Genomic DNA, 65,257 nt, shown 5'->3' on the forward strand with positions numbered 1-65,257 from the left:
ATTTTTGTCTATCGATGCAAACTAATAAAAGCTATTAGGATAGAAATTTACTGGTGTATTTAATTTTGAAATGAGAAGTGGTTTGCCAAGACCCAAAGTATCTAACCTCAGTCTCCTAAATATTACCTAAATTATTCCTATAATTACCTAATAGAAAATTAACCCTTAATTAGTTTATTTCTTAGCAAAAATAAAGAAAGTACACATTACAATCATAAGTCCATATAAAACTTTCACCCATCTCTCCTGACACTTAAAATATTTACATTAATTAAAATTATATCTTATGGGTTTTTTAAAAAAAATATATTAATTAAAATAAAATGATATCATGATAAATATACTATAACCAAGAATAAGGAACAATTACCTTCACAACAATATTTTCTAAAAATATTTGCCACTTGGTAAGATTTTGGGAAAAATCTTAAATATATTTTACAGTACCCCAGCAAAAGATTTGTCTAATAGAACATTAAATTAGCTAGAATATACAGCAAGCGAAATTAATACCAGCTTCACCAATGCAACCATTTTATACATGGTTAGAATATTAATGTTACAATTTATATACATTTAATTAAAGTTAAACTAGTTTTTGGTTGATTTATATAAATCTATTTCGATTTAATTTTTTATTCTATACTATTCTAAATATTAATACAAAAATTTTGTAAAAATATATTATAATTTAAATATAATATAATTAAATATATATATTTATAAACAATTCGTGCAAAGAGGTTTAAATAATAATTTCTTTTATAATAAATATCACATTTTAAAGATTTTTTTTTTGCATTAAATTCTGGATAATATCTTTTCTGTAATTTTTTAAATTATGACTGGTGGTCGATCATCTATAATTCATATAAAATACAACTATATTTAATTATATTTAAAAATATTTTTTTTACTATAATTATTTATCATACAACTATTACCAATATGTTTTTCTATGGTAGGCAGGTTAAAATAATTCGAATGTGAAGATTGTAAATGAAGATTATTGCTAATTTTGTCTATGTCTCTACAAAAGGTGAATTTAACAACGATAATAAAAATATTTTTATAACTTTTCTACTTCTTGAAATTTTATACATTGGCGAAATCCTTTGGCGAAAGGGTTACTGTCAATTTTTAATTTTTTTATCTGAATAATTAAACAATTGGAAAATATTAGTATATAATATAAATTGTCTGCTAAAATATTAGCTTGGCAGATAAGTTTTATTTATATTGGTCAAAATTTGTCAGTATATAGGTCAAAATTTGTCGGTATAAAAAGATATATTTAAAATCAGAAAAAGTTTGATTAAAATAACTGATAATTTTTTAAATAAATAAAAAACTCAACCTTTTTATTTTTCATAAACCTTATTGAACTTTTTCTATTGCCAGAGATCTTTGTTTATCTGTTAATGAAAATTTTTTCCAGGAAAACTTGCTCATGGAAGCAGAAAACCCTATTATACACTTATTTCACATTTCCCCTTTGATTCAAAGTGTCCATAATCTTGATTCTTGACATACAAACATGGAGGAATGCCGACACTTTCAAAGCTATTCAGAGAGAAAATTTTATGGGGTTCTACTACTATTTACACAAGTTGTATATATAGATCTTGTAGCCTTCCAGTCATGCAGAATAATGGGAGTGGGGTGGGGAATTTAAATTGTACCAAAGTTGGCAGTTCCCATATATATATTGCAATTCGATAGTTTATTTTTGTCAAAGATTTACAACAGCATCATCATTTTTCATTCTTTTTAATAGAAAAGAGTGGAGTTAGGTGTTTGGATTTTAACGATCAAATTTTATTTTTATTATATAAAAGTAAATTAATTGTATCACTGGATAACCTCGTCATTAAACTACAAAATAAATAAAATCGAGCATTATATACTGTGAGGGCTATTTCGGATTAAGCAAAAGTCGTGCTAGTGCTTATTACTATTTGCCAACGGCCCTGGGTAATGGCAAGTCTTTCGGGATAGGATAATATCAAATTTAACCCATAAAACACAAAAAAATCATAATTATAAATATTTTAAAAAAATTAATCAGAATAGATTATTTACGGTACAAATAAAATACACCCATTCAGAGCAATTAGTGCGTTATATTAAATCTTCGTGCTTTTTACTGAGACACTACCTCCCTACCAAAAAAGCCCAACCTCCACCTCTCCTTCAGGTTTCAAATAAATTCTATATTAACAATAAAAGGAGATCTAAACTATCAAAATTAGCTTTAAAAAAACCATCTCGTTAAGAACGGCTCAGTGTCTATATACAAATATGTTTTGGCATAAAATGTAAAGAAAATCAATAATATAAATGCCAATTCAAAAAAGAAATTCAAAATTTGAAAATTTCTTATTCCTTTTTTAAATAGTTTTTAAAAGAATATTCATCAGAAAAAAAAATATTATATTTAACTAACCATCTGGTTTTGATATGCCGTGACCGCCATAAATTGAGTTTCTTTAAAAATATAGGATTTACTATTACATCTGGAAGGGGAATTATCCTCTTGACACAACATCAAATGTATAATGGGCTGATATTTATGCATCGAATTCAATATAAACTAAAATTAAAAAATATAAATCCCCTTATTTATCTATTTTATGGAGAAATTTTTAAAACCTGTCCTTCCGAAGCGATTTCGTTGTTAGTCAGTTTAACTTTTTCGAATGAGAATCGTTGTTTGACTAATTGTTTACCGGTTAGAGGTGGACCAGAGTAAATAAGTACAACCTCCTTATTTGCCGGAGTAGGTTTGTTGATCCTTTTGCCAGATATTAACCAACCAGCTATATTGTAAGAATATCTGTATCTTATGTTATCAACTCGTTTCATCTCCAAGCCAACGATAAATTTTGCATTAGGATCTATATTAGAAGCGCTAAATCTGACTTTTATAGTCGGAAACATTCTTCTTTATATATTATTAGTATTTTTTTTATTGTTATAACTATATAAATATTAAAAGAAAATTTGAAGGGAAGTGGGGGGGGGGGGGTTATATCAGGGGAGACCGGGGTTATATTATCCATCAAAAATTGATGAAGCAAATTCAAAATATTTAAACGTAGTTTTATTCTTTACATCTATTTGCAGAAATTAATATTTTAATGAAAAACACCCGGGGTAACTGTTAATCTTTCACGGTGCGTGTTATTGTGCCTCTTATTTTGTAGATTTTTAAAAAAATCTTAAGTAAATAAATAAAAATACCTTGTCAAATATGTTAAATGTACCAGATTCTTCCATATTATCTATTTCAACCGGAAGAACTTGTTGTCACTTAAAACTGTCATAATTTACGAAAATTAAGTCAAGGGTCTTTATATTGCCTTTCGTGACCTTAGAAAAATTTGAGGCTGATGTTCATATAAATCTAGTTGAATTTTTTCAATAAAGATTAATCCCTGCTTAGAAATGGCTAATATGCAACCCACCAAAACCTCTCCCAGGTCTTTACATTTAGTAAAATTTAGTTTTAAATATTAAATTACCATTGTCAATATTTATATGTGTGATAAAATTGAGATTATTTTGTCATTATGCATTGATATTTGGTCTGAGCAACTTTAATAAAAAATTTATTTGTAAAAATGTAAAAATTAAATTGAAATTTCATTTAAAACTTTTCATGAGCATATTTCTTCGGTGAAAAATTTTTAGAACCATTGAAGCGTCTTATTAAAATATATTTATGTTTAAATTTCAAATATCAAAATTTATTAATTTTAAAATTATTTGAGAAAAAATTATCTGCTTCAGGGATATAACTATTCCCAGTCTCCCCTACTTTTATACCCCATTTTTGGTTTTTTAAGATTTCATGTTAATGTTGGCAGTTCACAAAAAAAACAGGAAAATTAATAAATTATTGAGAGGTTTATTAAGCATTTTTAAAGTATAAAGATTTAGAATAATAATTTAGAGCACACTAATTTCTCAACATGAAACACGATAAGAAATATTTATGCCTATATATAATTTTCTTTATGTGATTGCAAAAAATTTTTGCTAATAACTATTGTTTTAAATTTTGGACCTTATTAAAATTAAAATTCTAAACAGTAACATAGCCAGGTTAAATTAAACTTTAAAAAAATAATTATTCTTGCCATTTCTGATGTTTGGGGGAAAAGAAAAATGATAATGCGGTTTATTTGGATTTAAATATATTTATAAAACCTCCCAGTTTTCATAATTATCATTTCTGTGCCGATTTGATGGAATTTTCTCCAGAGGCTAGCTGATTCTAAACTACATTTCATTCCTTCTAACTTTTTATCATGGATATTTGATTTTCGCCATAAATTTGATTTTTTTTTAAAGGTTTGGAAATAAACTTCATTTTTTTTCGGTGTAAGTAAGGATGTCATAAAATTTTCTTTCAGTATTTTTTTATTATCTGGAAATAAATATTATATAAAACAATTTTTCTTTAATTTTAATTTGTTGATATAGCAAAATAATAAAAATGCCGCTGATGGCTAATGCCCTGTTTTATCTAATCTGATATCTGGGATTGGATGAAAACTATTATGCCTCCTTCTTTTTTTTCAATCTTCAACGTAGGTCTCTTCTTTTCCATCATTTTCCTTTTTAACCATCATCAATCCTTTAGCTATCTGATCTTTAAATATTAAAAGGGATACATGTTTACTATTTTTCTGTTTCATGTGGCGTCTATAGAGCAACCATGAATTCACTACACAGGAATCTAATAAATGAAAGAATACTCGCATGTAAAAACGCTTCCATTTTATGTCAGTTCTGTAGAGTTTAATTAACATATCATGGAGATCCACCCCGCCCATACCACGGTTATAGTCTTGAATTATGGCCGGAATTTTGACATTGATAAAAGATTTATCAGACACTGACCATCTTCTCATTCGTGATATGGGATGTATACCCATAAATGATGATATGGTGATTATAGATCTGCAAAGTTAGGCCCAGCCCGTACCCGGGCCTAATTCTATTTAAAATAATTGGGTTCGGGTCGGGCCGGGCCTACTATTTTTAAAAAAAATTTGGGCCGGGTCGGGCCGGACCTTAGAATTTTTTTTAAATATATCTAAATTTATCAATTTTGTATTGAATTTTTTATGTAAAATAAAAATATTTGATTTTATTTATAGAAATTAAACGACATATAACATATGTTTTTTATTTTGAGTAAATAAAAAAATTAATTTATATATTTAAATAAATTCGGGCCGGACCGGCAAAACTTTTTTAAAAAAAATTTCGGGCCGGGCTTGATAAATTAGGCCCGATGGAGATCACTAATGGTGATAACTGATTTGTTATCAAACCATTTGCAAATTATAATGTTATTAGAATCCACTTTATAATCATGGGACCCTCTTCCTTTTTCCTTTAAGATTTTATCATCAACCAGATGGCATTTCGATAATCGATTAGATCTAAGGGTCCCCGACATGATAAACCCATTATCTTTGAGCGCAGCTGCTAAATTATATAAAGAAAAAAAGTTATCCATGTAAATTTTATAATTTTTATGTGGGGGAACAGTTTCTAATAGTCGTATAACAATATCTCCGCTAATTTCCATCAAAGTTTTTTTTATATTTGTGGATTTTCCTAAATATATTTCGAAATCCTATAGCATTCCAGATGATCCACATAAAGCGAAAATTTTAATTCCCCATTTATGCGGTTTTGAGCTAATATATTGTTTAAATTTATCTCCCTCTGGTATAATATATATTTAGGTCATCTAAAAATTATTTATAAAAATTTAAAAAAAAAGTGTTATAAAAACAATTCCCATTTTCTTAACTTTTTGAAAATATTATAGTAGCTTTATAAATGGAAAATAATCTATATTCAATTCTTACTATATCATATTTTCAATATCTAATTTTAAAAAATTTATGAAAAAAATTACATTATAAAATCCTAATGTTACCAATTTGGATTTCCTCCAAAAAATCATATAAACAATAGTCATTGTTAAATTTTTTTTACTAAATATGAAATACTAGTAATAATTTTTTATAAATTCATTATATACCTTTGATTTATATATATTTATATAGAATGGTTATCGATGTAAAAGTGTAAAAATTTAGGCGCGTAAAATACCTAACTTTGAACTTGTATTTTGATATAATAAACTAATGATTTTGACAGGTTAATGATAAAATACGAAATAATAAATATTGTTTTGTAAATTCATGTGTCTAAGTAGCAACCATTAGTTTTTTAAATATAAATATTAATTGATTAAAAAATTTGATGACAAATGACCTCGCTGGGCGCGAAAGGGTGACAAAAAAGTTTAAACCCAAAAAAATTTAAAATGCAAACCGGCCAACGGTCTGCAATAAGTAGATCTAAAACCCTTCAGCAAATTTATTCGGATAAAACCCACTTAATGGTACCCCAATAGCAAAAATCTTGGCTACTTATTTGTATTTTAGCATAGGCACCTTCCTTCATAATAATTAATGAAAGAAGATTAAAACACCCATTGAATATATTTGAATATAAAAAAATTTTTTTAATATAAAATTAGATTTAATTTTATGAAAAAAAAAGAATACAATTTATTAGTTATCTTAATCTAATATAATTAAAGAGAAATTGTATTCATTTAATTTACGGAATTCATTCTAAAATTAAATTAATTTTAATTAATAAAATAAAATAAAATAAAATTTAGATATATGTTAGCAGCAATGTACTATTTTCTCAACTTTCAATCATTTTTTGAGCGTGTTTTTTAAAAGAATCTGATTTTACAGGAATTGCATTCTATTATGTTTGCAATATACCTACCCTATGAATTTCAAACAATTCTGCCATCTCAATATAATTTATATTAGTTTTTCCATAGATTATTCACATTAAATGACTCGAAGATTAACGGTAAGATTATCTACAATCCTAATTTAGGTATTCTAAATATGCTGGAATACATCTTCGTTAAATTTAAAAAAACGCGCAAATGATATAAAGTTTAAAAAAATAACACAATGCCGGAAAAATGTTTAGAATTGTGAGCCATCATTAGTTAAAAAATTTGTAGTTAAAAATTTTATTAATTGATGATATAAGGATTTCCTTATGGGAGGGGGGGGGGAACGCTATTAGACGGGGTTTTCCGCTATAAATTTTATTGGAGGTCTTTAGGTCCACTAATTGTAGGCCTTTAGCTATATTATATATTTTATAAAAATAATTTTGGGTTTTCACTTATTTTCTTATAAATAGATTTTTTTTTAAAAAAATTTGAATTATATAGTCGTTATTTAAAAAAATTATTATCATTTTCACTAATTTTTCTTTCAAATTTTTATAATGATATCTTGTATACATTTTTGGAGAAAATGGGGGTGTAGGGGGGGGGGGGGTAATGTTTATTAGCTTAAAATGATATTTACGAGAAGAGACAAATTTGAGGTGCCCGGATGGATCACGATTCTAAGTATATCTACAATATATAAATTTTATATTATTAATTAAAATAAACTAATTTAATCTTACAATCAATTCCGTAAAACATATGAATATCTTATCTCTGTCTAGAACTTCATCATTATATAAAATTTTTACAAGAATTTTGTTGAGTGTCTTTCATAAAACAATCATAAATCTTATTTATCGCATCCAAATTATCTGATAGTTTCCAACTACACACATTTTGTTTTGAGTCATTTGCCTTAGAACTTATGTTGAAGAACGGGTAATAAAAAATTTCATGATTCATTGAATCATTTTCGATAGACCTTGTGTTACGGAAAGGGCAATACAATATATTGGAGTTAATATTATTTGACAAAATAGGTTGCAAATTTTCTTCTCTGCAATTATTTCTAGGTGTCGCACTAATCGTACTTTTTGTAACTGATGATGGATGATTATAAAATTGTGATGTCGTTAGTTCATTATGTTCAACAGATTTAATTTTATCATCTTCGGAGTAAACGTTCCCAAATATTAAAGATTCTATAAGGAAGGAACTAGATTTAGTGGTCATTTCTTTTTTTGGATATAAAATAATTACATTATTTAAAATTGATACTAATATAATAATAATTTTTAAAATTATATATATATATATAAATGTATGTTAGAACTCAACTTACAAAGGAAAATTATTTATTTTTTTTAAAAAAAAATTATTCTTTAAATTATGTTTGATAAAAAATGTCAATCAATTTGTCAACATTCAATAATTTAAAATATAGCAAAATGTAGAAATTAAGAAGGGAAAAGAAAAGAAAAGAAAAGAAAAGTAAAAGAAAAGAAAAGAAAAGAAAAGAAAAGAAAAGAAAAGAAAAGAAAAGAAAAGAAAAGAAAAGAAAAGAAAAGAAAAGAAAAGAAAAGAAAAGAAAAGAAAAGAAAAGAAAAGAAAAGAAAAGAAAAGAAAAGAAAAGAAAAGAAAAGAAAAGAAAAGAAAAGAAAAGAAAAGAAAAGAAAAGAAAAGAAAAGAAAAGAAAAAGAAAAGAAAAAAGAAAATAGAAAGAAAAGAAAAGAATAGAATAGAATAGAATAGAATAAGAATAAAATAGAAATAAAATAGAATAGAATAGAATAGAATAGAATAGAATAGAATAGAATAGAATAGAATAGAATAGAATAGAATAGAATAGAATAGAATAGAATAGAATAGAATAGAATAGAATAGAATAGAATAGAATAGAATAGAATAGAATAGAATAGAATAGAATAGAATAGAATAGAATAGAATAGAATAGAATAGAATAGAATAGAATAGAATAGAATAGAATAGAATAGAATAGAATAGAATAGAATAGAATAGAATAGAATAGAATAGAATAGAATAGAATAGAATAGAATAGAATAGAATAGAATAGAATAGAATAGAATAGAATAGAATAGAATAGAATAGAATAGAATAGAATAGAATAGAATAGAATAGAATAGAATAGAATAGAATAGAATAGAATAGAATAGAATAGAATAGAATAGAATAGAATAGAATAGAATAGAATAGAATAGAATAGAATAGAATAGAATAGAATAGAATAGAAGATAGAATAGAGAGAATAGAGAATGAGAATGAGAAGAGAAGATAGAAGAGATAGAATAGAATAGAATAGAATAGAAGAGAAGAGAAGAGAAGAGAAAGAAAGAAGAGAAGAGAAGAAGAAGAGAAAGAAAGAAGAGAAGAGAAGAGAAGAGAAGAGAAGAAGAAGAGAAGAGAAGAAGAAGAGAAGAGAAGAGAAGAGAAGAGAAGAGAAGAAGAAGAGAAGAAGAAGAAGAAGAGAAGAGAAGAAGAAGAAGAAGAGAAGAGAAGAGAAGAGAAGAGAAGAGAAGAGAAGAGAAGAGAAGAGAAGAGAAAAAATGAAATGAAATGAAGCCTACATATATTGAAAACATGCCTTATTTTATCAGCAAAAAAAATTCCAGCAAGCGAGAATAAAATTTTTTTTATCAGGTCTAATAAAGGTTAAAGAAATCCCCCAATCAAAAGGTAAAAAATAATTTTCGTTATAAAATTCGTCAAAATTTATATTCGAATTATATTTTACCTACATTTTTGTATAATGAATAGAAAATATGTTAAATTATCGGGCAGTATCATATAATGTTCCACGGCATCATACCAGCGTTATACTAGACTCTATGCCTTTTCAATCATAAAATGCTAAAGTCGCCTAAAATTAGTTTTTTGCAAAAGGAAGTATGGCTTCGTTGTTATTATTACATTTCAATTTTTTTTTAAAATGAGTTTCAGAAATAGAAAGACCAAATTTATTTAATTAATATTATGCGTTTATAACAAAGCAGTTATAATATAAAGTTTGAAATATATCTGACAATTATTCAAAATAACTATTCAAAATGGAAAAATAATAATCCCTGGGTTATAAGTCGGTGATGCTAAGCCCGAAACTCGAAATATAATTTGGGGTGCGTCGGGTATGGCAACTTGTGAAAAATATTTTTACGGGTAGCCTCAGTTCTTTAATTTCGCTAAAAGTTATTTAGCTAAAATTATATTATTTTCCTTCACAACAAATTATTACGGGCCGGATTGGGCTGCTTGTACAAAATTATTTTACGGGCAGACCTTTTAAAAATTTACAAGGACAGGTTCGGACAGGGCCAAACTGTAATCTGGATACAACATCCATCAACCTCCATATATTAATATATTGATAAAGTTGTTATATATATATATTAATGGTCACTAGGGAGAAAAATTTGGGAGCCAGCCCCCCCCCCTTCTCTCCACAAACACTTTTCCGAACCACCCTCCTAGTTCATGGGGGGGGGGGTACTTCCCTTTTAATTTATATATTCTTATTCATTATAATTTTATACAGGCCCTTGGTCCAAAACAAGATATAATGGTTTAAAATATTTAAAATTTAGGAGCTGGAATGAATACGGTTTCTGAACTGAAATGAAAAATAGGCACATATTTATATTTATATTAATTTACTTAAATTTAAGTTATTTATTATTATTTTTAGCGATTTACTAATTTAAAGTTTTATTATCTCTAATTAATTTAAAATCCCGCGTATAATTGAATAAAAGCTAAAAATCGGCTAATTCGATACAATCTTTAGGTACCGAAAAAAACCGCTATGCATTAAGAATCACATTAGATATTAATATTTCTTGATTTCATCCTTGCAAAATTTTCCAATGTCTTAGTAAAATGCAAATATGTTTAAATTCTTTACAACCTCGAGAAGCTTTCGGAACTCCCAACGTGAGATGCATAGTCATTAAAATTCTTAGGGTAGTAAATATATTAGGAGATATCAATTATAGTTTATAATAGCACGGCATCGCGTCTCTTATACGTTATACGTGATGTTAAATTATACACCTATGCTATCGTTTAGCCATATGTTACGCAGCTCAACCATCGTCGCGGATAACTTTCCAGAAGAATATTTTCTGGAATGTTTTTTATAAATATATAAGATAAAAATTATAAGTTATGATAAAAAAAATCAAAAGCAGCATATTCTCCTTTTTCGTTCCCCTTTAGCCGACTCTGTTTATTACATTGTATATATTTCATATTTTATTATAATACCTAATTTATATTCTAAGATGCTTATTCATGGTATCGTGAAAAAAGGATAAGAGAAAGAATATATTTCAATTCATAAATGCAATTCTTTTTAAATGAACAGCTTCCAGTTCCTAGGTAAAATGCATAGGTTCTTGACTAGAGCCATGCATCGGATCTATTTTTTTCGGTTCTGTCAGATTTTTATAAACTGCCCGCTTCTTTGATCCCGGGAACTTCTACTCAAGGGAAGGGGGGAGGGGGTGTAACACAAGATGGTCAATAAAATTGGATATATTTGAATGGGCGGGAAGGGGTAGTTAATTTGGATCTCGTCTTTTTGGTAATTTTGATTTTGCAGGAGAGTGATAGGGGATAAATCCGATCTCCCGATTTTTTAAGAGATTCGAGTCTAATCTAAGCATTTATATTTTAAATAGGCTGGAGTCTGGTCTGATCATAAAAAATATCAAAGAAAGTTATTAGACTGAGGAATATATATTAAATTTAAAGAAGAAAAAATTATAATAAGAGCGAGAGGATAGTAAAAATAAATTGTTGTTTTTCTTGCAAAAAAACATTTCATTAAGAAAAAAATTGTTTGAAATTTTAAAGGGACAGGTACGGCTCGACCAAGAAATATCTGTCTAACCGAGAAATGTGATTTAGGTCAGATAGGACGAGTGCGTGCAGGGCTGTTATATTATACCTTGACTCAAATAAAATATTATTATAACTAAAGCGTTAATTCTTAGAAAAAATTAGCAATAGGTCAAATTTAGCTTCCTTTCCTCTTACCCTCTCTTATCTGGAGGCTAAAATTTTTTTAGTTTGCAACTCGACCGATGCGCCGTGGTTTGGCCACTATTATGTGAAGTAATAAAAATATATTACATTTAATTTTAATGGCTAGCAATCGATATTACCAAATGTTATATAATTAGGCATATATTCTTATATCATATTTTTACGCTTAGTAAATGCGAAGATTTACAAAATTCATAATATTTTCTCTCAATATATATTTTTAATCTTATTATCAAATATAATATTTCATCTGTTGATAAAATATTGAATTTCTCTTTTTATAAAACAAATTCACTTTGTTCTTTTTTTTAGCACTTGTTAAATTATTTTTACAAATTATTTTATGCTAGTATTTTTCAAAAAAGTTTTTCTTTAATTAACAAATTAGTTTTAGTATTAAATTACTTTTATTAAGAGTTTCAAAGAAAGAGAGAAGGAAAAATCGGAAATGGTTATTCAATAAATAAATGCAATTTTTGCAGCAAATGCATTAATTATGCAATTTTTATTATTATATATCAGATTAAAATTAGCATAATGATATATTATAATACGATCTCTACGATTCGATCTATACGATTCAATCTATGTTTCTTCAATTATAACACGTTCAGTAATTGATCAAATCTTTCAAATCAAAAATAATTCTCTAACTATTTGATTTTATAGTTAAATATTGATAATACTTTAATATAATCTTGTTTAAATATTTTTATTTTATGAAAGCCTTGTGGGGAAATTACAAAATAATCTTTGAATTCAAAAAATTGGATATTTTATTCTACTTTATAATTAAAATTTCATAGTATGTGATAAGTTTTAATGGAATAGCGATTTATAGAAATCATCATAACAATGATGTGGTGAAGAAGAAGGTGAAGAAGGGAGGGGGGGGGGTGGTGAAGAAGGAGGGAGGGGGGAGCATGAGTCCCTCCCCCATTTGAGATTTTGCTTATTTACGTAATATTATTTTAAGCTAATAAAAAATTACCACACAATTCCCCACCATCTCTTTTCAAAAAATATATACAATTTATGTCATTTATAAACAATAATTTTTTTTTTAAAAACTGATGATTACTAATTCTTTAAAATAATAACTATAATTCAAAAATTTAAGAAAAAAAGCATTTTAATAAAAAGAGGTAAAAACCCAAAATTATTTTTTAAAATGTAAACCCAACAAAGGTCTGCAACAAGTGGCCTAAAGCCTTCTGATAAAATAAAAAATCTCACTTTAGCAAAATCAGGCTATACCTATATCTATCGATTTTAAATTGAGGAATATAACATCACCCAGTATTCCGTTCCAATAATCATAGGCTATTTTATAGTTAATATATATTTTATTAAAACTACACCCTTTTAAAATGGGAAATTCTGATTTTCTCCTAAAAATCGAACTTGATTTGAAAAAAATATTTTGTTCCAACCTTGCCGTACTGTTGGTACGTTGGTTCAACAATAGTTGATAGTTGGTTCACCAAAGAAATGAGGGACTAAATAAAAGATCATATTTTTCATATTGTTATAATACTAGAGGCTTTAAAGCAGGGTTGTGCATTTGACCGGTCAAATAGAATTCGGTCAATTGACGACAGGTCAAATATGTTCAAATACGCTCAAATTCAAATAAATGTTTTTTAAGACAATATTAACTTTTTTATAATATAATATTTTTATTTTTTTAAATTCTATAATTAATGTTTCGCTTTCCATGGCATAATTTTGTTCTTATTTTTATTCAATATTTTTCTTTAACAATTTTAATAAATAGGTTATGATATACTCTTACCAATTTCTGGTCGACGAGATCTTCAATCGATTTCTTGGATGAATATTACCCCAAACCGATTAATTTCTTTCTGAAAAAGAAGTATTAGGAATTGTTAGTGAGGTTTATAGACACTTCTCTCAATGTTCAAGGTGGACCAAGACCATTCCAACAACTTGAGGACAAATTCGGATTATTTTTCATGAAAGTTACTGCTTTTCATATATTTTATCGCCCTATTAATTCCGTAATTTATGATACCACTTAAAATATCTTGATTATAATCACCTTGTAAAACAAATTGAATTATGTGTTTTCCAAATTGAGCATATCGTTTTTTACTTGGACCAACGTACATTTATCCCTTTGCACTTACAACTATAAGATAGCTATATGTTAGAGAATAGTTTTAAATTTTTCATCCAAAATATTTATTCATTTAATTTATTGGTAATTTGTTTCAGACAAATATCCAACTTCTTCAACAGCTGCTATCAGAACTTTCTTGCATATTTGTATTTGTTCCTTACACATTTTATATGTTGGAATACATTCAGAAATAAAACTCAAACTTAAAAGATAATTTTTTAAAATTGTAGATTTTATAAACAGGATTTTCTAACCGGGAGTCGGTGAAGGGACTCGTGGAAATTATTCTTACTACATATAAAGATTGATTTTAGTTTTTGAGTCTTAAATTTTAGTAATCTCTGTTATAAAAATATATATGCCTAGTTTTTTTTATTAAATATGATTATATCAATATTTGTGACCACAACTATATTGTGTTATCATTTTTATTTTTCAGGCCTTGTAAATCCTGAGCCCATGCTCACTAAATTAATGATTATTATAAAAAATGATTTTGAACTAAACTTCTTATCTATAAAATCTAAGCCAATTCTTTTAAAAACTCATTATATGTGTATATATTATAATATTCACGCCAAAAAATGAAGTTCAAATAAGGCAATCTATAAAGCGCATTATCACATTTATATTTGCTTTAAAAAAAATTTTATTGATGAGACGATAAAAATGGATTGAGAACTTTAAATGACTATGTTATATATTATAATATGATTATAATGAATGCTGAATAAAAGTAGCACGAGTAAAAATGTAGCTAACAAGATTAATCTTTTCTGCCAATATCCGTTACATTGTGTTCTTGCACAGTACACTTTTCTGAGGCGTTTTTGTCCGGTACATTTTTACCACATTAAAACGTCCAATATTTTAATAATCACTCAATGGTGAGTCATTAATTATTTTTCAAATTGATCCGCCATGTTCACAATTGGTATATCTTAAAGTCATATGGATGGATGTGGTGATTCTTGGTTTTATTTTTTCTATGCTATACCTAAATCAATTTACAGAGTTGCTAAACTAATTTTTCTCTTTATTGTTATGCTTGAAAATTTGACTTCATGATTTCACATTAGCGACATTTGATCATATTTTGAAATTTTTTTAATTATATTAATGTTCATATAGAATGTAAATAAATTTTGATAATCATTTATAGGATTATATATACTTTAATTTAGAAATGTTTAGAATAAATAACCTCAAAAATATCTTACGGGGAAAAAAATATAAATGTTATATAGCTAGCAGGAAAGACCGGGTATTTTTATGAAATGGGAGATCTTGTAAGAACTCGGATTTTTATTCTAGAAATTTAAATCATATAATGCTTTACAAAAATTCTGCATGTTATCCAAAATAAATTAAAATTATAGTCGCATATTCATTATATAATATTCCAATATATATAATCTACCTAATCTAATCTAAATATTACTTTCCTATCATCTTAATGTATTATAATTTAAGGAGATTATGTGGTCTAATAATGTTTGTTTTTCTTTTACATGCATTTTTTTTTTTGCAAATTCATTTTTCCAACCCGATTAAATTTTATCCAGTCTCAATCGAATTAGATTGAGCCCGACCATTTTCAACTCGAAGTCTGTTTTAAAGAATTGTCAATTGATAGGTATAAACAAGGCCTTTTTCGGAGGCTAAGGCTTAGCGACCGTGACTGAGCCATTTTAACTTTTAATATAGTATGAAATCTATATATAATTTAATAAATTTATTACTATATAATTTTGATCCATTTTCATCTAATAATATTTATTTTTTTTCTCAACCAAATTAGTTACAAATTTATCTTAAACGAAATTTGCATTTTAATTTGATAAATAATATAATTTACAAATATCTTTCAATGCATAGTTGAAAATATTAAATGTATACCTTTCTAACATAGTTTGTCAAAATAACAGATTCTGAATTACCTCTTATCAAAATGTAGGTATATAATTCTTACTCATTCCAACCAAAATAGAGGGGAAATTTTTGAATCCATCCATCATTAAATAAAGCAGAAATTTTTGTTCCACCTGTCAGCAAATAAAGGAGGAATTTATGATATCCAGCTATTCTCAGCGCTATCTTCTGGTAATTTTATACTTTTGGTAAAAAATTAGTTTGGAGAGTTTAATATATGATTTCTTTTTTAAATAGCCACATCTCGTGATAACAACAACAACTCTGAGGTTAATATATACCCGGTCTCCTCCTATATTGCTTGCGATATAAGATTATTTTTTCAATGTTAACATTAAATTGGTATATAATTTTAAATTTGGGCCGGGATTAAAAATAATAGGTTTAAAAACACAGGTAAGGCATAATAATTTTTCTTTAAACCCGAGTCGGGTCGATTTTACCAAAATTAATATACATATCAGTTGGAAAAGTGTTGAAAAATTATATAATAGATCATAACATTCATTTACTACTCAAATTTTAAATTTTCCATTTGAAACCATTTAAAGATAGCCACAATTATTTAAAATGACGAGATTTTAAAAATCCGGAGAATGATAAATATTTTTAGAATTCGGGCCATGCTTAGATACTCCAGAGTCGGGATAAAGATACATTTTAAAAAATATATATTAGAGTCGGTTTTAAAAATTAATTTTTTAAAAAAATCCGAGCCAGCCAAAACAATATTATGCAGCCTGGATATTTTGTTCATGATGGCAGAAAGGTTTGGACCTCTTGCCAACAACACTATCTCTGATTTTTATTTAAAAAATCAAATAAATTTGAATTAAATGATTATATTTCACATTTATTCTTTTTATAATTAAAAAAACTGTCTATTATCATATCTAGTTTATAAAAAAAACAAATTTGTTTTATTCAGAACAAATAATAGATCTAAAGAGCATGATCTTGATATTTCACCAACCAACTATGTCTTTATTGGCTAAAATCTATAGAATCTATATATAATAGTATATATATATAAGAATTTTTTTTATATTTTTTTTAGAAATCATGTAATAAAATTTTTATGACGAATTCGGCGTGGGAATATTATGTGTATTAAAAAATAATGTTAAAATAATTTTTAAATTTTATTTAAAATAGATGTTAAATAAATATCTCAAATTTGTACTTTAAATGTTTTAATGGGTCTATATTAAATTTTAAATTAAATTTTATTTGTATATTTTATCTATTTTTTTTAATTTATTATAAATTCAATTTATTTAAAGTTGTTCTTTTTGCTACCACACCATAAATATATTAATTTTTAGTATATATAGCGGCCATGAGGGTTGACTAGTACTGGCTAATCCCCTTTAACTTCTTATCTCTTGATTTTTTTAAAAATTTAACAAATATAAGAAAATGTTTTTAGTACTTTGCTGAACCAAAATAGCATTCTACATTTTTTCTTATTTAGTAAAGAATTTATGCATTCAAAACTAATATTTTATGTGGATAGAATCCAAATTTTAAGCTATATTCACAAAAATATCCGAATTTAAATGATTTATTGTGAACTTTTTAGACACCTATGATAAATATAGATAGGCACTTAGAGGTCTGCAAATTGATTTTTTCACAACCCGAGCCAGAATTAAAATTTTTCAACCCTGCTCGAGTCCGACCCAAACTTGAATAAATTTTTTAAATTTGATTGTGAATATTATAATACCCAAAAAACAATTAAAAATTATGTGTTACCTTATATAAAAGTTTATAATATAACATAATATAATCAATATTTATATTTATTTAAATTAGAAACATATACCTTTTATTCAGTTTAAATATTAAAAATATAAATACAATAGAATTTAAAAATTATTGCGATTGTATAAAAATAATTTGCATGATATATTGAACATATTATAAAGATATAACAATAACATTAACAAATCAATATAATCACACACAGGGATGCAACCCGGCAAAATTTTTGTCGGTTCGGGTTCAGTTTAAGGTAAAAAAATAGGAGGGTTCGGTTCGGGTTCGGTTCAGGGATTGAGTTTTGGTTCCGGGTTTAGCTCAGGTTTAAGAATTTTGAATTGATAAAATTAATATTAATTCTATATTTAAATCATAATTAAAAAACTAGACATAAATTTGGTATAAAAAATAAATTTTTTATTTTATTTATAGGCAAAATATAGTTAAAAATACAAAAGTTTACAAAAACTGCCCTACATCTTTGTTGAACAATTTTTAAATTAAATTTTGAAATTAACAATATCCAATACAATAATTTTACTTTGACTTGTTCATTTTCATTTTCGTCCAATTAATAATCTTTGAGAATAAGTTAAAATTAAAAATAAATGGCGTAAATGAATTTAATTGTTTAAAATTTATTAACACTCCAATAGGAATCTTTAAGAATAAATTAAAAGAATTTTAAAAATGGTTTAAATGAATTAAGTTGTTTAAAATTTATTAACACTTCTCTTTATTGGAAACTTGAAAATATTGTATAATCTTTATTAATATTTGTATTTTCAATTATTCAAATATCTTAATATATCATTTTGAACAATACATTGAACTAGGTTGAGCCCAGGTCAAATAAAATTCCCGGGTTCGGTTAGGGGTTTTGAAAGTCTTATAAACGGGGTTTAGGTTTGGTTCGGTTTCAGATTTTTCCAAAAACCTGGGTTTTCTTGTCCGGGTTCTGATTCGGTTCGAATCTTTGGTATCACATAGTGAATAACTGTGTATAAATAATGAGGAGTCGAGTTTATCATGCTTTAAACAAGTCCTCCTATTTTGAAAGGCTCTATCAGCTGCTCAAAACGCTCTTAAACCGCTAGCCAAGAAGGGATAGTCAGAAATTTAAGAACCAAAACACTTAAATTGGGAAAGTCGATTTGATAAGTCTTTCTCCAAATTAAGACTGGATAAACGATTTTAAATATTATAAATTTGAAGCATTTAATTAAATAGATACCAGATAAATATATTTTAATTAGTTTGATAGAATATGATGTAAATAAAGTAATAAAAATATAATAACAAAATAGTTTGGTAAACGGATGTTATGTAAAATAATAATTGAATATGACATGCTATTCTGATTGACATTTTATAATTTTGTTAGATAAAAAATGACATGTTATTCTAATAGTCATTATGAATTTAAAATTATTATTTAGGATATTTATATTATTTATAGGGTCGGGTCAGACACCTCTTATAACCCGCTGAACCCGAGCCCGAAAATAAAAGTCTTTGGGTCGGGCTGCGGATAGCCCGTGCACACCTCTTTAGGCATATAATGACTGGCCGTATATGTTAAATGACTATATAGAATATCTGATTTAATTCAGATTATACTATAGGTTATTTTTAGTATTTATAAATAGTATTATAAGTTTTGCCAGAGGCTCAATTCTAATATAGGTTCATCTCAAGCTCGAGTTCAAATAAAAATAACGGTTTAGGGATAAGGTTTGGTTTAGAAAAGTCTGTGAATTAATTTATATTTCTATAGTCATAAATTGTTTAAATAAAATAGTATGGCCAGATAACACTAGGGTCAGTGAAACAAAACCACGTTGGAATTAACGGGCTAGCAACTTTCAATGGAGAATTGATTTTCATTTTATTCTATAGATTACTAACCAGGGACTTCTACTAAGGTGGGAGGGGGGAAGGTATGATGCAAGGTTGGCATTAAAATTGGTGGGTGAGGAATTATGAAGATGGTAACGTCATTTAAATACAGTTGGGTAGTTTGATTAAGATTTCTTCCTTGCTATTTTTGATTTTCTAATTGAGAAGGGTAAGGGTGAGGGGTTAAGAGAATTCAACTATTTAATGCCTGGAGTGGGGTCTTATTTTCTGGGTTACATAATATAATTAAATTAGTTTGAAGAAAAGTGATCCATAAACTTTTCTGCACGAGTAAAAACAAATCCAATTGTCCTCATTCTCCCCTAGTGTTCTGATCTAAATAATGAGAGCTGTGAACCATAGATGTCACGGGCACTTATGCAAGTTAGAGATAAATATTTTTGGTTTTGCCGATGGGGGGGGGGGGGTGGGGGGGGGGATTTAAGATATATTTTTGCTGCAAACTCGTTTAAAAAGGTTTAGGTTTAAATTCGACTTTGGGTTTGGTTCTTTGTTTACTTACTGTATTGTATTGATCATAAAAAATTTATCAAATATTAAAATAATACAATTTTAAAAAATTATACTTTGATTAAACTTTACAAAATCCTGGTAGTTAAAAATTAAAGTGGAAATTTTTGCACAATAGAAGAGGAAATCTCATCACAGCTTAATACAAAATTCTGGTAGTTAAAAATTAAAGTGGAAATTTTTGCACAATAGAAGAGGAATTCTCATCACAGCTTAATCGAAGTCATGTAGCTATACCTCTCCAGTAGCGAGTAAGAAGAGATCTAAATTAAAACTAAAAGTTGTTTTCTAGCCTTTCATAATCTAGATGAGATGCGGTTGAGAAAGGAATTTTATTTTCTTTGGAATAGAAGTGACTGTTAGCATTCTGTTTATTTGATGGAACTAGAGTATGTGCTCTTAGGAGGCTTCTGCTTTATATATCAAAGAGTGAGGTATGAGATCAATAAATATAATATGTAGTCACAGAATGTCACAAAATTTAGCGATTAAAATCTAGAATGCGGATATAACAGGCACAATTTGAATTAAAAATGTTTTAAAAATATTTGAACGCACATAATAAATTAATGTCAATCAGAAACCCGCAGGCCCGACCCCGGTTAAAACCAGATATTTTAAATCGCCATTATTAGCTATAAAAATTAAAAATATAATATAATATATTTTTAAAATATCCGACGAACAGCGATGGAAAATTAAAACAACAAAATCTGGGTCAGGCCGTGCAAATGGTACCTCTGTAAACCTCTGATATCTATTGATTATAATTTATTAAAAATTTATATGTATCATTTGAGGTGCCATATAGTAAACGTATTACAATTACAAACTAACGATTACAATTAGTAAGTAACGGCGTTACTATTAAAAGGCATGTAATGACTTAAGATAATTTTTACTTTTTTTATGATATTATAATTTTTTTTAAATTATATTTTAAAAAACAAACCCCAAACCAAATTTTTAAAGTAAATTATATGCATATCAATTATGAGTCTAATCTTTATCCTGTTAAACAAAGTTATAAATTTCAAGAGAACATAAAGATGTGGAAATTAATTATGTTAATGTTTTTGTATATTTTTAGTTGCGCATAATACATATTTTTTACATTTATGATTTAGATATTATTGTGAAAATTTTCTTATATCCTTCGGGTTTCTAAAAATATTTCTGCAAAGAATCTAATTTCTTTATTTGCCGTTGATACTAGTGTATCTAGTGCAGCAAAAATACTTTATTCTTTATATTTAATTAAATTATAATTGTTTAAATCCCCTTCTAGAATTAGCTGTCTCTAATTTTATAAAAAATTTTACTGGCATTAATCACTTTAAGGGCTTTATTATGATTTATAGTTTATATAGCGCAAGCAAATCTATCGAAAATCAAAAAAATATATTTTGATCTGTTGCTCAGGATTAATGACTTGATGTACTATTGATATCGATCAGTCTTCGAACTTTATATAAAATAATTAACGTCTTTATATTCATTTAAAAAATTTAACTCTATCTAGCGAAAGATAAAAATTATGAGTTTATTAGATTATAAAATTGTAAAATATTATCAGATCTAGCTAGCTCTGATGTATAAAATTCTATTTAAATTATTCAATCTACTAGGGTTATATTAATAGCTTGATGTGCTCAGGGTTGAAAAATCAATAAAGAAAATTATTTATGCTTAGTAGTCGTATATGCCAAATGGTTCTAAATCTCGTTTATAATATATAAATTAATGTTTGATTAATATTTAAAGTAAACATATCAGAATAGATCAACGCGCTAGGACAAAAGATAAATTTGTATTAAGAATGTTGAAGGAAAACAGGAGTCAACAGTATGTAAAAATATAATAGGATATTTAGAAAATTGAACTTTTAAATGTTCTATACTGAACGTAAGTAATCACATCTACTTGCCTATCATATCTGATATGAAATATCTAGATAAAGATGCTTCCCACCAAACCCTTACAAGTATAATATCCTTTGGGATTTTTACATTTAATCGGCTATAACATTCTTCATAAGATATTAGATATAAATTATATGATTAAATATTTAGAATAAATTGAAACAAATTGTGTTTTTTTAAAATATAGGGCACTTCTATCAAAAGTGGAGATATGAAGCGATCTTAATTAAAAGAAGGGGGATAGAAAAATGGCGGGAGTATGGTTTTGCTAATTAGAATTTCCTTTGTTAATTTTAACTTTCTTTTTTTTGTTGCTAATTATTTTTATTTCCTATTTTTCGTTAGTCTTTATTTTGTAGGGGTTAGGAGAAGATAGGGGGTAAAAGGTGGGTAGGGGTAATGGCCTCATAAATATAGAGGGTATAGAAGTGTCTGTTGGAGTTTAATTATCTTAATAACTCCATCAATTGCCTCAAACTTTTTTTTGTGTTCTGAGTACATATAAGCAACTTCTTCAAACAAATCTGTTTCTTTGTAAACCAATTAGATTTTGAAATATTGAGGTCTTTTTATTATAAACGATTAAATGTGAATTTTACTTTTAAAGGGATAACAGATAATCTCAACTTTCTTTTGCGGAAGTCATTTCTACAAAATATTTTCAATATTTAATAATTATTTTGAAAAAAGAATAGACACGCTAAAATGTTGTACGAATTAAATATTTTAAAAAATTAATGTGAATGATGATTTTATAATATAGTAATTATAATATTTATAGAAAAATAGCAAGGGCATCACTAACTATCCTTTAATATCTCATTTAGCTCTAATTTTTTTAATTGCAAATGACTCTTTTTTTAGAATTTAAATTAAAATAATATCATTTTGCCTAAAGGCAATTGATTATTTCTAAGTGGGTGTCCAGATTCTTGACTATCAATAGCCATATGTGTTTGGAGTGATATCAGGCAGGTCATAACAATTATTTTTGATTAAAATGTATACTTTAATTTACTAAGCAACAGTGTTATATACCTTTATATTAGCAAAAAAATTGGCCAGAAAATTTGAGATGACTGTGCAACTGACTACCGATCTTTTTATTAAAAATCAGAAGGTAGTACTAGCTAAACTTATAACAAAGCTTTTCTATTTTATATATATTCTTAATATTATATAAAATAACATACTATGTCCTCATGAAACCTATATCTATTTAAAATGCCATTAATAATAATTATTTTATTTTAAAATAAAATAAAATAAAATCTAAATAATCTTATTTTTGAAAGCGATCATATGTTATTAAAACTAAATATACGATCATTCATTTATAATATGAGAGGTATATGAGCAGCAAATTTTTGACATTAGTTCAACGATTAACTAAACGTTATATTCATTCTTCGCAATCATTATTATCCGGTGAATATGAATATCAAGATCCTAAATCTCCTAACGATATTGTAAATGTTACCTTTATAGACAAGGAAGGGAAATCTTATCAAGTTAAAGGAAAAATTGGTGATAATTTGATGTATTTAGCACATCGTTATAAAATTGAAATAGAAGGAGCATGTGAAGCATCACTTGCTTGCTCAACATGTCATGTTTATGTTAAACAAAATTTTTATGATAAATTACCACCTCCAAAAGATGAAGAGGAAGATATGCTTGATTTAGCTGCATTTTTAAAATCAAACTCTAGATTAAGTTGTCAAATTATATTAGATAAAAGTCTAGATGGACTTGTTGTTACATTGCCTGCTGCTACAAGAAATTTTTATGTGGATGGACACACACCTCAACCTCATTAGTCTATTTATTTTTATTGTTAACAATTTGCTGTAAAATATTTTTTAATGCTCTTATAAATAATTGTGCATATTGTATTATTTTATTTCAAAAAAAAAATAGATCTTGTAATAAAATCTACATGTATTTAAAATTTAATGCATTAACATTAAAAATAATTTTATAATAATATGCAATTTAATAATTTGCAGGGGTCAAAGGGTTACTCAAGAGGTAGATGGAGTGTTTTTTTTCCCTTTAGTTTTAATTGCATATATCTCTTGCAGATTTCAAGCTAAAATATTGCACACACATTTTCGCAACATCTAAAGAACTTATCTAAAATATAATTTCAATTGTGATAACAAAAATATTATGATTTCTTTGAAAGTAAGGATTTTTTACTAAAGATTTATTTTAATATCCAACCATAATAAAACTTGAAATATTTATAGTATAAAAATTTTAAAAGATGGAAAGTACCCCCTTCCCCAGATTTATATGGCTAATATTTGACTCTCAGGACTCTGGTCAAATTAATTGACCAAATCCAATGTATTTCATTATAGCTGGAGAAAATCACATCAAGGAACAGTTTTATTTAAAATCCATATCCATGACATTCTATTATACCATTTATAGAAAATTCTCTTCGAAGGTACTTTTCTAAATTAATTTGTAAGAAATTTATGAGGTTAAAAAAATAAATATTACAAATTATTATATTTTAATATATTCAACATATTTTTTTTGATTATTTATAAAATTAATTAAATACAAATACAAACAATATTAAATTAAAAATAAATTTATAAAAAAAAACAAATAAGAATATTATATATAAAAAATATATATATAGTTTATAAAGAAAAACATTAAAAAGAACTAAAAAAGTATATTAAAAATGCACATATTACCCTAGAGAAGAGTAGAGGTAAAATCCTTCATTTGGGTCTCATTTTTCCGTATGGTTTTAATCAAATTGGGAACCTCACTTCCAAACATGCCTAAGGTATTGGTAACGCTTAGTATGAACATAGTGATGGTGAGGCCAGCATATTAGATTTTTTAAAATGATTTCTGCCTTTTTGATGGCAGAAAATGTTGGATTTTGCTGTAAAATCGACATATAGTCCCAAGCCAGCGGAAGTCCGTTAGTCCAGAGGATGAGAGGTATACCATCAGAGTGAATGGCGTTTTCATTTGGAAGGCCCACTTGTTTGAGGGTGGATGGAATATTAATTTCTGAGGGCAGCTAGGAGGAAGTTTTTGATGGATTTATGGGATTGTCGTCCGAGGGAGAACTTGCAGTGCAAGGGCTTTTGATTCGATGGGTTGGCCACAATTGATACGATACAAATGGGGGGGGGGGGGGGGTACTACAGCTTTACAGGCGAACGGCTATAGATTTATGTAGCTGTTCACCAGTCATAAGGAGGCCAAGATTGGAACTTGGGATGGCTTCCAACCATTCATATCTGAGTTTGCAGTATTATGTTATTGGATTTTCCTCAAAAGGCCTGTTCGAAATGATGTATTCAAAGGAACAGGTGATTAAATGAGAATCCCAGTTTTTTTTGAATGCTGGAGGCAGGACGACAGATGGTGGACAAGCTGTTGCTGTCCCAAAAGGTAAAGGCATGGGATAAATCAGGATCTATCGGAGTAGATACATTATTGATGATAATTTGAACAGCTAGGCGAGATGTGATGGCTGAAGGGAAAATTGTAGCAGGGATCAGATAACCATACCATCTCACTTTCAGGGAAGGAAGGCCTGAAGCTAGGATGAATCGGAAAATTTTATGTTCAATATATTTTCGAGGAGTCCCTTAATTTGGATTTCATGAGAAACTAGCAAATCACTTCATTTGAAGATCGGTGAGGATCTCAGAGCATAGAGGATTTTGGGTATATTAAAGTAGTTTAAGATTGATGAATGAGCAGGTAGGTAATTAAAAAATATGTTTAATTTAGATAAATTGTTAAGGGATTTGTTTAAATTGATTGCCTTTCACCCCCATCGGTGATCCGAGATGTGTTATCACATCTATAACATGGTATGCAATGTCTAAAGGAATGGATGTAAGATTTCGGAAGCAAATCTCACATTTGAGGAGATTAAGTGATAGTCTTGTAATATGTGAAAGATCCTCTATGATGGGTGGAAGGTAAGGGTGGAAGATTGAATTTCTTAGATTATTTTGTGGATACCATTGCAAAAGAGGGTAGGGCCTAAGTTGACTCCCTGTTAACTATTATTGTATTTTAGGAATGTAGAGCTTGAATAGCTGTGGAGAATATATGATGAATATTCAGGATATTTGTTGTAAAACAAAGGAAAGAAGTGTATATTTTTGTATTGAAGGCATTATTAAAATCAAGTTTTAAAACAACGTCATCAGGAATGCTATTTGAGATAGTTATACGGGCAAGATCCGATATGCGTCTCCGGGCAGTGTCTACATGGCAGAAAATTTGATGTAGGCAAACCCCCTACATAATCTACCCCTACCTTCCTAAATAAATTCTGCAGTCTTCGGCAGCGATATTCGCCAAACCACTATGCTATAGTGATATTAATAAAAAGAATCTTATGATAAGCTACCATTTATCATCTACAACAAATATTTATCTTTCAGGTCTATTTAGGAGAAAAAAATTTAATTCTCTAATTCTTGCTAATAATAAACCGGCAATTGAAAAGCTGTTTTGGCCACTCCATTGGGATTAATCATTGAATGAGAAGAAAATATAATCTTGGAATCTTCAATAACTTTGAATGTTTGCTAATTATTAAATAAAGAATATAGTTAAAATTTGTTTACCTATCAAAAATCTTATTTTTAATAATAATATTTAAAGTATTTTGTTAAAATATTAAATTATTTATTATATACTTACTGAAGTTTATTATTAAGATTAATCATATATCTTAACCTCTATACTTTTAGAAATTAACAATTAAAAATAATATTAATAGTTTACATATGAAATTGTAAAATAAAATTAATAAAAATTAAAAAGGCTTCAAATTCAAAAAGAAAAAATTTATAATTTTTTATTATTTGTTAATAGACATATCTCTTTTTAATGGACATTTGTCAGAATAAAATCAACGATAAACATCATAATCATATCAATTATTGAATTTAAAAAGAATATAATTCAAGTCAAAAACTACCCCTTAAAAATCAATACTTACCTTGTCAAAAAATATCTACTCCCCAAAAATCCCTTCTACCCACTCCAGCTATGTAGACATTGCCTCCGAGAACGCCAAACCCTAATTGCAGTGGCGACAGGAATGAGGAAAGAATTTCCTTGATTCGTGAAGCAGTTATTTTAAACGCAGTTCTACGAAAGAAAGACCCTACTGCGATTGGGCGTATACCTTAATCCTTTTTTAAAAATCTATTAGACCGACACCAAAAAGGATAGGAATTACGGGTGCTGGAAGAGGCTCATAGAGAATTATATTTAATAGTCTGGTAAGATTCTGTAAAAAAGCTTTACATGAAACATTGGGTTTCAAAATATCTTGTAAGAAGATAGCTCGATTGCCATCAAGGCATCCAGAAGGTCCATTTTTTAAAAGATCTAAGAGCTCTAATTGTCTCGTTGTTGGGAGATAAGGAATTCAGAAGTTATAGCACGAAGAGCTGAGTTTATGTTAAGCAGAGGCCTTCATGGGCCGGACTTGGGTTTTAAAAAAAACTTTTTAATGTGCTTGGACCTAAAATTATTAAATTTAGATTATTTAAAACAGTTGCTAATTTAATGAAATATTGACTTTTTTTCTTCTAATATTAAATTTCAGTATTGTAAACAAAATGATTGCCTAAATATATTTAATATTGTTAATTTTCATTAAATAAAAAAATTTAAATTTTTGTATATGGGCTGGGATTTTTGTGAAACTTATTATGGGTTTGGACGGGGCTTAAAAATTTTTTTTAACATTAAATATGGGCTTGGGCCAAAAAAAAATTTACTGCTGGCTTGGGCGGGGCTTGGTCAAAAAGGCCCATGAAGGTCTCTGATGTTAAGGCTATTTATTTTATTTAAAATAATTTTGGTCCTACGGACAATAGAGGGAGTGAAGTAGATTGGTAAGTGTGGTGTGTGGAGGCTGGTAAAATATCTGGATTGATAAGGGATATTGAAGTTTTTATATATTTGGATAAAAGATATTTTTATTGTTAGGTATTTTAACGGTGAAATTGGTAAAGCTTAGTATATTTTTCCAATTTGAAAGGTTTTTCAGATTGTTTACAAATATATTATTTGTTGAAGGATTCCGCACGTGCTCCCTTAGGTATACGGGATATGGTGGGATAGTTGGGTAGTGATAAAAATTTATTGGGAAATGATTGTAGGTTATGTTTTTGATGAGTTGCAGGTGTCAGTAATAGCAGTTGAGGAAAGAAGGCTTACTAGATTTAATAGACTGAATGGAGGAAGACAGACGCGTACGCAGGAATTTGGTCTGGGGAGAAGGGGGGGGATAATAAAATTTTTTAAGAAATATTATTGTTTTTTAAAAATATCAAGCATAAATTTATTAGAACTGATAACTATTTCTAATACACAATTTTAAATTAATGTGAATTATAAAAAAATTATATGTATAAACCGTCATATAAAAAACTATAAAATAAATGTGAATTAAAAAATATTAAACGGATATAACTGGCGGTATAGAAAAACTATAAAATAAATGTGAATTATAAAATATAAAGTGAATATAACCACTATATGAATCACTTAAATGACCAAAAATAGAAATTTGAATTTTATGAGCCTTTAAAATTTATATATATAAAAAATTTAAATAAGGAATAATTGTATTTTGTATGTTATATATTTACATGTAAAATCCAATCTTCGTTGGGATTGAGCGAATTGTACTTCTTGGTATGTTTTGGGCCGGACCGTATTATAATTTTTTAAATAAACCCGGGCCGGGCCGTAAAAATTTTTTAAAAAAATTCTTGCCTGAAGCTAATACATTTAATAAATGATGGTTAATATTGGGTTCATGGACAGGGATGTCAGGTCAAAATTTACAAATTGCGGGAGAAATTTAGTATTATGTGGGAGAAATATGAAAATTGCGGTAGTAATATAAAAATTGCTAAAAAAAATTTTTTGCGGGCCGGCCGGGATTTTGAATTAACTTAATTATCCGCCTATTATTTTTTATAATTAGTTTATATAAATACAAAGTTGGTAACTTTTTTCAAAATAAAATAACATCTTGATTTAAAATACATTAATTTATAATAATAAACCAACGATCTTTTTTAAATATAAAGGAATGTAAACAAGATAAAATTTTATAAAAAAAACGATTTTAATTTTATAATTAAAAATATATTTTATGCGAATGTCCCGCAAAACGACCGCAATTGGAAACCTACCGGTGTGTGTATAACATTATAGGGATAGGCGCTTAATTATCACGTATCACGTTAAAATATATAAGGTACTCCAAAAATAAGAAATAATACAGATGCAACTACAGTTGCGGCAATTGTAATCACTTATCTTGTAGTACAACATTCACAGAGATACTTATTATCATAATGTTGGTAGAATCTTTTTCCCATAATATTTAACGACTCTAACATTGATGAAAACTATACTTGTAGAACAAAAATGATTAAGGCTATAATCAATGTTTTAGGACCTAAATCCAGGAGGTCAATTCTTGACGATTTAAAAGATGGCATACATATGCAATTCTAACAGATGCATCTAATAAGGGAAATATTCCTCCGCTATTTCAACAAAATTAAGGTCGTTTCAATAAAACTATTAAATTTTTTTCCCTCAAATAGTGAAAAATCCATAGACATAGCTAACCATATAATGGTAAATATAGCAGATTCGAAATTATCAATAAATTGCATGTCAGCTTTCTGATCTGATAATGCCTCAGTGAATTTTGTAAAAACAGAGTGTATTTACAGAATTGAGTCAGCACAATGTTGGTTGCGATATGTTCCTAGAACCCGCCATCGATAGAATTTTAAAATTTTATAAACCCTTAAAAAAATATTTCTTAAATAAAGATTATAAAAGCTGTCCTAACATTTTGAAAATTTTTTTCAATAATGAATGGCAGAGGTATATTTAGGAATGATTTCACATGTACTACTACATGCTGTTAATGTGTAGTTATAATCAGAAGAATCTTAACAAAGATTAACAAAATTATGCTGCAGATGTGTTCATCTTTATAGTTAAAAATTGACAATAAATTTTATGGCGTCATTGCTAAAACTTAATTATATTTTATTTGAGATTTAAATAATAGAACTAGTTTACCGTCGTTATTGAGATTCCTGGCATGACATATTATATATTAGTTTTAACCATTAGCTCGGCCTAAAATGTTGTTAAAGCAATCCGATTTCTCTACTTTTTCCAGGCAGTCCTCATCAGGCTAAAAATGCGCTCGGATGAGGCATTAGAATGAGGTAAGGAGAAGACATACTCGCAAATTTTTTCCAAGATGGGGATTTATCGTTAATTACGAAAAAATTCGACTTATTTCTCCTCTGCTTTTAGACCATCTAACTTTAAGTATTTTGGCGAATCATAAAAATAGAGAGAATTATCAAACAAGGAATCAATGTCTTTCTATATTTTTATTATATTTATTAAATTATAAAAACCATCAATTGATGGTTTCTGTTCCAAGGTCATAATATTTATACATTCGTAAATAGAGTTATTAAAATCAAATTTTGATTGTAAATATTCTAAAATTGTCTTTAAAAAAAAATCTGCTTCATTTAAAAATGTATTAATTAGAGTATTATTTGAACATTTTAATATAATATTTTTAGCAATAGCGCCATAAAATCTATTATCAATTTTTAACTGTAGAGATGAACAGAGCTGTAGCATGATTTTGTGAATCCTTTTTAATAAATATTCTGATTGCAACTGAATATTAACTGCATGAATCATATTTCCTACATGTGAAACGAATCCCAAATATGCTTCTGCCATTTCATACTCGAAAAAATTTTTCAAAATATTAGGACAGCTTTTAAAATCTCTATTTAAGAAGTATTTTTTTTAAGGGTTTGTAAAATTTTAAAATTCTATCTATGGCAGGTATTAATGACAACCACCTGATAGGTATATATCGCAACAACTCACACCATTCCAAGTCAGACCACTTCACCAACTCTTTTAATTCATTAACTCTTTTAGTTGATGAACTAAATTAGTTAAACATTTCATCACAATTATTTCGACATCCACAGATAGTACATTCATTGCCTTCTTGCAAGGATTATGTAGTATATGACATATATAGCCAATTGGTATTAATTCATTATTGTGCTGCCTCTATTCGGTAACTTTGGCTTTTGCCAAAAATTACAGAGGCATTATCAGAGCAGAAAGCTGACATGAAAATCATTGATAATCCTAAATCAACTATATTTACCATTATGTGGCTAGCTACATTGTTGGATTTTTCACTCTCCGAGGAAAATATTTTAACAGTTTTATTGAAATGTTCTCATTCTTGTTGAAATAGCGAAGGATCGAGGGAAATGTTTTAATATTTCCTATTAGATGCAAATGTTAGAATTGCATATGGATGCCCATCTTTCAAATCGTCTAGAATTGACCTCTAGGATTCTACTAAAACACTTGTGATAGCTTTGCTCATTTTTGTTCTGCCACAAGTAAGGTTTGCACTTATATCGGAGTCGTTAAATATCATGAGAAAAAGATTCGAACCACATTGTGATGATATAGCTCTGTGAATGTTGAACTACATGATAGATGTATACGAATTCCGCAAATATAGTTGCATCTGTATTATTTATTATTTTTGAATTGCAATCGATGTTGATATACTCCTCTGTACTGACTTATACGAATGAAATAATGTTGATTTATTATTGGATAAAAATAAAATAGGATAGAAAGAAATTAACAAACTAGACATGTTGTTCGAGTAAATATTTAAAATTTATTTTAGAAATATAAAAATAATCAATTAATGTCTCTCAAAATTATTATTTATATATTAAAAACGTTAAAATACTATAAAAAAAATTGCAGGAGAAATTAAAAAATTGCGGGCGGGAGATTTCCAATTGCAGTAGTTTTGCAAGAGAGATGTCTGCGTGTAAACTAAAAAATTGCGGGAGTCTCCCGCTGATGGGGAGAGACATGGAAACCCTGTTCACGGACCGATGATTGCAAGATATCCACATTTGAAATTCTTACCTTTCATCCAGAACCCAAATCGTATTCCTGTCACAGAACTCCCATCAACTCATTCTTCTAATTACTCTTTCTCAAGCATATTCTCAAAACTACAAAACCAAACATCATATCTAGAATCCCAAAGGTGGTAGAATACAAGTAGCCAAATCTCTCTGTGATTTCATCTCCTCTCCTGGAAAATTTCAATAATGGATTAAAATTCCTTTACTTTATATTCAAAATTCCGAAAAATCAAACCAGTCCTTAGTTCAACAAATAGAGGATACCGCCTTAAACATCTTTCTCCGTCTAAATGCTCTCCAGATTATTCACATCACAAAAAATATTTCTCCTTCGCAGTAAAAGGAGTCTTTGATTTCGAAGAAAGACAATTTTATTATTAATATAGCCCTCAACCCTATTTTAATCAATGATATATTAGCTTATTTTTCCAAAGAGACCTTTAACAGGCTTTGCTCAAAAAACCCGACTTCTAACCCAACTCCTATAATTCTCCAACCCTACTCTCATTATGCCTCAGATTTCACATAGGAAGTCAAGAAGCAGTCCTATCTTTTTATCGCGATTCAGCTCACGAACTTGATGGGATTAAATCAATCTTCCTTCAAGACATCACTTCTTCTTTGATATTCCCCACTAAAACCAACTTATGCAATAAAATCTTAAATGGAGAAGTACAGTTTTGTTACCCCCTACTCTAATGTGCCAGACTCATTGCACTAGAAAAACCCAATAAGGATATTTAAACCAACGTCATTGGTTCCACATATTGTAGATTGGTAGCAAAATTAATTTCCTCAAGAATCTAACACGAAGCATCACACATCCTTAGCCCTTATCAATTTGGTGTAGGCGTGCTGAAGCGGAGGTACACCTTACAAATCCACCTCGAAAATAATCCAACAAAAGAACCTTTAATGAAAATCGACTTTTCTAATGCTTAACTCTTTCTTACATTCCACGTGCACCCTTTTTCCGGTATACAATAAATTCCTATTTGCTTGTGTAATTTCCCACAATCCTATAATTCAACTCTAAAAAAATATTTTCAGTCGAGGGCATTAGACAGGGTGACCCCCTCGGATCCTTACTCTTTAGTCTAGGAATCAAACATAATAAAATCTATAAATTCTTAATACCATTGCTTAACGCCTGGTACATCGATGACAGAATCTTGAGTGGTTCCAGCTTTGAAATCGACAAAGCAGAACATAATTCGCGAAATGGGCACTTCCATTGGACTCTAGCTCAATCCAAATAAACCCAATATGATTTCACATTCACGACTTAAGATGAACCAACACATCTAGGATCTCTTATGGGAGAAAACAAGGCAATATATACCTTATATCACTCCATCCTTGACATCATCCATAAATTGGAAGACATCTTTATTTTTCTACCATCGAAAAAATCTTTTTCCTTGTTAATAAATCTCTTTTTCAAAGATTCTCTACGCCTTCTGTTCTACATCGATTTTCAAATACCCTCTTCAAGATATGCGAGGATAGATAAAATTGAAAAATTGTTAATCTCAGATTTAGAGACTGCTTGGGTCCAAGCCTTGCTTCCAGCTAAATTTGACGGATTTGGCATCCGATTTCCTTTCATCCTAGCTATAGCATCATTTATATCGTGAAATACTCTCATGAAGTCTGTATACTAAACGCATCCTATTCTCTTCCTTGCTCCTGGACATGAATTTCTCGAAGCCATTTCCTAGGGCATTCTTCAAATTCAGCGGACATAAAGGGAAGGCATAGTTTATTGCCGTTCATGCAATGGCCAATTCATCAGTCATACACAATGTAACTCAATCCTCCAACGAGCCTTTAAACCAGCTCAAATACTTTCCAAACTAAAAACTCTTGCCTCTTTCAGATCAGAAGGTAAACGCCCTGAATTTTATGATTTTATCAAATTTTTCTATAACAAAAAAAAATTTTTAAAAAACGAAGAATTTTTATAAAATTTCTTTTAAATTAGTCTAGCTCCACTTACCCCTTTCTTATAAATATTGTAGTATTTTAAATTCATAAAGAAAACTGATGAAATCTTTTATTACATTTATGCAAATGAAGGACTGACTACACATCCAAACACCCATTTACCGGCCTTCAGTCCTCTTTTGCCTGGCCTTCGGCAAAAGAAAAAGTAATGTAATATGAGCCAGTAAAAATCAGTACCGTAAATGCCAGAAAATTTGTGCTATGTAAGGTTCACAAAGTAAATGAATAAGTAAAACTTTAAACCTATATCCATTTCGAAAGCATTTATAATAATTATTCAAATTCAACAAATTTATCCAACTGATTTTATATATATAATAAGGCATATTAATAATATATATTATAATATTAGGTTTTTTTAATTGAATTGCTATTTGTATCATCATTTTCAATTTTTATCCTCTTCGATAAACTATGGTTAGGAGAATGCATATCGCGATCTGACTCTGGAGCTTTTTCTTGAAATAAAAATTTAATACAAATAAATTAAAAGTCTAAAAAAAATTAAATATTATAAGAATGCACTGTAAAAGTTCAATTCTTGTAAATAAATTTTTGCAAGAAAATTTAAATATAATTTTCAGTAGTTATATAAATTATTTCCTTATATTATAATTAAAATTTTTAATTGGACGAGAGATGGTTGAAATTGACTTTGTAAATGTGAGTTAGCACGAATTCGCGCTGTATTTTTATACACTTTTCTGTGAATTAGCACTAACTGTGAATGCAGTGTTAAGAAAAATAAAGCCAAACATAAATTCCGATAAATTCGCTGATTATAAGTCTTTGCTTTTTAAGCTCAAATCAATTTACTTTAATAAATTCATATAAACTTTTTTCCATGATACCATTGTGATTTGAAGTGGTTTTATCAATATTATCATCAGGTTGCCCCATGACTTGATCTGTACCAATTTCTTTTATAAGATTGTTTCCCTCCTTCCCTTCCCCTACCGTGTCCACTTTACTGGCTTGCTTGGCTATGTTTGAAGCTTTGAAATCATCTTTTAAAATTGGTGTGGTAATGTTTTGGGTAATCATTGAAGTGGCTTTATTTTTATTGGCCTCAAGTTTAATCTTATTGGAAACCTTTATAAAAAAAACGTTGGAAATTATCAGATTTTATAAAAAATATATTACTACTTTTTTCATAGATAAAAAATAACTCTTATTTATTATAGACTTAAAAGTAGTGTATTTTAGAACGTTTTTCTCAAGGGAAAATTTTTTTTAGAATGTTGCGAGAACCATTGTAAATTATATGAATTTAACCTATACATTCTCACTTCTTTCCCTTTTATTTTAATATTGTAATCCAAGTTGCCACCAAAATATGAGACAATTTTTCAATAACTTAATTGTAAGTTATAATTTAAAAACTTTTTTATATATATAAATAAACCTTATCAATGAAATCCGATACTACTTTATTAGAAATATCAGTTGTCTTTGCACTATTGGTACTATTAGCAGCTGAAGAACCAGTTACGTTAGCAGTGTTAGGTCCCTGACTATTATTGGCATTGTGGTGATGCGAACTGCCTTGGAAGTAGGGCAAGAAGAAATGTCTACATTCCCTACTCATTAGCCTCAAGGTTTTCCATTCCCTCGTTGTCTGATCGGAAAATTGATTGTTAGCTTTGGCTAAATGTAAGTAATCACCCGAACTATCCATATCCGTATCAGTGGGATTGTTTGATAGTCTATCAACTGAGGAGTTTTGGGCCATGAATTGTTGCAGGGAAGGTTTGAATATTCTTTTTGTATTATTTAAAGTGTAATATTTAAAAGAATGAGAAAATTTAGTTAATAATAGTAAAATCCCTTATAAAAGGATTAATGAAGATTGCCATATATAAAGTCCCTAGTTTCAAGCAATTTATATAAGTACTTTATAGAATGACAAATCTTTACTACGTGGATTTAAAAAAATAATCCTTCAGATATACTGTGTGGACTAGAGGTCTGCAACGAGGGTTTTTAGCCCGTCACCCATGCTACAGGCTAGCGTAGGAGGTAAAAAATTTTTAAGCATTGGGCCGGTAAGAGGACGAGTTAAAAAAAAATTTCATACAATAGCGGGCAATATGGTGGGGTGAATTTTAAATATTTAGGCAAAATGAACAGAACAGATTATTATTTATTAAAAAATCATTATTTTTTATTTCATAATATTATATATTTAAGTTTAATTAAAAATACATAAAAATAAATAAATATGGAGCCAAACCAGACCATTAATATAATTTTTAAACATTGAGCGGGCAGATAAACTAAAATTTTTAAATAAATGTGTGGGCGGACGACTGAATTTAAAAAAAAATATGAGGCGTGCGGGTTAAATAAAATTATCAAATAAATGTGCGGGTGGACGAGTGAATTTTAAAAAAGCATGGGAGTGTGCAATTTCGAGTGGGCAAGCTTGTTGGCTAAAAATGGCCCATTGCACACTAATTGGATACACAAAAAATGAAAATAAAAAGGTTTTGGAATAATTTCTTACTATCAAATTTCTAAATAAAAATTTTTTACCGGCTGAGCAATTTGCATAAAATATTTTATAGGCTGCTGGGAAAATAATTTTACAGAACTCGTCCATATCATTTGCGGCCAGTTCTAACTGGGCCGGACTGCATAAGGAAGGGTAATATAATATTATATTATAGAAACCAAAAATAATTGAAAAATTTTGCACATATGCCTTAATTAAAATTAGACTTTCAATAAAAAAAACTAGAGCATATAAAAAATAAAGATATAAATTGAAATCGATTGGAAGTAGTTAACAATCTTTAAAAAAATAAAAATAACTTTTAATAACCTGTTTTTAGAAGCACAAGCTTTGATGTTATCAGGCTCGTAATTCCATAAAGCATTCAATTCTGGGCTGATGAAAATAATTTTTTTTTTAAATTATCATATATTATAAATTTCTCGCATAATATGGCTGCACCTCTATTAATATCGGTATAGAATAGGCTGCGATATTCATAAGGATAGTAGGCCGACATTTTTATAAAACTGATTAGATACCTATTTATATGTACAGAATATCAATAAAATTTCTGTACATATTTTATTAAGAAATATAAATAAGCAATGTGATAGGTAATTTGCCTTCATTTCAGTGTAATAGTCTTGTATCATAATTATGGGGAAAGGGGGGAGGGTTAATGTTTAGTCAAAAAATTCGTATTTATTAATAACTTTTACAAATGATTAATTCAAATCATTTTTATATAAAAAAAATATATATTAAAATATTTATATAAAAATCTATAATAAAATAGAACATATAGAAAATATTTAAAAAAGAAAAAATAAAAATTTTAAAAAAAATTTTATTTAAGGAGATTGGTAAGTGAATGATTCAGGTCAAGAATTTTTAAATATTAAATATATGTTTATAAAATGGGGATGTTTTTTCCTTTATGGATTTCGAACTGGTTTAAAAAAGATTCAAGGTGGCTAGCCCAAAATAGCAGGATGATTAGACCTGTGCGCCGATGTCTCAATCGACGGCGGCGGTATTTTTTAATTTTTTTATCGGCGTTCGGCGGCGCGCCGATTTCGCAGTCGCCTACTAAATTGTCAGCGGCTGCGGCACAATATTTATTTTAAAATATTTTTTAATGAATTTAATTTATAAATCATTGTATTACATTTTTTATAATTTATTTGGGCGATCTTTTCTAACACATTGTTAACATAGTTTAATTGATCTTAAATTAATTCCTGTCTCACTCCAATTATGTATTTTCTCATTCTCAGAAATAGACTAAGGAATTGCATTTTTACTCAGATAAGAGTAACATCAAAAACACATATAAGAAATATTCTATTGATTTTTATTATAATTAAAATAAATTATGAATGCAAGCAAAATATAAAGTATGAAATATACTAAATCAGAATTCAGATTTATCGAATTTAAATATTCTGAAATAACTTTAAGATTTTGAAGTCTGGGATGTAGAGTTGATAATATCTAATGTTTAAAATATAATTTTATTAATAAAAATATAAAATTGAAGTTCAATAATGGGAAACCTATGAATTCTTTATAATAATTTTTCTGTCAAACTAGTATTCAAAAAATATATAATAACAAATAAAAAAATTTTTTCACATTTAATATTGATTTGTAAAAGTTTATTGTAATTTATATTACCAATATTAATAAATACTATATTTAATTTTTTTTAAAACATATTAATATATTAAATTTATCAATCATCAATATTAGGATATAACTAGACCTGTCCGCCACCGGCAATTTTATTCACTGCGGAAAAGCCACCTATAAATTTTTTTTAAATAAATAGGGCGCCGCAGCTAATTTATTAGGGTTGGCGAAATCGGCGCACTGCCGAACGCTGGATAAAATTTTTTTAAAAACCGTGGCCGTTAATTGAGGCTTCGGCGCACAGGTCTAGATAAAACAGACGTTATGCAATTAGTTAGTGCCTGGGCATACCATTTTTTAAACATATGTCAAGTCGCAGACTATTTTGGACGTCATGCGCTCCATTGTAAATTCACACATTCTGCATAAATAAAAATCGCCCCGACGGCAAAACTATAGATCCCTTTGTATCAGGCAAACCCTTGGTTTGGTTTACTAGCATAGACCCCTTTTCCCTTTCTAATACTATACATGACCCTCTTCTCAAGGCTGAGTCATTGAAATGCCAAAAACATTCCCATCGCCGATTGAGATGGTGGCGGCGCGGCGTGTGTAATTTTTAGAAAGCATATTAATTATATTTATATATATTGTTATTTTAATTTGAATACTAACATTAATAAAATTAAAATATGAATTATATTCTATTGTTATATATAATAGAATAGTGTATATCATTTACATTCATTCATTCATACATCATATTTTATTTCCACAAACAATTCATATTAATTATTTTTATGGATTTGCGCGTTTTAAACCATCTATATACAATTATGAAATAACAACTCTCTCTAGTAATCATAAAAGTTATGTCTGGAGGTACTTTGGAAGTCTTATTTTGAAGAATGAAAATAAGAAAAGCACAATAATGCCTGATTATATATATTGCTTAAAATTGGCGAAAAATGATGAGGAAGATGTTCGTTAAATTTAAGCTATATTTTAAAAGTTCAAAACAACTAAATTTTTAATTTGTTTATTGCCAGCTCTATTTTGAGATCTTTTTAATGTATAAACTTAATATATAATTTATTTAATTAATAATATAAAACTTTATTAAGTTAAAACTAAATCAAATTTATAATTTGTTTCATTCTAGTTCTAATTATTTTAATGTTTTAATTATCTTTTTAATGTATAAACTTAATATATAATTTATTATATTAATTATTTAAAACTTTATTTTGAAAGTTAAAACTAAATCAAATTTATAATCTGTTTCATTCCAGCTCTAATTATTTTGATGTTTTTTAAATTCTTTTTAATGTTTAAAATAAATATGAAATCTAGTAGAGCGAAATTATGTTTTGATGTGCAGCTTAGATTTAATGCCATTTATTCTATAAACAATAAAGGAATATCAGATTTTCTAAAGGTTTAAAATGTATATATATGATTATTAAAAAATAAATTGCCTAAAAAAAATAAAAATATAAGATAATTGATTCCTCGTCAGAAATGCCTAGGACAGGGGTGCACTAGACAATGTTTATTTATCTATAAAGGTGTATGTTTTAAATCTAATGGATTCTGGACCAAAATGTTGTTCTATCACTTTTGATTTATGGATCGAACATTTCAAGCGTCGAAATTATATCACATTTAGTCTTCATCATTTATATGAAAATTTTGATTTAAAATATTTTACCCTAGCAACTAGAAATGTAACTCAAAAGTATACTGGGGGAAGAATATTATCGAGATTGATAGTATAGAATAGGAGTTCCATATATAATCCAAAATAATGCTGGGGCCAATGTCAAAAGAGGCGTCAGATTAGGGGATTATGAATCATTTATGCTTAGGGCATGGACTTCATAATTTGGTTACAGTTGATGGCATAAAAAATTGTCAGAATTGATATTCTCATTAAAAAAAATTAGAGAAATTATTTCAGCCCTCAGATATCGAGTAACTGATTTGGAATGCGAAATTGAGGCTGAACATCGTAAATGCCTGCAGTCAATTTATGAAACAGGTCATATCTTGGATATTGATGATTCTGATCCATACCTTGATGACCATTTTGATATGTCTGAAAAATCGGATAATAGAAATGGCAATGCACCAACCAATCTAATCAATGCAAAAACTTTAAAATTAAATTGCCCAACCCGCTGGCATAGCATATTAATTATGCTAGAAAGTGTTCACAGTGTAAACAAAATTCCTATAAATATTGTTCTAATTAAAACAGGAAAACATTCTTTAAAACTCTTTAATAATGAATGTGATTAGATTGATGAACTTTACGCAGTATTAAATCCATTTCGAGAGTCGGAGGAATTTCAGTCGGAGGAATTTCTTTCCTCCTAAAAAGGATCGACAATAAACTTAGGGTTATTATTTCGCAGTGTAATAGGAGCTCATATACAAATCATGATTATTCAGATATTATTTGCTTAAAAGAAAATATGAAAAAAAAGCTTGACCATAGGTTTCCCATTATTGAACTTCAATTTTATATTTTTATTAATAAAACTATATTTTAAACATTAGATATTAGCAACTCTACATCCCAGATTTCAAAATCTTAAAGTTATTTGAATATTTAAATTCGATAAATCTGAATTCTGATTTAGTATATTTCATACTTTATATTTTGCTTGCATTCATAATTTATTTTAATTATAATAAAAATCAATAGAATATTTCTTATATGTGTTTTTGATGTGACTCTTATCTGAGTAAAAATGCAATTCCTTAGTCTATTTCTGAGAATGAGAAAATACATAATTGGAGTGAGACAGGAATTAATTTAAGATCAATTAAACTATGTTAACAATGTGTTAGAAAAGATCGCCCAAATAAATTATAAAAAATGTAATACATTGATTTATAAATTAAATTCATTAAAAAATAAATTGATTTATAAATTAAATTCATTAAAAAAAATTTAAAATAAATATTGCGCCGCCGCCGCTGACAATTTAGTAGGCGCAAAATCGGCCCGCCGCCGAACGCCAATAAAAAAATACCGCCGCCGTTGATTGAGACATCGGCGCACAGATCTAATTACATCCCTCTATTATTTTTTTAGTAGCAGTCCAGTCTGGACCATAGTCTTTACATATTATTTTATTCAATGGTTATATATTGACTACTGCAATAGCCTTTAACATGATACAAATATTTTTATTAATATTTTATTTTTTAATTCTTTTTCGGAGGAGTTTTCATCGTTCCTTTTCATTCAAAAGTTTCTGAAGAAAACACTATACTTATAGTCCTAAGAGAGTGCAACATCTATCCTTTGCAAACAAATTTCTAAAACAGGTGATTTTGTCATAAAAATACATCTTTCCAATAAGATAATACAAGTTGTCAGTGCAACACTTGGCTAAAAAGAATAGATAAGTCCATCCGATTAAGTTATTGACTCAATTAAACACCCCTTTGGAAAATGATATCAGCATTTATTATTTAAAATAAATCATCAATAATAATTTGATTAAGTATATTTTAATATAAAATAAAATTATAAGCCCAAGTTTTAGGTGTGAATCATATCCATTCATCTTTTTTTTAATGGTCTATAGCCTGAAGCTGTTATTTTTAAAGGTCTTTGGTCCAAACCATTCCCTGCATTTTAATCCAGAACAAAAGTGATTTTCACTATTCATGACCCCCTTTAGTTTTATGGCTTCTTGCCAAAATTCCATAAAAAATGGTCACCAATATATATTTATAATTGATCAAAACTTACCCTTGAGTGATCAAATATAAAGATTTTATTGTAAAACTAAAAAGGGAACATTTTTTTCTTTAAAACATAAATTAAAAAATTTAGAACCAACTTGAGAAAACAAATATTCAAAAATTTTTTTATATTTATTACTTTCCTAAATCTAAATATAATTTTTTGTATCTTCGTTTGAGTTTTTTGCTTGGGGGAGATTCAGTACTTTCTATAGATTTTTTGGTAACATCCTCAGTCATCCTAGATGATAAATAATTCTTATTAATTGTAGAGATTGAGATCAACAAGATATAAAATTATTATATTAGCCCATCCATCTAGTTATAATGACTCTTTTTTTTATTAGATTCTGATGAGTAAATTTACGATGAAACACATTGATAAAATAAAATTTCACAAAAACATTTACCCCCACCCCCCCCCCTTCTTAATTAATGTGTTAACAGATGTTTAATGGCTTTACAAAATAATTATCAAATTTAATGTTTTATCACTAATAAAAATTTTAACTCAGGTGAATATTAAATATTTTGAACTCTAATTTTGGAGGAATTTTAGTAAAATTTGGACACCCATTGTTTTTCCAATCATTCCAAAATTCTTCATATTTCAAAATATCTTGTACTTTCAATTTTAATTTGGATGTGCAATGATCATCTTCAAGTATCTTTTAAAAAATAAAAGGTTAAATAAAAATATTTGTGAATTTACAGTCTAATTTAAAATTAGGACTGTGCTGATATTAGATATCAAATTGGGGCAAATATTTACCATTATAAAAAATATTAGATTGGGCCAATATTTTCATTGTTTTGGGTTATTTTATTTGTATATAAAATTATAAAATATTTTATATTTTTTACAAAATTAACCAAAACTCAATCTATTTAAAATGTTTTAAAAAAAATAGAATTATTTTAAAAGATAGTTTGAATTTACAATATAGGAGTTAGTAATATGATTTTTGTATAATTTAAAACATCACAATAAGAAAAAAATAATACATTTCCCATCAGATTGTGATGATATATGTATATAGTATTTCATAATTGAAAACATTTGAAAACAAGTTAAATAAGAAAAAAAGTAAATTGATTGATTAAAACAGATTAATACATTCGTAACATCTCTCTCCTAAATTCTCCCTGTCGTGCACGTTCCTCGTCATACAAATTGCATGATCATCACTGTCTTATCATTGATCATCATCGTCATATCATTTGCTTGGTCATCATCGTTATACATTATCATTTAGCGTCCATTAGAATAGGGATAATAAAAATTGAATTTCACATATCACGTTTTGATTTAATGCATTTTTTTTATTCGCATTTTATATATTTCTTTTATGTATGTAGCGTTTTAATTTTATGTATATAAATTTTTTTTTATTTATTTAATATTAATTGAATCGTATATTATTTATGACTTGTTTTTCTAGATAATTTTTGTATTCCTTTATATTCATCACATAATCTTGCATCGTTAAAAGCAGAGCTACACTAATATTGAACAAGAGGCACTAGTTGTCATTTTTGCCATAAAGAAATTCCAAGAATATTTGATCGACACGGAATTTACAATAATAATGGATCACAAACCATTAATATACATTTTTTTCAAAAGGCCTTAAAGAAGACACATATATGTCCATGAGGCTGCAGAAATGGAATATAGCCATAGGAGCTAACAATTTTGTTATAAAATATAAGGCGGGCAAACATAACGAAGTACCTGATTGTCTATCACGATTACCCTTATCAGACACGGATGAGACATTACATAACATAGGAGAAGAGTTAGAGAACAATAATTTATAGGACATTCCAGTTAATTTTAATAAAGTATTAGAGGAAACATATAAAGATAAAGAAATATCGGACATTATTGATGATATAAGAAAGGGTGACTGTATAAAAAATAAATTATACAAAAGTATGGAAAATGAATTAAGTATTATAAATAATTGCTTATTTAAAGAAAGCAGAATTGCGATTCCCACAGGCATGAGAAAAACTATGTTGAAAGAATTACATATGGGACTGGGTGCTGGAAAGACCAAGGCATTAGCTAAGGGTTACATATATTGGCCAAGCATGAACACGGATATTGATCTCTATGTAAGAAATTGTGAATCGTGCAACATTTGGGCAGTGAATCCGAATACAATCCAACATCCATTGGCTACAACTTCCAAACCATACGAAAGGCACATATACACTACAGGACCTTTTTTTCAAAATTTTGGTAGTAATAGATGCATACAGCAAATTTCCAATAATAACCCCGGTCAAATCCATCACTAATGAAATCATTTTAAAAGAACTAATTAAACCAATCAGTATATTCGGAATACCTGATAAAATATGGACCGAGAACGGCACAAACTTCACGAGCTACTCGTTTGAAAAATTGTGCAACGATCATGCAATAAAACATACCTTAACTTCAGCTTGCCATCAGCAGTCCAACGGACAAGTAGAGAAGATGGTAGGAACATTTAAAATGAACATGAAAAGAAATAGAGGAAAAGAACACAGATTTAGACATAGCACTAGAAAGGTTTTTATTTAATTATCGCAATACTCCGAACAGCACAGTAGGCGTAGCACCAGGCAAATTATTATTCACACGACACAAGAATAATATGGGATCTATTGAAACCTGTGTTCAACAAAGAAAAGATAACCACAAGTATAAAAACAGCTAACAGGGTGATAAATAAAGGGGATAATGTATGGTACAAAACATTTTTTGAAAACAAATGGGATAAAAGTGTTGTCGTAGGAAAAGAAAGGGAATTATTGTACAGGATCGATACTGGATGTAAAGTAATCAGAAGGCATTTAGACCAAATTAAGAAAGGAGCATGTGAGACAGCAAGCGCAAACAACGAAACGATAAGAATTTTCGAAGGGGGAAGAGTAGAAAGGAATGAAAGGCCGACAAGAATAAATTACCAAGTCATTTTAAAGATTAAAGTCACAAACAATACACGATTCAATTAATATTAAATAAATAAAAAAAATATATATATACATAAAATTAAAAGGCTACATACAAAAAGAAATATATAAAATCGAATAAAAAAAATGCAAGAAATTAAAATGGCATAAATATAAAATTAAAACGCTATAAAAGAAATAGATAAAACGCGAAATGACAAATCCAATTATTATTATCCTTATTCTAATGGACGCTAAATGATAATGTATAATGATGATGATCAAGCAAATGGTATGACGACGATGATCAATGATAAGCCAGTGATGATCATGCAAATATTATGACGATTAAGAACGAGCACGACAGGGAGAATTACTCAAGGAGAGAGATATTACGAATGTGTTAATTATCGCTAATGTGCTTTAATCAATCAATCTAATTATTTTGTTATTTTTCTTGTTTTTAATTTTCCTTATAAGGAAAACATTTGTAACAGATAGAGTAAAATTATTTTATTTTTGTTTTATTATCTGCAACAAGAAAAAGGATTTACTACTATAGCTGGACACATTCTGGAGTCATAAGCATTGCCCTTTAGATGAGATGAATAACTTATGGGAAACAAAAAAATGTACTAAATCATTTATGAAATTTTATGATATTGGTTAAAGATAGATGGCAAATAAAAATCAATCCAAATATTGGATTTGTATCCACTTTTTAATAATAACAAAAAATATTAGACCTGTAAAAATCTGAGGATCGGTACAGCCCTATTAAAAATCATCATTTATTATTTTATAAATTTAAAGGAAAAAATAAGAGGTTTAATAGTGCTTAAAATAAATTATTATACATTTAAAATATCTTTCTCTGTATTGCTAATCCATTTTTTCTTATTTTCATCAAGAGTCTGTAAATTGGTTTTAAATCTTGATTCTATGGTAAGGAATTGGAATATGAATAGGTATTGCAGTAATATGCATCTTCTAAAATGTGTGTCTTCTAACTGCATATTAAGTAACTATTGTTTAAGAAAAATATTTGGTAAATACAAATAATATAATCTTTACATTTGATCCTGTTAAATATTTGGCAAAATAAATTTCTTTAAAAGTTTTCCCAACATCATATTTGTGATTATTTATTGAAGTAAAGTGGTTTAATATGTCGTATAAGTCATCTTTTATATTTTTTGAATTTCGCTCATTTATAATTTTATTATTTTGATTAGAAATAATATTTGGTTTGTTTTTTATAGGGGATGTTATATTAGAGTTATTTTTGTCTTGATATGAATTTATTGTAGAAAATACTTTTAAAATTTCATTTGTGTCCTATAAAATATTGTTTCATGATAATAATGATATTAAAAAAATTTTAAACTAACTTCTACAAACTTAGTCCAATTGTCATTTATAAAGCATTGAATAGGATCTTTGAACACATTTTGTATAGACCAAAATTTTTCATAAAAATTATAATCCTCAATTTTTTTCCTATTAAATCAATTAAAATAATTTAATTTTTATAACTTTAGATCCTCATCATTTACACTTGAGTATTTATTAGAATTATCTATAATGCTTAATCTAATATTTTTAAACTAGAAACAAACTTTATATATTTTATATTTTATTAAACTTGATCATATTCTTCCTTATTTTCATATAATGTTACATTATCAATATTAAATTGTCCATTTAAATTAAGACCTAGGAATATATATAATAAATTTAAATATTCATAAATTACCTGAGCGATCAGAGATCAAAAATAATTTTGCTAAAAATATTTGAATCCGACCACACAAAATTGTGTCTTGTGATGGAGAGAGCCTTTTAAGTAAACCTGTAAAAATTTAAAGATAGGCTAAAAAATTAAATTTTACCATTGCACATACGCAATAGATAATTTTTCCCAGCTGTATGCATAGGTTCCTAATTATGAAAATGTAACAATAACATATTCTCAAAATAAACTTTTTTCCATAAATTTAAATTATTTTCAATGTAAGTGAATATTAAATTGCACTTATCTTTTGATAAAAGATCTAAAGAATCTTGAAGAAGTAAAAATGGAGTAGATGTTGCACATAAATCTAATAAGGTTTAATTATTTTGTTATAAATATGTCAAAACCTTCTTCAACAGCTACCAATATGGTATTAAGATATGAGACAATCCCAACAGTGTCATTGGGTAATTCCTTTAAAATAACTACTGAATAATTTGCATTTATAATTATTACCTGTATTTTTGTTATAAAAAATTTCCGTATTTCATTTTCAAATAAAGATTTATTCCTAGAAAACCAATATAATATAAATATACTATGTTACTAATATATACCCTTTACAATTATCTTGATATATACGTCGTAAATCTCCAATTTTTATATCGTAAGTTTTTAAAATTTCCATTTGACAACTAATTTTATAAAGTTTAGAAAAAGATTGTTAAATCATTACTGACATCTTGTCACTAATTATCGAAATCTTTGTAAATTGTACTTGATGTATCTTGAGTCGAACATATGATCAATTGTGCAACGAATTTAAATTTCATTGTGCTTAAATCTAATACTGAATAAAAATTGCCGGGATAAAATTTCGAAGGGTGATTTTAATATTTGGGGTAGGTTACTTAAATAAGCAACTTTAAGAGGGATCGCAATAGGACTTAAGACTCCTTAAAACTTTAAAAAACCTATTTACAGATTTAGAATTTTATTTATTTATATTTACCTGGAATATTTTTCAGATAAATTGTCATTTTTGACAAAAGCTTATTTTTTTATGATTTATGATTTACATTTTTTTTAATCACATACTTGTTAACTCCTAGGTATTCAATTTTTTAATATTTCTTCAAGAATTTTGATATCGTTAGAAAGGGGGAGGGAGGGGGGGGGGTAAGAGTAGTGGACTTCCAAATTGTTTAAGGGGGTATGGTAGACATTTAAAGGGAATAGGGGATAGTTTAAGAAGAGATAGGCATCTAAGGAGAGCTAAATTTATTGGTGGATTACGAATTAAACATTTAGATGAAAGAGTGCAAAATATATTATTATATTATATTGCATAATTTCAGTAAAAGCTAGAAATAGCCAACTAACATTATAAAAATATTATAACTACTTAAAATACAATTTTAATAGCAATATAATTGATAATCTCTTTTTAAATTTGCCATAATAATCTGTTTTTATTCAATAAAATTTTAATATTATTTATTTTTAAGGATCATGCCTTTTTTGAAGTTTGTTAATCGGTCTAAAAACATATTGATCGTCATTCTACTTTCTATTATGCAGAGTGTTAGTAAAAAATATATGTATATATATATATATAAATCTTGATTCCCCACTACTTCTTTTCCATTTTTATTCCGCCATTTTCTATTTCTTCCCAGGCTTTACCCTCCCCGCCTGTAGGCGGGACAAGGCGTTAATTTATATTAAATTACATGATTCTAAAAAAATTCAAAAATATTAAACTTAAACTAGATTTTAATAATTTTTTTGAATAACTATTTGTAGGAAACAATAACGCCTACTACTCGTATACATATATTTTTAAACGACTCATTTAGAATAATTTCTCCATATAATTTCACGAAATATTTAGAAAAAAATATTCAAAACGAAATATAAATTTAATTGAAAATGCAATTCAAACCGAAATTATTAGATATCTAAATGATAAATATTTTTCAATTGTTTTTGACTGTAACCGGTATATACACTAAGCGAATGTCTAAGTATTTTGATTTGTAGATGTGAAAATATAAGTTCAAATAAATAAGAACCTTTTATTATATACCTGTTGAAAGAATTATAGGCAAAACATAAAAAATAAAAATTTAGGAATTGTTTAAAATTTTCTAATGTTATTTAAAAAACCTGAGAGGTCAAATCTTTTACATTTGTGCCAACATAGGTGAGAAAGAAAATAGGCCCCAAAGATTGATTATGATCAACAAAAGTTTTTTAATGCTTATATAACCATATTCAAAATCTGATTTTAAAAGAGTCTACAAAAGCCACTTATAACTAATATTTTTTTGTATTAATAAATTTAAAATATACAGATTGTCAGATAAAAAATACAAAACTCGAGTAAAAGCTCTTAAAGATATTTCAGAAATAAACTAATATAAGAAGAAAAAATAATGAATTCACAATATAAAAGTGAGAGAATTATAATTAAGGTGCAAAAATTTAAAATTTTAGATGAATTTGAATAAAATTTAGAAGAATTAAAATTAGTAATAAAATATACATGAATGTTTTTAGATCCCAGAATCTTCTATTAAGGCTGTGGCCTAAATATCAAAAATGAAATTCGGATACCTTCGTAACTTTACAGAAAATAAATATAAGGCATTTTTAAAGTAAGATTTAAATATTCACCTAACTGATATTTTAGAAATCAGTCGAACTGAATCGGATATTCTGAAATATATATATATTTAATAGTTGTTTTATTTATATTTTTAAATTTATATTATGCAAATAATTTAATTCAATAAAATAAATATGTAGATTAAAAAATAAAAAAAATTATAATATGGTAGTCAGGGGCGGACTGGTAAACTTTCTAGAGACCTCATTTTTACGAGAGCTTCCCCCTCAAACCCCCATTTGATGTCCTTTTTACAAAAACATATCTAAAATAGGTTAAAACATAATATTATAGTTATCACATTTTTTAAGAAAAAGACTCATGAAAGGATATTAGTTATTTTATTTTAAGAATTGCTTATATAAAATATTAATCACATAAAAATATACTTCTCGCAATTGCGCATATAATAAAATCGTCAAACATATAGAATCACATTAATTGTACATAAATTAATACATATTGCACTATAAGATCAAAATCACACATTACATCATATTGCATCGAGAATAAGCATTATTGTTCATATAAAATCAGGATTGTAAATATAGTTTCCCAAATAGTTTGAATAAATAAAATAAACTAATATTATTTAATCTTTTTCAACGGGTATCAATGAAAATGCCTCCAATTAATCACTGCTCATATTTCAACATATTTTTTATAGTTTTAAATTTACTAGATTTTCTTTCGTAATTTACTAATATGTTGGAAAAATAGATTAGGGTATGCAGTTTTGTGCAGAGTTGGGCAAAAAAGTTACAAGTAGCTTTACGTTACATAACATATTTCCAATTTAAAAAATATAACGAAGAGCTTTATACGTTATATTTGGTTATAACGTTTATTTCTCGTTACTTTTAAAACATTTATTAAAATGATATTTTTTTCATAAAATATATTAAATGTTAAAATGGAATGTCTGACTGTACTGGTCAACAGAGAACAAGGAAATCCAATAGAACTGTGATAGAATTTCCTTATTTTCAAATCTTTTTATTTGGGGATTAAGTTGTATGTCGTTTTTTATTTTCTTAAACAACGACAGCCATTGAAAAAGTTTCAGTATAGGAAGGATGATATTATTTTGATAAAAAGAATTTTGTATGATAATTGTGAAAAACACATTATTTAAATTCATTTAAGATTATCTCTTTTTTTATTAAAACATTATACATTATATTAATTTACAAGATAGAACAGATAAAAATGATTTTTTTTTATTTCATTGAAAAAAATTATATTTCTCGATTCATCATTTGAAATCATATACTATAAATATTCAATATTAATATTTATTCATTACAATACATATTTACCCATCCCGTATAGCCCTTATTTTGATTTGCAAATTTGATTAAAGGACCAAACAGGAGATGAAAATGATGTTTTATTTGAAAAAGTATTCCTTTATTGAATGTTTTAAAATGATAATCTTTGATTTTTTTTATTAAATTAGACAATAAAATATTGGTGAATTAGTTTTGGTTTCTTATTATACTTATTTTTATTTTAGACTTTACAGAAAAATGAATCAATAATATTCTTTATCGCATTTTTCTATTTTCATTTATTCTTATTTTTAAACATGTAACGAGGAGCTTATTTGTAAGTGTTACATGTTCAAGGTAACATAACCGTTTGCTTTTTTTAAAGTGAAGGGCAACTTCACCGTTATATTTCATAACGGTTAAATAACTTTTATTAAGTAACATGCTCAACCCTGGTTGTGTGCATAGTGTTGTTAAACGGCTCATTTTGAGCCGATTTTTAAAACGGCTAACTCAATATTGTAGCCTGAAAAATATAGCCTAAGCCTTGAGATTTCGCTAATAGATGTCCAAACCTTTGTTCCTTCTACAAACAAAATCTTCAGGCTTGAGTTAAATTATTCTGGATGAAATAGTGAGTTAGCCGTTTTTAAAATCGGCTTAAAACGAGCCGTTTAACAACATATGTGTGCATTATCATAGCATCAAAGAATCTCATAGATTATATTAAGCATTGATCACTTGGTTATATTTCAACATTTATTAGACTCCTCACTATCACAAATTATATCCTCAATATTGTAAATACGGGTAAAAAGATGTCAGCAATTTGAAATAATTTTACCGGATAAGAAGGACATCTTAGCAATTGATCTGGATAAATTAGCTAATGTATCATTGGTTCAAATGTGATCCAATGACATTTTAAATTAGATGATCTGTTGTACCCAAACGTTGAATGAAGGAAGATTTTCTAAATTAAAATTTCTTAATAGTTATTTGAGGCAAAAGTTGAGCTCTAATATTAGAGCAGGTTTCCGAATTTCGGCATCAAGTCTTTCCGAAACTTTAGCACCTTTCAAAAATTTGTGACTATTGAAAATTGGATATATTAAAAAATTCTATTTCACTATTATTTGTATGATTAAAAAAATTTAATTATATCTATAGAAACAAAAAATTTTTTACATGAAAAGGTGAAGTCATAATATATATTTGCAAAATTTTCAAAAGTTTTTTATATAAATTGAGACATTTTTTGCTTAATGTTAATATCTTTTAAATAATTTTATGGATATTTTATATCACAACTGAAATAGTTCTCTTAATGAATGATGTATCTAATATTTTAAAAAACTCTGTCTTTGTCATTCTTTAAAAAAAAAATTAGATAAGAAATTTATTTTAAATTAAAATTCTTTCAATTACAAATCTAATTCATTATATAAATTATTTTTTTGGATACTATTTAAGTATACGATAGGAAATTCTTCAAAATCATATGCATTATTTGAAAAATTATTTAAAATTTCTATTAAATTTTCTTTTCGAGTGGTAGCTTCTATTTTATCTTCATTTGCTATTTTTAGTCTCTTATAGTTTAAAGCATAGATGTTTGAATAAGTGGTTTGACTAGGTTCGAACAGATGATCTATTGTCCAATTTCTAATGTATTTAGTATGAGAGTAGAGTGACTTGGTAATGTCATTATTTGAAAAAATATTTACATTTTTTATCAAATTCTTATTTCGAGTTGTAGTAACTATTCTATTTTTAATTCCAATGCTTAGTCTTTTAAAGTTTGAAGCATAGATATTTTGATTAGGTTTAAATAATTGAGATATTGTCAAATTTGGGATGTATTTCGCCTTTTGAGTGCTAGTAACATTTTTGTCTTTATTTGATATGCTTAATCTTTTATGGTTGAAAGCATAGATATTTGGGTGAATAGCTTGATTCTGTTTCAACAGATGAGCTCTCATCCAATCTGGTATATATTTAATAGGATACAATGTACTCGTGCCCTTCTTCAAAATATTACTTAAAATATTTTTAATTTTCATTTTTGGAATGGTTTTTGGAATCGACTTAAAAGTTATTGTTTTTAACATCTCGATACTTTGTTTGATGATCAAGCTTCCATCAGATGTTCCTTATTAAAGTTATAGTTAAAAATTACTATATAAAAAATGCAAATGTATAGTTTCAATGGTATATATATAAAAAAAGAAAATTTGAAAAAAAAAAATCTTTTTTAAGAGATTTTTTTCACTCCAAGATTTTGAGATAAAATATTTGAAAATCACAAAATAGAAGATTATTATTAAAGAAACAAGGATTTTTTGAAAAATTTAGGATTTCATCATAAAAGATTTTTTTTATATGCATAAAAATTCAAAAGATTTGAAAATTTAGGCTAATCATTTGATCAAACATCCTTTTTGAGTAATTCTCAAAGAAAAATCTTCATTTAAAAAAATAGAGGTCAAAAATTTTAAATATTTTTTATTTAGAAAATCATTTTCAAAACTCTGATTATAAATAATCATCTTTTAAGAACGAGAAATAAATTGTAAACGCAACGGTTAAGAAGAACTAGTCAATCAGTCTAAAATAAATAAATTTTACCCTAGGTTCAAAGTTGACTTCTTTCCATAAGCATCAATACATTAAGATAAATCGGTCCTTATTTTGTCAATAAGTTATATTTTAAGGCTCGATTTATAGTGGGATCCGATCCGACAAGATTTAAATCTGTTTGTATCTATATTAATTTTATTTTAAATTTTATTCATGATAATAATCTAAGAATTATTGATTTTAATTTTTAAAAATGGATCACATTGGAAGATCTTTTTAAATCAAACAGTTAGATCGTGTCGGATCAGATTCCACTTTGAATACAGAATACATTATTTCTTATGAAAGTATAAATCCCCTACGTAGCCTTGAAAAAATGAATAACCAATTTAATTAAAATAATAAACATTTAACATTAAGAACTTGATTCTGTATGGACATTATTAATTTCATTAAAATTTCTCCTATTTAAATCGTTCGTAGATATCATTTTGTTTTCTTATTAATTGCGATATGTATTATAGGTGAATATGTTATAATATCGCTAAATGAAATATATTTCAGGCCAAACCTATTACTATTCAAATTTTTATAGCAGCAGATAAGGATAACGAATTTATCGGTTGAATGAAGTCTTGTAAAACAACGCGTTCGTGAACGAAGTTTATTTTTTTTTTGAATTATTTATGACGAACTTTGAACGCGAACGCATTCCTTTTTTTGACGAACGCGTTCGAATTTAACATTTGTTTAATTTTAAAAACACTTTTTATTTTTATATTTTAAAAATTTAATATTAATCCGAATTTTTAAGAAAAATTTATATTTTATAATCAGCTGTTTTTCTTTTTTCACATTTTAATTTTTTTAACACGCCATTATTACAGTTTATTAATTTGATATTATTGTTTATATTTTAATTTAAGAGATCAGCACAATCATGGATATCATTATTTCATCATCATCATCTGATTCTGAAAATTCAAAATAGATGAATTAACATTACCATGGCCCAAATATGATAAATATTTTACAGTAACATCCTATATTGAAGGAACTAGTTCAATATTTACCAAATACAAAATGTGCCCAAAAAGTATTATATCAGTTTCAAAATCTTCAAGTTCCAAAAATGACATTTGATTGTAGTATTAATGATTTTATTTTATTTAATTTGACCCCAACAATAATGATAGTTATTTTAAAATTAAAAAAATTAGTGGCCTAAAATATGATCAACCATTGATAGACACTGTATTAAATTGGATTAATAAAAGGTATTAAACCTAGTGATCTGCATCGGGCCTAATTTTTCAAGCCCTGCCGGAAATTTTTTTAAAAAAAATTTATCAGCCCTGCCTACATTATTTAAATACAGAAATTATTTTTTATAATTACTCAAAATAAAAGATAATATGGAGTCAAGTTTCTATAAATAAAATTAATTTTTATTTTACATTAAAAATTCAACATAAAATTGATATATTTAAATATATTAAAAAATATTTCCAAAGCCCGACCCGACCTGGCCTAAATTTTTATAAAAAATATTAGACCCTACCCAGCTCTAACCCGATTCCTTTTTAAAAAAATAGGCCCGACCTGGCAAATTTATTACATATATTTTGTTTTTTTTAAGTTGAACATATATATGAAGATCAATATGTTCTTCCTGCAATTATACATCCAGTATTCAAGCTTCAATAGTCATGGATAAAACTTTCACAGAACGAATTTATGAAAAATAAACTTAAAATGCATTGAAAACCCTAATGATAATGCAAGAACTCTTAATTTCGAAAATGCTTTTTTTTGATGAGTAAGTAGAGGATGGATTGGAGGAGGATAACTCATCTCAATTTTTTGAAGCAAAGGACAAAACAATAAATGTTTTAAATAAATTCCCCATGTTAAAAGAGTTATTTATACCGCAATCCACTCATTTGCCCCCATCTGCCCCTGTAAAGCTTGTTTTTAATATAGCTAATGCCGTATTAACTGCCAAGCGTTCTTGTCTATCGGATAAAAATTTTGAAAAACAATTTTTATATAAGAAAATTTTTTATAAATAAAAATATCTTTTTATTCGCTCTATTATTATTGTATTTATAATTATATTATCAAAATAAAACTATATTATTTTTTAAAGACATTTATTTATATAAATTAAATTTTAAAAAAAATTTATCATAAAATTTTGAACGAACGTACACGTTCGATTCTTGTCAATGAATGTTGGACGCGAACGCGTTCAATTTTTTTAGGAATATTTACAGAACTAGTTAAATGTATACATTAGCTCTTGCATTATCCAGTTTTATAATTATAAAACAAAACGAAATTATATTTATAAAAAATTTATTTCATTTTTTTTTTAAAAGCCTGATTTGAAACTAAATCGATAAATTTGAAAGGGATTTAGGCTGTAGATATATATTATCTTTTCTATCATATACATATATAGTATATCATGATAGGATAATGTATAGTATAACGAAATCTTAGTTTGAGTGGCATCGCTAGGAATGGCTAAAGAGTGATCATTAACAACGATGGCAAATTTATCAATTTAATTTCAAATTCAGGTTTTTTAAAAAAGGAATGAAATTTTTTTAAAATATAATTTCATTTTGTTATTAATAAAAACTAAATGCAGAAGGCAATGTACGCATTCAACCGAAAAAATCGACAGCTAAACCTGCTGTTAACAACATTTTTTAAAAAAATTTGAATGTAGAATAGATTTTGTTTGAAAAATATATATTTTATTTAGCCACATCATTATATTATATTCACTTATAAATATAATAATACGTAATCATTATTTATCAAACGAGACATTTTAAAGAAACTGATTCTAAAAATTAATGAAAATTTTCTACTCGAATAAAACATTTCATTGAGCCCACCTAAATATAAAATAAAGACTTTTTTTATACTTCTTAAATATTAATAACTAGCGACGTCTTTGGTTATTTATTTTATTAAAAACTCTTATATAACATTTTACCTATAGAGTATCATTTCCTAACTTATGGTGTATATGATTTTGAAAGTAAATTAGTTTAAAATTGGCACTTTAGAAGTTTGGAATGATACAATTTTAATCAGAGATGTTATTTTAAACATTTGAAATGGTACTTTACGAGGTAAATGCCTCTATATTCTTATTTGTGTATTTGGCAATGTGCATAATCCGGCAATGTGGAAGAGCGGGGAGGTTGAGCCGCTTTTTTGTTCTAACTTTTATACTATTAAATGGATAAATAAAACATATTTTGAATACTCAAAGTATAAGCTATTTAAAAATTAAATAAAAAATGTTTTGGACCAACTACCTCATAGCGTTGCTGATAAATAAAGAAAATTATTTGCAGTAGTTTTGATATAAAATATAAATATGGGACAGGGGAGTCACTCAATCTCATGGGGCTCAATTTTTTTAAATACTAACATTATCCAAAAGTATCTTATTTTTTTATAGCTAGAATTATCTAAAATTACTTCTTTTTTTAGTTAACATTATCCAAAATTACCTTTTTTTAGTGGAAAATAATTTCCAAATTTTGAGGGCTCTTCAAATTTTTAGGAAGCTAGAGTCCCTGAGTTCCCGCAACGCTACTGATATGGGATAATTAACGGGACCAACGTTCCTTGGACTTGCCATCAACTTTCTAATTTTATAAAAGCCATTTAAAATCATATTGTTTTATAATTCTAAAATATTGTCAAAATAGGGTTTTTTTAACTTTCCTAAAAATCTATTTATTGAGATTTAAAGCTTATTTATAAATTTAAACGAAAAATTTGCAGTTATTTTTTATTACTTTTGGTATGCTAAAACATATCTGCAAAATTAATAGAATAAATTTTTTTTAAATTTTTTTCAGACAATTATCTATGAAACAATTTATATTTCCCCTATTATATGATGATGACTTAGAAATTAAACAGGATTAAAGTAAGGTCCCTATGCCCCCAAGGCGCCTCTGCCTTCCTAGACGTGTTGCATGATTAATATTTCACTGAATCTTCACAATAATTTAATATAATTTTAGTATATATATAAATTAAAAGTTCAAAAGTTTATGATCAATTTGTCTAAAAATTTATACGTTAGGTATTTTTGGCAAAAAGTCTTCAAATTTATAGTCACTCCAAAATTATTTTGCTATTTCCCAAACTTAAATTATTTTATTTGGCGTTTTTTTATTTGAAACATCTGATTTTGCTGGAAATGTAGCATGTGTAAAATGCCTACCGCAAAATTTCCAGATAACTCTAAGATATTAGACATATTGCCCGATTACGCACATTTTTGATAACATAATACGTCGTGATATCTAAATCTGTATTTAACCAATTTTAATATTATCATTATTAGAATGAAATGAAAAAATAAAACCTGATTTTAAATTTGAATCAGTACTTTCTATTACCATGTTATCAACATCGTTGCCAGGAAAGAGGTGCTTTGGTGGTCTTGGTTCAATGTAGACTTTATGGGGGTTTTCTATTGCTAGTTTTAAAAGTACATATATATATATAATCACTTTCGAAAAAAAAAATAACCTGATTTTAAATTTAAATAGGCACTTTCTTCTTTTAATATGTTACTAAAATTGTTACCAGGAAACAAGTGTTTTGGTGGTCTTGGTTCAATGTAGACATTAGCTTTTTCAGAAAAACAAATTTTTTTTAAATTCCTTTTGAAATATAAAACCTGATTTTATATCTGAATCGTTGATCTTTTCTTTGACTATATTATTAAAATTGTTATCAGTATTTGGTGGTTTTGATTTAATGTCGATATCGGATTTTACTATTCCTAATGATTGTATAAAAATGATTATTTTAAAAAAATATTATACTTATAATAACTATCGGAAGAAAAATAACCTGATTTTAAATTTGAATCGATACTTTCTTCTCTTATTATGATATTAGCATTGTTATCAGTAAACAAGTGTTTTGGTGGTCTTGATTCATTGTCGATGTCGGATTTTACTATTTCTAAAATTGCGTATCAGAATCATAAAAAATATTACATTTAAAAATAACTTTTGGGAAAAAAAACCTGATTTCAAATCGTCGATACTCTCTGCTTTTACTACATTATTATATTCTGTAAACAGTTTTGCGGGTCTTGATTCAATGTCGATATCGGATTTTACTAATCCTAATTATTGTATATCAAATGGTTTTTAAAAAAGGTATAGTCAAAATAAAAACCTGATTTTAAGTTTGAATCAGTAGTTTCTTCCCTTACTATGAAATTAGCATTATTATCTGTAAACAAGTGTTTTGGTGGTCTTGATTCAATGTCGATGTCGGATTTTGCTACTTCTAATATTTGTATATCAAAATGATTATAAAAAAATATTACATTTAAATGAAAAAAAACCTATTAGAAAGTAGAACTGATTCATCTATTAACGAAATCTCGAGGCTTGTGCCTTATTTATTGGCTAGAATAATAGCTTAGCCATTATTAAAAATCGAGCCTTTTAACAACCCTAGAAATAATTGTTGTTCAAACCGCTATCAGTTTTTAAAAATAAAAATTCATGTCTGCTGAAATACCTAATAGCGCCAACGCATCTCATATTGAAATAAGCTAGGAGAAGATGTAAATGTAATTAATTTGGTGGAAGAATAAAAATGATCCCGATGCCAAGATTCGGAATAAGGGAGATGAACCTGAGCTTGCAAAAAAAATGGATAGGTTAGATATTTAAGTTATTCTTATTGCAAATATTTTATAACTGATTTAACATTACCAAATAGGCCAACATCTAGTGGTATCAAAAAGGTCGATTTAAAAAAACGGCTCTTTCAAAATTATAGCCAAATAATATTATGTAAGTCTGGAGATTTTACTCTTAGAAGATTATTTCGATTTCTCAAATGACGAAGCATACAAAATATTGGCTAAAATCTTAATCGGGTCGTTAAAAAAATTATAGTGGAGATCAATTTTTTAAAAAAACCTGATTTTAAGTTTGAATCGGTACTTTCTTCTTTTACTATAATATTAACATTGTTACCAGGAAACATGTGTTTTGGGGGTCTTGGTTCAATAAATATATCGGCTCCTGCGTTTCCTATATATTTGGAGAAAATAATATAATACATTTAATTAATGGAAAGTGATAAACTATATAATACTTGTGACTCTGGTATATACGAGTTGTTTTGTTGTCTCCTCGGTGACCAAATTCCCATTTTGATTATCTTCATTTGTACTATCTTGAGACTTTGTAAGAACTTTTCATAATTTATTTGGAGATATATAGATAGTACAGAATATAATTTTACTAATCAGTATTAGTGTAATGGCTAAAAAAAATATAATTCCGCACAATCTACAGGCACATGCTGAAGAATACTGAGCATTGAGGAGCAAAATTTTTACTCTTTCTTCAAAGTTGAGCATGATTTCCAAAATACCAGGGTTGAGGTGATAGTTTTTGACTAAAATCCCAACTATAGTAATCAGATATATGTAAATATTGCTTAAAAATTTGTCGGTAGGAAGGGGAGGGGCTCAATTTTTACATATACAGTAAAGCATGTCTATTTGGGCAGCGTTGCGACCAGGATTTTTGCCCAACTTAAGCAGTTGCCCGATTTATCAAGACCTTATATTTACTATTAATAGTAATAGGAATTTGATTGGGAACTCAAAATTTTGGTCAAATTAGGGAGTTGTCAGAATTATCAAGAGCCCAAATTAGACAAACTGTATTAAAAATTAGCAAACAGTAAAAAAAATGTATTTTATAAAAATATTAATTTTCAAAAAAATTTAAAAAGGTTTCCTTAGTATATCCAGGACTCTTTTATCCATATTTAATCATATATTCTAGCCGTGACCAGTCATGTTCATAACCCAGATTTTGTTTTATAAAATTTACATAAATTACATCATTGTAACATTTTGTTTGACTAGATTTGAATTCCAGCTATATGACTTGCCTAATATTTTTTGGTCAAAACTAGGGTTAGCTCTTTTTGAAAATGTGCCATTTAACAACATTACTGTTAGATATAGAAGACCATTTGTAAACAATAAATTTGTAGGTTAAAATTCTTTCATATATTACTTCATATAACTGCATCATAAAATATCTGTGAAGTTGAGAAATTTCCTTTAAAATGTAGAAACATTTTCTCCTATAAATTCTCGTAGTTTAATTTTTCATCTATTTTATTCCTTGGCAAAAGTTTCATTTATAACCTTTCCTATTTTCTGACCCTTGGGAAATATTAAATATTTATTATTAGACGATGAATGTGCTAGAATATATTTTTTAGAATGAGATGTGATGTGATAAAAAAAAATTTTTAATAACAAATAATAGCGGGTAAATTTTGATTTACAAATTATTTAATAATTCTCGTAGACGTAGAAACGAATTATACAATTCAATTAGGCCAAATAAAATAAATGTAAAATGAATTTTTATTTATTATATATAAAATCAATGAACTTTTACATTATATTCTAGTGCGATGAGAAATAAATAATACATCGGCATAATCAAGTGGGGGAGTGGGAGAGGGAAAATCACCACTTTTTAAATTTGTTACAAGCAAAAAAATCCCCCCCCCCCCCCATTTCTCAAAAAAATGATATATTATTTGTAACTTGGCCAAAGTTGTTCGAATAAGAAATTTAAAAATATCCAATAAATTTAGAAGTAATACTAATATTGAAATTGTTTAAGATATTTGATTTTCAGTGAAGAATTTTTTTTTCTTCCTATTTTGGGTCATTTAAAGGGAAAATGAACATCAAGCATGGAAATATAAAGATAAAACCTTATGAAACAATGCTGTCAAATAAAAGTTTAAAATTATATGATTCACTATTATTTATCGATATTGAAACTATAAAGCATTATATAATAAGTTCAAAAATTTAGCATTATACCCAGGTTTTCCGTAAAAGTTGTTTCTACTGTCGAAGTTTTAATAACTTCATTGGTAGGACAACCTGGTTTTCCCGTACTTTCGGTCCCTTCGAACAGTGTTGACGTTTCGGTAACTTTGAAGGTAGGGCAACCTGGTTTTTTTGTTTCTGTCACTTCGGTGGTCACTGTCGAAGTTTCAATATTTTCGATGGTTGTTAGCACTTCTTCCACCTCGCTCTCTGTACACATATATGTTGTAGTAGTTCCACATTTAGCATCATTAATTTTTATAGGTTTTGTCTTAATATCCTCGAAAATCGTATTCGTAATGGTCTCTAAATTGATGGTTGTTTGACTCGTCGGATACGATTCATCTATCAAATACGTTGCCGTTTCTACAATATTTCTCTTGTTAGGAGTCACAACAGTCATCGATGCCTGAGTGGGTTCAGCTATTACTTTTTTTTCAGGCTGAGAATCTATTCTGTTAAATTTTGTGTATCTGGTCATATTTTTCATGATCATATCGATCAGCTCTTGCAAGTATCTCATTCGAGCATCGTGATTGATATTAAGAGGCTTTCTATTATTAAATTGGGATTCCAAATATTTTCTCCCGTTTAATAAATAATTTTCGATGTATAATTCCTCCGGCGTTTTAAATGCCTGAAGTTTCATAACTTTAATTATTTTGCTAGGCTTTCTTGTATTGCCAGTAAAAAACGGAAATTGCATTCCTTTCCAATGATTCGTCTTTTTGGACAAAAATAAAATATAATAGTAATTTCTTACGTGACAATTTTAATATATTATACCTTAAATTGAAATTTCATATGTGGAATAACGGTAGCCATTTTTCTTGAATAAGGTGACCCCAACATATTATCACTTTGAGACTTGCAATCATAAGCTGCCAAAATTGAAAACATATTCTGTGAGTTTTTATTCCCAGGGTAATTTTCCATGAATTCTTTTTCCAGGCTTTTGGAATTCATTTTGTTTAATTTATGATTCCTAACTGGGTTGCCTCTCATAAAATCTTCCAGGTAATTCTCTTATATATTAAAAAGAAAAGGATATACTATATTAAATATAAATTATGATAAAACTCAAATAAAAGCGAACCTCCCTTAAATGGTGCATCTTATGGAATGTTTATCGTATATTTATCATACTTAATGGATTAAATGTTGTTGTGTATTTATGATGCCTCGAGGGGTAAAGTAGTTCCCCTTGTTTATTATGATGTCCATTTTTTGTATTATTTCCTATCTGATAATACATGTTTTCCGGATCAGCTACACGGCTTTGGTTTCCAAAATTTATTTCCGAAAAGATGTCAGAAAGATTAGCTGTCTCGTTAGTTTCATCCATGCCGTTATTGCTCTTTAAACGCAATTTTAAAAAAATAATAAAGTAGTTTATAGTGGTATAACTATATAGTAAAAAATTTTCAATTATTTTTTCGCAATATGTTGGCATAACTCTCTTGAAATACGATTAGCAAAACTTTTAAAGGTGTCCACATTTAGAAAATCTTTTAAATGTGACCACATCTATACATATAATTATTTTTATCGATTTCAGATTATATTTTATGTCCCCAAGACACTGAATGTGATTTTTAACGTTACAAATATAATAAAAAAAATTTTCTTTAAATAATTCTTAATTTTGTTTTTATATTGATAAAATAGTCTTAATTATTCTTGGCTCTACTAAATAAATTATAATGCAGAATAACAATTCAGAAAAAGTTAAAATGCTTAAGAAATATTTTTAAATCTAATAGAGACTTGCCAAATAATTTTTTCGGCCCGAGCGTACCCGAAGCCCGAAGATAAAAAAATTTAGATTAATGCTCGGTGTGGCCCGTTAATAATTTTTTATAAATGAAATTATAAAATATATCTCAAACTCCAAAATATTTATTTTATTCTCTATTTTAATGTTGTAAAAAAACAAATAAAAAATGGTAAAAAAACGGGGAAAACACAAAAAAAAACACGAAAAATCACAATGCCACCACACACTTAAAACAAAACAAAATAGGGTATAGTTCAAACACTAGACTAGCTTAAGTCAATTATAAGTTGAACCAGAATACAGTCTAAGCATTAAACTAAATATTCAGTGATAATTGAAAATTTAATAATGTTTATCTATTTCTTATTACAAAATATGATATGAATTATAAAATATCTCCATTTTATAAAACTTTTTTAAAATTTTTTTATAATTGTGATATTCAATCCGGTAAAAAGAGAAGACTATGAAAGATATGATAATAGCTCAACTCAAGGGATGTTTAACTGAAGATTTTTTTAATTGGATGGTTAGAGAGTTACGTTAGAGAATTACGGGTTAGGATTAATTAAAGGTTTACTTGTAATTATAAATAAATGATAGAAATTTATATAAATCAGCTGGTATAACGGCAATTACCCTGAGTTGAAGAATAATCAATGAAAATATAATATTAATTCTTTTAAGGTCACTGGCCGGGCCTATATCCGAGGATGTTACGTCACCCTGCGAGACTCTAATATTTTAAATATAGTTATATTTCTTTGACAAAAAATATAATTATTTATCTGCATCCTTTTATAAGAAACATTACCTTAATGAATATGTATAAAAACTATGGTATTATATTTTATACTATTTTTTTGTGTCTACTAATATTTCGACTAGGAATTTTCTCTTCAAATATCGCTCGCGTGGTTCCCGTTTTTTTATTTTTGTACAATTTTTGAAGAGCACGTCCTATCAATTCACCTGTCTTTGTATCCCTGACTAAATAAATAAAAGACCAATTGAAATTTTGTAAATAAATATATAGAGTATGATAATGTTATTTGTCAAATTAATTTGTTCAAATTGGTAAATTTAGGCATTAGCCTAAGGGCCGCACAAACAAAAAAGGGTAGGAAAATCGAAAACTATATTTTAAAAAAGTTTTAAATCTAAGACAAGAGGTCTGCTATGGAGAGGGTGTTTAGCATCCTCCAACTCCCGTCCCTATTCCAAGCAGGGGTGGTCAGGTTTTCTAAAATATTTTCAACATTGAGCGGGTGGTTGCCGGGTTAAAAAATTTTTTAAATAATAAGCCAGCAGGTGGATTTTTATTATTTTTCAGGCGAAATGAGCAGAAAAAACATTTTATTCAAAATAATAATCTTATTTCATAATATTGTATATTATATTAATTAAAAATACATTTAAATAAATAGAGCCAAATCAGCCATTAAAACAATTTCCAAACATAAGGCGGGCAGGTTAAAAAAAAATTATAGATATAAGGGCGGCAGGTGGTTAAATTTTTTAAAAAAATTATAATTGGACAAGCTGGCCGGTTAAGTTAAAATCAAACCTACGAGAGAGCGGACTTTTTGGCTAAAACCAGCCCATTGCAGACCTCTAATTGAGACTAGAATGACATAACATGAAATATAACAAAGTCTAAGCACATCTTTTATTGTGCTTTTCAACAAGATTATGCCTAAGGGCAGAATATTTTATGCATAACAATATCATTGAAATAACTAATGAAATAAGTTGAGACTAAAAAAAAATCTGTTTATGTTTAATAAATCTCTCAGGTTATTAAGAACATATTACTTTTAAAATTAGAGTAATTAATTTAAATAATGCTTTTCTTATCATTGTTATTGGTTATTTTATTTGTCCTTTATACATGAATTGTTTATTTGTTTCTTTTTAATTATGGATGGATTTTTTTTGATATTTAAATAACAAACTATATTGAAACTTTGTTCTATGTAGGCGTATATGATTTCTCCCGCTGTTTCGTCTCCTTCTTTAGATGAATATTCGTTTTGGTATATTTGATACTTTTTAAGCATTTCGTCTACATCGATGTAAGAATTATTGCTCTTGTTCTGCTTATAGAGTTCTTTCTCTCTTATGACCGATCTAATGTCACTTTTATATTTTGCGTATTCGTTAGCTAGCTTAACGTCTATGCTCATGTTTATGCTTCCCGGAATACTCTTTATCAAGCTAAATTTATTCTCATTGATTTTCCTAGTCGCAAAAGATTCTTCGGATTTTTTGTTTAACTTTTTTCTTAATGGGGATCCCATTGGAAGTTGGTAAGGGAAT

General features: G+C 27.4%; 4 protein-coding genes across 6 annotated transcripts; 1 reads left to right on the forward strand and 3 right to left on the reverse strand.

Moving 5' to 3' along the window:
* Positions 1 to 1,069: 1,069 nt before the first annotated feature.
* LOC135924090 (T-box transcription factor TBX20-like) lies at positions 1,070 to 4,295 on the reverse strand. Its single transcript, XM_065459138.1, has 4 exons — positions 4,213 to 4,295; positions 2,653 to 2,944; positions 2,447 to 2,593; positions 1,070 to 1,153 (listed from the first exon to the last, which is right to left on the reverse strand). Exons 1-4 carry the CDS (start codon positions 4,293 to 4,295, stop codon positions 1,070 to 1,072), a joined length of 606 nt encoding a protein of 201 aa, XP_065315210.1.
* Positions 4,296 to 4,583: 288 nt separating this feature from the next.
* On the reverse strand, positions 4,584 to 4,919 carry LOC135924091 (piggyBac transposable element-derived protein 4-like). Its single transcript, XM_065459139.1, has one exon. It carries the CDS (start codon positions 4,917 to 4,919, stop codon positions 4,584 to 4,586), a length of 336 nt encoding a protein of 111 aa, XP_065315211.1.
* An 18,487-nt stretch (positions 4,920 to 23,406) lies between these two features.
* LOC135924092 (adrenodoxin-like protein 1, mitochondrial) lies at positions 23,407 to 23,874 on the forward strand. The gene has a single exon (XM_065459140.1). The coding sequence runs from the start codon at positions 23,407 to 23,409 to the stop codon at positions 23,872 to 23,874; it is 468 nt and encodes a 155-aa protein (XP_065315212.1).
* A 10,117-nt stretch (positions 23,875 to 33,991) lies between these two features.
* Positions 33,992 to 47,399, reverse strand: LOC135923653 (THO complex subunit 1-like). 3 transcript variants are annotated; one of them, XM_065458520.1, is made up of 17 exons: positions 47,312 to 47,399; positions 47,211 to 47,265; positions 47,102 to 47,168; positions 46,943 to 47,061; positions 46,852 to 46,900; positions 46,716 to 46,811; positions 46,605 to 46,675; positions 46,496 to 46,566; positions 46,351 to 46,459; positions 46,034 to 46,297; positions 45,817 to 45,984; positions 42,551 to 42,681; positions 42,153 to 42,254; positions 36,947 to 37,012; positions 35,528 to 35,882; positions 34,974 to 35,214; positions 33,992 to 34,580 (listed from the first exon to the last, which is right to left on the reverse strand). In XM_065458520.1, the coding sequence occupies exons 1-17, from the start codon at positions 47,380 to 47,382 to the stop codon at positions 34,471 to 34,473; spliced, it is 2,145 nt and encodes a 714-aa protein (XP_065314592.1). In that variant the 5' UTR covers positions 47,383 to 47,399; the 3' UTR covers positions 33,992 to 34,470. The 3 variants fall into 3 exon arrangements, with proteins under 3 accessions (XP_065314592.1, XP_065314591.1, XP_065314593.1); XM_065458519.1 differs by having other exon boundaries at positions 33,994 to 34,580; positions 34,959 to 35,214; XM_065458521.1 differs by lacking the exon at positions 42,153 to 42,254 and having other exon boundaries at positions 33,994 to 34,580; positions 34,959 to 35,214.
* Between the last annotated feature and the right edge of the window lie 17,858 nt (positions 47,400 to 65,257).

The sequence above is a fragment of the Gordionus sp. m RMFG-2023 genome, chromosome 2 (assembly GCF_954871325.1).
Source record: "Gordionus sp. m RMFG-2023 chromosome 2, tfGorSpeb1-WG-v2, whole genome shotgun sequence".
Lineage (NCBI taxonomy): Eukaryota > Metazoa > Nematomorpha > Gordioida > Chordodea > Parachordodidae > Gordionus > Gordionus sp. m RMFG-2023.

Coding starts and splice junctions, on each gene's coding strand:
- LOC135924092 (XM_065459140.1), top strand. CDS start 23,407: ATGAGCAGCAAATTTTTGACATTAGTTCAACGATTAACTAAACGTTAT.
- LOC135924090 (XM_065459138.1), bottom strand. CDS start 4,295: ATGAAATGTAGTTTAGAATCAGCTAGCCTCTGGAGAAAATTCCATCAA. Junction 2,945..4,212: donor ATAATTATGAAAACTGGGAG/GTTTTATAAATA, acceptor TAATATATAAAG/AAGAATGTTTCCGACTATAA. Junction 1,154..2,446: donor CGGCATATCAAAACCAGATG/GTTAGTTAAATA, acceptor TTAATTATTCAG/ATAAAAAAATTAAAAATTGA.
- LOC135924091 (XM_065459139.1), bottom strand. CDS start 4,919: ATGAGAAGATGGTCAGTGTCTGATAAATCTTTTATCAATGTCAAAATT.
- LOC135923653 (XM_065458519.1), bottom strand. CDS start 47,382: ATGGAAATTTTAAAAACTTACGATATAAAAATTGGAGATTTACGACGT. Junction 46,298..46,350: donor ATTGGACTAAGTTTGTAGAA/GTTAGTTTAAAA, acceptor AATATTTTATAG/GACACAAATGAAATTTTAAA. Junction 42,682..45,816: donor CAGAGAAAGATATTTTAAAT/GTATAATAATTT, acceptor ATTTTTTAAAAG/ATACTTGAAGATGATCATTG.